General features: G+C 34.0%; 4 protein-coding genes across 5 annotated transcripts; 2 read left to right on the forward strand and 2 right to left on the reverse strand.

The window, feature by feature from the left end:
* Nucleotides 1–1,423: 1,423 nt before the first annotated feature.
* LOC108984854 (photosystem II reaction center W protein, chloroplastic-like) lies at nucleotides 1,424–2,681 on the reverse strand. The gene is made up of 2 exons (XM_018956931.2): nucleotides 2,299–2,681; nucleotides 1,424–1,927 (listed from the first exon to the last, which is right to left on the reverse strand). The coding sequence occupies exons 1-2, from the start codon at nucleotides 2,393–2,395 to the stop codon at nucleotides 1,608–1,610; spliced, it is 417 nt and encodes a 138-aa protein (XP_018812476.1). The 5' UTR covers nucleotides 2,396–2,681; the 3' UTR covers nucleotides 1,424–1,607.
* A 462-nt stretch (nucleotides 2,682–3,143) lies between these two features.
* LOC108984855 (probable galacturonosyltransferase 6) lies at nucleotides 3,144–9,984 on the reverse strand. The gene is made up of 8 exons (XM_018956934.2): nucleotides 9,873–9,984; nucleotides 9,680–9,714; nucleotides 9,238–9,282; nucleotides 8,948–9,145; nucleotides 6,904–7,229; nucleotides 6,316–6,673; nucleotides 4,764–5,285; nucleotides 3,144–3,845 (listed from the first exon to the last, which is right to left on the reverse strand). The coding sequence occupies exons 1-8, from the start codon at nucleotides 9,982–9,984 to the stop codon at nucleotides 3,570–3,572; spliced, it is 1,872 nt and encodes a 623-aa protein (XP_018812479.1). The 3' UTR covers nucleotides 3,144–3,569.
* Nucleotides 9,985–22,843: 12,859 nt separating this feature from the next.
* Nucleotides 22,844–29,378, forward strand: LOC108980599 (E3 ubiquitin protein ligase DRIP2-like). Its single transcript, XM_018951574.2, has 8 exons — nucleotides 22,844–23,095; nucleotides 23,199–23,411; nucleotides 24,356–24,455; nucleotides 25,226–25,559; nucleotides 25,713–26,158; nucleotides 26,283–26,333; nucleotides 28,049–28,121; nucleotides 28,853–29,378. Exons 2-8 carry the CDS (start codon nucleotides 23,297–23,299, stop codon nucleotides 29,024–29,026), a joined length of 1,293 nt encoding a protein of 430 aa, XP_018807119.1. The 5' UTR covers nucleotides 22,844–23,095; nucleotides 23,199–23,296; the 3' UTR covers nucleotides 29,027–29,378.
* A 13,406-nt stretch (nucleotides 29,379–42,784) lies between these two features.
* LOC108980600 (signal recognition particle 9 kDa protein) lies at nucleotides 42,785–48,933 on the forward strand. 2 transcript variants are annotated; one of them, XM_018951576.2, is made up of 5 exons: nucleotides 42,785–42,992; nucleotides 43,246–43,365; nucleotides 43,529–43,597; nucleotides 48,282–48,375; nucleotides 48,703–48,933. In XM_018951576.2, the coding sequence occupies exons 2-5, from the start codon at nucleotides 43,294–43,296 to the stop codon at nucleotides 48,777–48,779; spliced, it is 312 nt and encodes a 103-aa protein (XP_018807121.1). In that variant the 5' UTR covers nucleotides 42,785–42,992; nucleotides 43,246–43,293; the 3' UTR covers nucleotides 48,780–48,933. The 2 variants fall into 2 exon arrangements, with proteins under 2 accessions (XP_018807121.1, XP_035550223.1); XM_035694330.1 differs by having other exon boundaries at nucleotides 42,803–42,992; nucleotides 43,201–43,365; nucleotides 48,703–48,794.
* The last annotated feature ends 6,595 nt before the right edge of the window (nucleotides 48,934–55,528 follow it).

The following is a 55,528-nucleotide window of genomic DNA, read 5'->3' on the forward strand; positions in this document are numbered from 1 at the left end:
CACTATATGGGCTTAAGCAAGCACCCCATGCTTGATACAGTCGCATAGAAGCATATTTCATGAAGGAAGTGTTTGAAAAGTGTGACTACGAGCATACTTTATTCATCAAGACTAACAAGGAAGATAAAGTTTTGATCGTAAGTGTGTATGTTGATGATCTAATCTTTACTAGAAATGATGAATCAATGTTTACAAAATTTAAACATTCAATGAAGCATGAGTTTGATATGACTAGTCTTGGTAAGATGAGATACTTCCTTGGTCTTGAAGTTTTGCGGTATTTTTGTTAACCAAAAGAAATATGCCTCTGAGGTACTACACAAGTTTGGAATGGATAAAAGTAATTCTGTTTTTAATCCCATTGTTCCTAGTTGCAAGGTTGTGAATGATGAAGGAGGAGTTAAAGTGGACAAGACTTACTATAAGCAGATTGTAGGAAGTCTCATGTACCTCATAGCCACTCGACCAGATTTAATGTTTGTCGTAAGCATCATTAGTAGGTATATGGAGAATCTTACTGAACTACATCCACAAGTAACAAAAAGTGTGTTGCGTTATTTAAAAGGAACAACTGATTTTGGGATTTTTTATAGAAAGGGAGGAGATGGTGAACTTGTTGCTTACACTGATAGTGACTATGCTGGTGATTTAGAAGATAGAAAGAGTACATCAGGCTATGTTTTTCTATTAAGTTCAGGGACAATTTCTTGGTCATCAAAAAAACAACCAGTGGTGAGTCTATCTACCACAGAGGCAGAGTTCATTGTTGCAACTTCATGTGCATGTTAGGCAGTATGGCTAAAAAGAGTTTTGGGAAAACTGGATCAAAATCAAAGCAAGTCATGTGTAATTCAATGTGATAGTAGCTCTGCAATCAAGCTTTCAAAGAATCCTGTGATGCATGGTCGAAGCAAGCACATAGATGTTCGTTTTCATTTTCTTTGAGATCTTACAAAGGATGGTATTGTGGAGTTGGTGCACTGTGATACACAAGATCAATTGGCTGATAAAATGACTAAGCCACTCAAGCTAAACACCTTTGCCAAGTTGAGAGAACAATTGGGAGCCTGTTCTGAAAATGATGTAAACTAAAGCTCAAAGCATTCAGTTTAAGGGAGGAAATGTTAGTTTTTATGTTTAACTTAGTGGTCAAATGGTTAGTTATCACCACATCTATGATGTCCTTTTATTTTGGTATCTATTAATTATTGATTTAGTCTTACTGCCACGATATGGCAGTTGTAAAACGTGGGCTATGTTTATGTTTATTTCAGTTTCCTTTGTAAGGCTATTTAATAGCCAAAGTCAGTTCTTCAATGCAGTAGTGTGTGCGATTTCCTCCATCTCCTCTATTTTATCTCTTCAATCTATATTTCTTAACAGATTTGACACATTTTTAAATAACTTTAAATGACTAATTTAATGAACAATCATTCAAAAGATATCGCATGTATATATATGCAATTAGAGATGAATAACAACATTTTTCGATGGGTAGCAAAGAAACAAGCTGTAAACACATATAAAACACAAGGCAGTTTTACTACAACAGCACATGAGAAGGTAGTTTTATACATTCGGTTTCTTCAAAGAAAACTTTTGCTGAATTAGAGGGATAATCCCGAATCCTCATCCTCTTCAAGAGTAGATGTGTAAATGGTATAGAAAGACCAGATGAGACCAAACACACCAAGCAGGATCCAGCCTAGAAGGTTGTTGCTCAGACCAAAGGGAAGACCTGTCCCCTCAGTGCTCAGTCTCTCGTCCACCAGAGCCATGGCCGCAGGGCTTGACATGGCTGCTGCGCAGGCTGCCGCCATCATTGACGCACCCATCCCCATCTTTGATCCACTTTCCTGCATTATTCTAGGCTTCCCCTCCATGGAACATCTCACTCTCCCGCCCATCTTCGCCATTGCTGGCAACGCTGGAACCATTTACATGCAATTTTTTTTTTGGAAAAGTTATGAACAGAATCATATTTCTTTGCACTTTGCACTTAGCACTTAGCATAACCATTAATTCTAGTACTTAAACCGAATGTTTTTCTTCTTTGTAATGACAATTGAAAGGATACTCAAATATTTGTAATTTTCCTCTCTCAGTCCATCTCCCTACTTCGATAAGCAAAAGATTTGATGAACTCATATGGACTAACCTAATGAATCTGCAAGATTGTTGATTGAAAAGCATGGAATGTTCTTATAATCAGGAAAGAAAATTAAAGTAATTTAAATGTTTTCACTCCCCAAAAAAGAGCAAGAAATCGACTAAATTAAGTGAGAACTTATATCTTACCAAGAACAGGTGAGGATTGAACCCCTGCCAATGGCTTGTATACGAGATCCGTGCGGGTTACTGAGGAAGTGGGAGTAACAGAAGTGATGGTTGCCATTTCTATTCAATATTTCCTAGGAAATGGATCGGAAAATTAAATTCAATGATATTATTGGTCCCAAGTCTAGTGTTGCAGTGCACCCACAGAAACTTGGATAGATAAGTACGTAGGCTCTCAGATATCCCCCTATCCGCTGAAACCCAACCAATTTTTTCCACGTGTCACACAAATCCTTGACAACGCTCTCGAAAGCCCAAAATTTGTCCTGTTTTTGAAAGAAAAATTAAAGAATTAGCTTTCAAAATTTCCGGAAAATACAGACTTTAATTAGCCGTTATACACAACTCTGCTGATGAATCACGCAGGGTCTGCTTTTTATCATTAGTTTTCTTTTCTGATTGCTCTTGGACTATGAGGCCATGAGGGTGTCCCATTGGAAGGGGAGATACCAGAATTTGGAATCGTCTACCTGAACATGGCAAGAACGGCTGAAATGGGTCTGTGACATGAGATCAAATGCCGGTGAACCGCAAATACTCCATGTGAAATAATATTTATAGTCGTGAAATGCATAAATACCGTGCAATCTCTTTAAAAAAAATGAATAAATACGAGATCCACATGAAAAAAAAAATTAATTTTTAATAATAGACCTCACTATTCTTCAAAACGATTATACGATACTTGCATACTCTACAACTATATATAACATTCTTCGTATAGCTTCATTAAGTGGAAAACACAGCTCACTTGCGTACAAAAAGACAAGATAATAGTTGGCACAACATTTTGACTCATGAGACTTTTTAACCGACGAGTGAACTTGTTCTCAAAGGCAGAAAGAGCATTCATTAAGCTTGTATGGAGGATGCATAATTACTGAATAAATGAAAAGATACAAAAGCAAATCTGTGTATTGGAAGTGTAAGGTGCTTGCATGGAATCAAGTGGAGATTCTCAATTATGTACATGCAAGAAGTAACCATAAGTGGAGTATCTCAACTACAAGAAGGGACTCTTATTTCATTCCAGATATTGCTATTAATTGATTCATAACTTCTAGAAGACGGCGGCCCGAAAATTTTGGCAAATAATTGAGCTTAACTTTACAAGAAGAATTTCTATAAGAAAAAGAAAGAATAGAGGGAACTAGTATAGATTCTAGAACAAGAAGCAACTAATTATGTGGGCATGAGTCAGTGTATACCACCAGTCATGTGTAGTATTTTGCCTAGGCATGGATATTGCACTGTTGCAAATAAGGCTGATCATACTGTAAATATTGGCTCCAATAACCCTTATACCTCCCAATCGCAATGTCCAACCATGGCTTCATAACTCCATCGTAGTGTATCACTGCTGCCTGCTCGATGTCACCTCGTCTGACAGCTGAGTCATAACCCAGCCCTAAGACATGCCATCGCCTGTCCAAAGCCATTGTCTTATTATAGAAAGTAATCCAACCTAAGGGCAGACTCCCAGCCTTCCACAATGGCCTCTTATAACCCTGCAAACCATCACCCAGTGAAAACAAGTCTTAGAATAAGCTTCATATATACATGAATGGAATGGAGGTGCATTGTATACAGTAACCCTCGTATTATTGATTATTATTATTATACATAGGAAAATTATTAGATGTCAAGATACAATAAATTCATATTCTTTACCTAAATTAAAAAAAATCAATTTACAAGACATTCCATATAAAAATAAGGTTATATTGACATTTTTCAAGTCTCATTAACCTCTCACAAAAGAGGAATGATACAAATTACATGACCTAAGTCATAAAAGAGTTCTAATTTACATTTCCATAGAGAAGGTCTGATTTTTTTGTCATAACTTTCCATATAACTTGTACAAGTGAACAAGAAAGCTGAGGCCCCCACCAATATTTGAAGTAATGTAGAGCATATATTTAAGGAAGGGATAAAAAGAAAAGTATCATTCAAAGCAAAAACTTGGTTGATAACCATCGTGTGAAAATATATTATTTCCTAGGTTTTTCGTTAATTCATACAAATTTTAATAAAGTAAATACACGCATAATATATTTCTTACAACTAATAGTCCTATATGAAACTTTCTGAAACAAATGAAGCTTGCTCCTCAAAAAAATCATATATAATAAGAATTATGCATATAAGCAATTTATTTAGCGACTATCTGGAAAGCTTGCCACAGAACAAATTCATGAAAGGGAAAAAAAAAAAAAAAAAACAGTACACAGGCCAGAGGAAAATCTCCATAAGAAAGAAGATACATCAGCGAATGCCATAAATAAATACATAGAAAACAGACATGATCATAACTGAAGAAGACTTGGCAATTGTGGATGTGTTCCAAGTGACAACAGAGAGAACATAAAATCCACAATATATAAGCATGAAAGAAAATGCAAGGAAAAGTGTAAAACCTTTACCAATTTCAAGTATTTATGGTAGACAGCAGTTAAATTTTGTCGTCTCCATTCTCGTAGATCAAACAAATTCATCCCAAATGCCCATGTACATGCATTGACATAAAACCTCTTTGCAACAAGTGGATCTGAAAAATTGATGAGCATATCCATCCGACGGAGTAGAGCTTCACTTACATGACAAGTTTCAACTGCTCCATTTACCTTACCCTTCATATCAACACTCCATAGTTCAGTTAGATCCCTTTGCACCACCACATCATGGTCGAAAAGCACAATCTTATGCAGTGCTGGAAAGACATCTGGAAGATAGAAACGGAGGTGGTTCAGTTCAGAAGTATATCTTGGGTCACTAGCACTTTGCTTCGTCAATGTCATATGATACTTGGTGGAGAACCATTCAAAATCATTCATGCTCTGGATCTGGATAGTGGCTTTGCCAGGAGGATTCAATAAGAACCACATCGAGATTGCTGGGAGATTGAGAGAATCAGTAACCACATGGAAAACAATTTTCTCCGATTCCTGTAAATTGTTCAGCACAAATGAAATTCAGATTTTCTGAAAGCTATTAAAAACTGACCCATCTCATGACAGCCAGTTTGAATAACCACCTGTGCAGGTATCCATAGGAGCTAATCACAGAAATGGAGTGCATACACATGCGATAGAACCATAGAGTCTGGTATCAAAGTAGCTAGATGTTGAATTACAATCCCCGGAGTTTGATATGAAAGTGGTGAAAGATTAAATGATAACCAATGCTACCCCCCCCCCCCCCAAACAAAAAAAAAAGTTTGCTTGAACCATAAAAAAAAAAAGGAATGAATGGTTCGGGGATCAACCAAAGATAGACAGTAACTGTAAGCTCTATTGTGTCTGTCTGTTTAGGGTAAGGGGATACTCATTCCCATTACAGTTAATTGGCCATCCCAAAAAATAAGTCCTATGTAGATCTAAACACTGGGGAGTACTATGTTATTGTTCATGCTGGAACGAATTTGCGAGTGAAAAACCAAATATTGCTGTTACACTCAACAGGGATTGCCTAACTTCACTTGCCTCGCCATTTATTCTTCACTACTTTTTATTTTTTATTTCTCTTCCTTTTCTTCTTTTCTTGCCACTCCCTTTTTTGGTCCTTTGGATCTTCATTTGACATGCAGCATGAGCCATGCAAAACTGAAACTGAGAATCAAGGCAGGCTGCAGCAGGAAGAGGTTGGATATGCACCATATAGTTAAGAAAGCGACATAATCGATTATAGGTCCAACATTGGATAGACACAAATTTGTCTAATTCAGGTCAGGTGAGGGTTGGGAGATTTTTAACTGTCATACATGGCAGCTTATATTCAAATTCACAGTCTGACTATATTGGAATATGTGCAAGGCACATTAATCGAGCACATTAATCACTGATGTGCGCAAGTGTCCAATCTGAAAATTTGATAACTTATACTCTATTTTTGCTTTCTTTCAGCAATGCCACAAATTATTGACAGATAAATCAAAACCAACAAAATCATAGTGCAGAAAAAGCTGAGGCTGTGTACCATGGCAGTGGAGATAGTGGAGTTCACAACAACTGCACAAGCCAGAACATTGTCAGAGAAAACAGCATAATGATGTAGCTCTGTATCTTGCAACCGTTTTTGGTTGGGGAACTGCCTCTCCTCAGGCTGCAGGGCAAAGTATTCCGCAGTCAGCCGCATAGAGAGGCAATGAAGGCCTTTTGGAGTTGTCCTTGCAGCCAGGTGAATAAGATACGTCGCTTGATTCTTCTGAGACTGAACCAGCTCTTCAGCATTTAGAGTCATAGCACGGAGTTTAGTCACCATAGCAGCACAGTCGGGGAAAACATGGCTAGCTTTCGATAATGAAGCCTCCATGTATCTCATTTTCTGCAAAGAACTGCAAATTTCACTGGTTTTAGATAAAATAAAAAATAAAATAAACTTATTTAAACCCTTTCTGCTTAAATGTTTGTCATAAGTTCTAGATAAAACAAACAATCACTACATGCTTATTTACTTATCCAAAAAAAGAAAACTGATCAGAATTTCAAATTCCACTTCCGTATCCAGTTAAGTCAAATATGTTCGTACGCTAAAAGTGACGGATAAAAATCACTGGTTTTATACCTCCTCGAAAATTTTGAATCCTTGGTCGCTTGACCAACTGCTCGTTCCACCTCTCTAATCCGCTGTTTCAATTCTTTAACTAAGTGGGAGTTGGTGCCTGGTGGTGCAAAATTCAAGTATGCTTTGGCTCTAATCACTTGATCTCTCATCTCTGTTACCATCTCATTCATCCCTTTCCGTGACTGAGATTGTATGTTATGATCATGCCAGACTCTTGTTTGATTAGATTGCCCATCTTTCATCTCTTTAATCTCCTTACTGATCATTCTCCGATATCGAGAGGATGCATTTTGATCATGTTCAACCGTAGTTTGATTAGAATGCTCCTGCAACCAAACCTTAATTAAGAACAGAGGTAAAGTGTACTGCTACTTTTCTATTCAACTCGAAGACTATGAACAGAGACCCATCCTTGAATATACGAAAGTATATTACATCACACAAATAAATATTTCGACAATTGAACTTACAATTACTTCCTTGATCCCCATTTTTGTGATACTATATCTTGTTTCAATGATTCCTAGTTCAATCCCCGCAGCAAAAGCTTTGACACATTAACTAAATGAACAACCAAAAATGTGCTCGAATGTATCAGCATGAAAATCTTCATTGCTAAACAATCCATCTTAGGGCCGAAGACTAGTGGTCCCAGTACATTATACCTTCAAATATCACATCAACGCAGCTACTTGAACTAATAAATTATAAAGGAAATTAGGGGAACATAAATCCTTACAAAATAATCAAAAAATCGATGTAACCCATGATTACTTGAATAAGAACATTCCCATCGAATCCCAAAATTGTGAGGTCTTAATGAATTATCTAGTACATGGAGTCAAGATCCAAATTCGTCTCAAGTGATTTAACCTCTTATGTGCATCAGGGGTAGAATTGCATTGTCAAGCAAGCAGTGTCACAAAAACAGTAAATCTGGCAAAATTAAGATTGACAAGGCTAATTCAAATAGACGAGAGGCAAAATAGCTCTAGAGCAGGAAATAAAACCCTTTAACTAAAGAGAACAATGTGAACTGAAATTTTGAGTTGATCATACTGATTTAGCTAAAAAAAGGTTACTCATAATGCTCAGCAACTCAAAAGATTATAGGTTTTCAAGCTTTAACATGCTCTTCTACAGAAAACACAGGAGGGTAATCAAAGGCAGCCTTATCCCTACTGTCTTGTATCAGCCAAAGAAATCTGAATTGCAGTTCTGTCCTACCAAAAGCCACATTATATACTAAATCATAAGTCAGCTCATCCTTTTTCTTTGCCTCAACACGTCCTTGGCATTATCCTTGTCCTTGCAGCACTCTTCACATAAATGATATCACCCCCCCACCTTGACCAATTTGGGACTTGAACTTCAGTCAGCAAAACCTAGATTGTTCTTTTTTCAAGTCATCAATATATAACACCAATGCCTAATCCAGGATATGGAACATTATAAAATTGGCATCATATGGAGCACAACAAAAGGATGACCTTAGTTTATAGAAAAGAAAAATTCTTTCCACTATTTTTTTTTTTAATTGGCACCGAGTATCTTAAAACAAACTCCCAACTAATCCTGAGGCACCACAGGCACTCGGCAAAGCAAAGAGTTTCCCGCAAGTGCACATCGGGTAGTTCAATAGAAAGCTCCCCTAGTCTTATGACCCCTAAAAATTGTTTGCACCCAAGGGGATTCGAATCTTAGACCTGGAGGGAGCATACCACCAAGACCAAGGCCCTTTCTACTATCTTTTTCTTTAATAGGTAATTGAAAACTTTATTAAATAATGTAAAGGTATGGCTAAGATTGTATACATATATCTGTACCTTATTATATAGTGTACTACTGTACTAGTAATAGCTCTATACCAATCATCACCTTTCTATAAGGTAAAATTCCTAAAAAATGATCTTTGAAACTAATAGCAAGGTCAATTATCCATGTACAAGGATATAGGTGCCAATGCAATAGTCTTTAAAGTATGATCATGATCAAAATCACATTTTCCTCTAAAATAAGATAAACTACTTGTATGAATATATACCTTTTGAACCTCTGTGGTTGACGCTTTGTTCTGCTGAAATTTTTTAGCTTCTTTTCTTTCCAATAGGGTAGTCCGGTCTCCAGCATTTCCAGAAACCTGACTATCGGGATCCTCAATAGAACCATAATTTGCGCCAGAACCCAAGTACCTATCTTCATAAACAACTTGTTTTGGCTCTTTCAAGTCTTCGCCCGATTCCTAAACAAAAAATACAGACCCAGATTCATATACATAAATATTAACAAAAAAAATAAGCTATAATATCAACGAATAATATTGCTTTCAATCACCTGCTCGACTGCATTAAGCCACGAAGCAGCATCTGCCTTATATTTCTGCACCAAACAAATAAATTCCATCTTCAATCTCCATTTTAAAACACAACATCCACACTCCATTAGGTTGGTTAAGAAAGACTCTTAACAGAAAACAAATGAATTAATAAAAATATAAAAATAAACTAAAATTATAAACCTTACATATATAATAGAAGTTCGTTTTTTCAAGTGATAAGTTCATAATTTTAGACTCCGAAGAACGTGAAACCTCCACTTTAGTGATCATAAGAATGCTTTCAATTTTCTTGTACAAAACTAAGAAAACACCAAATCACGAAATTCCAATGTTTTCACTTTCTTTCCTTTTCCTCGTTTTCTCAGCAACCAAATAGTGCATAATGAACACGAAACTTAGGAAAAAAAAAGTGGGGATTAAGAGAAGCAATATCCGTACAATATTCGATAAGTCCTCAACCAATTCTTCCCCTCCTGCAAAATGAATAGAATAAAATAAAATCACAGATGCAGAGTCAATCACCATATGCATGTAAGTTCTCCAAATCAAATCAAGTATAATCACACACGCATAGACATAATTCAGTATATAATGCGTTTATATACGTATAGTGAATGAAAACACGCGATACCAATATGAGAGATATGTTTGAGCCTGTGGGAGAAAAAAATGATGGGAGCGAAAACGGTAACATAGAGAAGAGAGAGGATGAGAATCCTCTGGCATGGACGAATCAGCTTCATCAATGAGACCCGTAGACGACGAAAGTGTCTCCAAGTATACTTCTCCAAACGCACATTTCAGGCATTCAATATCACACTGGATTCCTCGCTTCAACCACAAGGAACAGAGTGCGAGACCAAAAAAAAAAAGGAAAGGGAAAGAAAAAAAAAACAATCTAGGGTTTCATATATTCTCTTTTCGTGTACTTCGAGTTAGAGTTTCAGAGGGATAAAGAGATGCAGAGCAATGAGAGCATGGCAGCTTCGACCATGTTCGGGTCCTCGAGGGATAACAAAAATAAATTAAAAATTTTATATGATTTAATCATATAATACGTCATCTATATTTTATAATAAAAATAAATTTATAAAATAAAGTGATATGATAAATTAAAAAAACTCATTTTACTATTATATAGATATGATATTATCTTAAAGAGCAATATTACATATAGTTATGGAATATGTAAACGTCATGTAATCGTTTTGAAAAAGAATAGAGTCTACTATTAAAAAATTAATTTCTTTTTATATAAATCTCATATTTATTTATTTTTTTCAAAATAACTGCACGACGCTTACATACTATAACTATAAATATCATTTCTCTATCTCAAATCGAATCACATTAATTTATAATATTGCTTTTATAGAATTTCTATGAAGATCTGCCTGTCCTCTTATTTTATTCGAGATAAAGATAAGTTTGTAAATATATGTATGAATTTAATTAATTGTACAGGGGCATTAAAGTGCTAAAAACCCTCAATCCGGGTCGAAAAGTCACACATAACAGATCTCTAGGACCCGAGAAAGGTACTGCATGTGCCATGAATCTTGGAAAAAGTAATTTATCTCAATTAAGTATTAATAAAAATATTATATTAATGTAAAGGAGTAATAATTCTTTACTAATGTTACTACTATATATATATTTATATATATGTATATAAATGTGACCCAAACACCTATAATATTAATGATTCATCTTGCTAAAAAAGGAAAAACAATTCGATTAGTCGTGAACGAAATATTGCTTTTAATATATATATATATATATATGTAAGTAGGTTTGAATTAATATATATAGCTAATTTTTATCATTTAAAAAATATTAATGAATATTACATAAATATTTAAAGAAGAATTCTATGCATCAACTACTATTCATTTTCACACCTCATGCTTATAGTTTTTTTTTCTATAAGATGTGTGAGGATATTTTTCAGTGTGAGATGTGGGATAGTGAATATATTACAAATAAACAAGTCTGTAATTTGTAAAAAATTGAATCTCACTAATAAAAAAATAATTTTTTAAGATATGATTCATTTTTTTACAAAACTTACATAAATATCAATATATGATCTGATTGAGACAAAGGGCCGAAAATCATGCCTAAATATATGACATGATAAGGTCAACTAGCTACCTTCAAACTTGCCAATGGACATGATTAGAAAATTAATACTAAATGCTGTACCGACACAAACCCATGATTCAATATGTTTTTGTTTTCTTTAAGATAATTTTATTAATGAGCTCTCACGTATAATGAAAGAATATTATCATAGCTACAGATTTTGAGTAATTTCTTTAAAATAAACTTCTTGGCTTTCTGATTCCTGATCTCTTTTAATTCGAACAAAAAACAAATACAATAGAGATGGGATTGATTTAGTACTAGTAATAGAAAAATGTATGGTTTGTTTTCATAGATGAGATAAGAGGAGTTGAGATTAAAGTTAAAGGTTGAATAAAATATTATTTAAATATATATTTTTGTTTTTTTATTTTAAAAAATTAAATTTTTTATTTTATTTTATTTAAAAATTTAAAAAAATTATAATAATAAAATAAAATAAATTGAAAAAATTGTAAAAATAAACTAGAACTAATTGGCATCCTATTTTTGGATCATATTAATATTTGACCCAATCAATAAAAAAAAAAAATAGATTTTTCTTTTTTGGTTTGTTAAAGAAAAGTCATTTCCATTTATGAAACTAAAAAAATGAAAATATAAATTTTATTTGATTGATCAAAAGATGACTATCAAATTCATACGTGTCCAAGAAAGATATTCCACCAATAAATGGAATGCTGCTATAATAAGTAGCCAAATATGCAAGAATTTTGTCTTTTTGCTTAGTCATGTTTGTCCTAGCCCAGCTAGCTAGCTAGGATGGAGTTGGGTAAACGTTTGAGTCATTGAATAGTAAAAGGTCATGTCCTCATCTTCGGCTAGTGATGTTCGATCGGTCGGTCAAGTGCTAATCGAGAATACATAGAACTTGTCGTCCTTCTGTATATTTCTCTTATGAGAAAATATACTTATAACCGTGAATTACGTAATCGTCGCGTAATCGTTTTGAAAAAAATAAATAAAATATGAGATCCACATGAAAAAAATTAATTTTTTAATAGTGGATCTCACTCTTTTTTAAAGCGATTACGTGACGGTTACGCACTTCACGGTTGTATGTAGAATTACTCTTCTCTTATAATCCGGGTGGACGGTGTTGGTGGTGATTATTGATTGATTCGATGACTATGGCTATTTTTCTGTCACTTAAAAGAAATATTTTAATTACGAGTTTATTTTATATATTAAATTATAAAATTATTTTTATTATAAAATAAATATAATAGATCAAATAAAATCATATTAATTTATATAATTTTTTTTTTATGAATCTAACACTCCTCTCCACTTAATAATTAAAGTCCATTAATGATGATCCCATATATCCGAAGACGAATAGGTACTGAAGGAGACAGGTCACAAAATTCTAAGCAACTTAAACTATTGGTAGAGTACGAGTTTTTTTTTGTTGTCATTGATCTGGTTCTTGGGACATCTTCATGAGCTGTCGGTGGCTGATCTGGTGCCCCTATAGGCTATACACTAAAAAGAACGACTTTTTCGTGATAAAATTTTTTTATCTTAAAAAATCCTAATTTCATCTCAAAAATAATTAAAAACAAAAAATTTTCACCTCTAATTTATCACAAAAGGCTTATTTCAAAAGGATTTTTTTTAGAACGAAATCAGACAGACCCAATCAAAAATGTTTGAATGAGATTTTTTTTGAGACGAAGCATTTTCATCCCAAAAATCCATTTGAATGAAACATTTTATGTTTGAATGGCCTGGAATCTGTTTGAACACTATCGAAATTTGATTTGAATGACCGAATTTATTTGATCCTATTCGAACAGTTTATTTCTGTTCGAACATATACATTTATATTCAAACAAAATTAATCTAATCGAATATGATTCATATACGTTCGAATTAAAAATATATGTTCGAACGAATGGTTTAATGTTTGTATTCAAACGGTATAAGGTACATTTGAATAATGACAAATGCATTCGAATAAAATATTATTTGTTCGAATATTAAGACATGCAGTCTGTTTGAATGGAAAATTTATATATTCAAACAAAATTGATTGTTCTCAAGTCATTCGAATGGTTTTAGTTGCTAGTTCGAACAGAAGCTGAAATGCATTCGAAGGTTAATAAATTGCAATTTACCATTCGAACTGGATATTTTACGTACGAATGGTACTCATGATACATAACTCTTAATTCAAAATATGAAACTAATATTAAATATTATAATTAAAACATCACATTTCTTTAAATGTTCAAGTCATAATAATAAAAAGACAAGTAAAGAAAATAAGTTATAGAATTATGGTGACATAAAGTTTTGAGATATCATTGATTGTCGCTTACAAAAACTCCTTCGTCGTACGCCATCATTGCCACTAACTCCGTCGTAGAAAGCAAATTTTCTGCCATCTAAGAGTTATGACCCTTGAAATGAGACTCATTTAAGTATTTTTTGCTAGTTAGTTAAGTTTGTAAAGGGGGTCAGATTTCAAATCCAATCTGAACCTTTTTTATGTTTTCCGACCGCCACACAAGGCTTTTGGCCATAGAAATGATGGAGGCTTCACACCATCTTAATTTGGACCAATTAAAATCAAGGATTCTTGAGAATCCTTGGTTTCAATGTTCGGTGCTGAGTCAACTCGGCCATGGTTTGTTTGGCAAGTTCATGTTCGAACGAATTCAAACCTATTTGAACGCTTATTTGCCAAACAGACATTTTAGTATTCAAACGTAAAAGAACCACACTCAAACATTAAAAATTGAGATGTCCATACGTTCGAACAAGTTGGCTCTAAAAATTGAGACATTTTAGTTTTTGTTTGAATGGTTATAAATCGTTCAAATACTTAGAGCTATTGTTTGAACAATATTATTTAGCATTCAAATTAAATGTATATTCGTTCGAACCGATTATTTCCTATTCGAATGTGGTTGTTTCTATTCAAACATAACAATATACATATATATAATATAATCACAACTTTATATTTTATTTATATTCATTGTGATTTTATGAACAATGAACTAATGGCAAACATGGGAAAAAAATGTGGGAGAGAGGGCCAAGCTAACAGTGAAGATGGTGAGAAGAGGATGTCGATACTGGTAGAGTGGGAGATCATTATAGATGACTTTTCCAGATTTTGTATGGGATAGACAGAGCCTCTTTTCTATTATCAGCAATAGAGGATGGGCCTCAATTTGTCAGCAGAGGGGTGTGGCATATCCAGACATGATTAGTGAGCTTTACCGGGCCATGGGTTAGATGGAAGCTAATGAGGAGTCCTTCACATTTACCATTTGGGGAATGAGTATTACTATCTCAGCAGACATTATTACTGATTTTCTTGGGATTCTCCGTGAGATTGGTGCATACCTTGCATAAAAACCAGCTGCAGGGACAGATGGTGGAGATGCCATCAAGGATGAGACTCCAGAAGATAATGGTCCCACAAACGATGAGATTCGTCAGTTGATGCATGACAATTCGGCTCCTCCATATGATGGCAACAAGGTAATCAAACAGGTAGATTGTATTGCATTTTTTCGAATGTTGAGTTTAATTGTTTTCCATAATATTGATTCTAGCAAACACAAGACTGACTTCGATATCGAACGAGCTCGATTTATGTTACGGATAGCATAAGGAGAGCCGATTGATCTGCCTTTATATTTCCTCATCCGTATCCGATCTGAGTCACGGTATTCGAGTGGAGGTAGTCTACCGTTTGCATTGATAATCTCTAACCTCCTAGTCTAATTGGGGGTTAATGTGCTGATGACCGAGTGGAGGCAACTACAGATTGGGCTCCTTAACAAGATCATCTTCAACAAGAGTGAGGACCACATGTGGAAGGCTCGAATTAATATTCTAGCAGCACAAGATAGAGGCACGAAGCGTGATCCAGCTTCTACTGATGTCGTTGTTGATAGATAGGCTGTAAGGGCTACTATCATGGAGATATGATCCTTGCTCGAGGACCATTGCATACTTTTGATCCAGGAGATGGAGAGGATCACTACGCCCATTATGGTTCGACTGCAAGAGATTGAGGAGCGCATTTCTGTCATGCAGGAGGACCTGGATAATCTTACCTAGTAGTTTTATTTTTTTATTTGACTTTTTGTATTGTATCTAACTTTATTGACTTTATTACTGTATCATTTTTATTTGTTATATATAACTAGCTTGTTTATTGTCAAAAACTCTTTTTTTTATTTTACTTATCGTTCATGATAATATAAAAAAATGACACTTCCTAGTAGGTACTTTTTTTTAATTGCAAATTCTTATTTACCATAATAAAACTCATTAATTAAATTTTAAATTAATTATATAAAATTCTTAGGAATATGAAATATTTTAATTTACCATAAATAATAATAAATCCGTATAGCTAGATTTTTTATCTTTTGAAAATGATAACTAATAAACTCAAATAATATTTATTTTAAAATATTTGAATGCATTTCAATAAATTTCTATACTTAAACGGTACCGTTCGAACGACTATTATGAGTATTCGAACGTTTAATAGATTCATTCTAACATAAAAGTACTATTCGAATTGTGTTGTAACTATCCATGCCAGATTTATTTATAATTAACTTCCCACCAAAAAGTTGGTTTGAATGAATAAATGTGACGCTTCAACTGGTTATAATGTATATGTTCCCGCCACGACTATTATTCAAATAGTTATATCAACATTTGAACGTGAGATGAAATTTAAAAAATCGCATCTATGTTTCGAGATGAAATTTAAATTTCATTCCAAATAAATACTTTTAAGAATAAAATTTAATTCGTCCTTATAAAATTTTGTCTCTAAAAATCAAATATCTGGCTGTGTAACTTGTTTATCACCTCTCCTAGCCAGAACGTACGGGCTAAAAAAAATAAACAAAACAAGTAGGGCAAAAGTGCTAGCTGCACAACCCTAGGGGTTCCGAGGATGATGATATTGATGATCAGCTTGAAAATGTTGATTCAGGTCATGTGCAGTCCGAATTATCTGCAATATATAATTTTTTTTTTTTCTCAAAACATATTTGGTGACTGGTTGTAGTTTAATGATCATGTGGACTCTGTTGATGCTATTCTACATAATCTTCTCGGCCTTGCATGAATACATGCATTGATGACACAGCATTAGATACATATCCAACAAAACAGTGTGGACATGAACTCTTTTTTTTTTTATATAAATATTTTATTTTTTTCACCAAAAATTATTCATTCATTTTATAAATCCATCCAAATGACGATTTGAGATTAATGAAACTAGAGTAAAGTTAGTCCATGCAACACTATTAATTGTTAAAGGAGATTTTTCAAAATTCAGAATGTGTTTTTAAAGTACGTACTTATATATATATATATATATATATATATATATATATATATACTAGCAGTAGGTAACGTCCGAGCGACGTTTGCCCCTTTTTTTTTTAATTTTTTTTTTATCTAGTGATTGAAGAAGTGTTTTTTTAATAATTTTGTGAATTTTTTACTTTTTTTAAAAATATTTATGATGATTAAAAAAATACATGACAAAAGGAAAATAAAAATAAAAAAGTGAAATACACATTCAAGACATATTTTTAGGCTACTTCTTCATTAGTTGTAGCAGTTCTTTTTAGTTAATTAAAAATATTATCATATTTAAATTATGTTAAAACTCTAATTATTTATATTGTTATACTTTTTAAAAAATATTTAACAAAATTTCATCATTTATTTAATATTCAGTAAAACTTTATCTTTTATTTAATGATGAGAAATTAGTATTTTATAAATTGAAGTTAATTTTAAGTGTATGATATAATTTTTAAAATTTAATTATCTATTTTATGTTAGTTTAAATCAATATTTAAACTTCTATCGTTTGATTAAATCTGAAAATTAAAGATGAAGGGTTGGAATTTAAAACTCAAAAATTAATATTTTTTTCTACTGTTCATAATTACTGTTTATAAACAGTAGGAAACGGCAAAAAACCATGTGAAAAAAAAAAATTTTTGTTACTATTCATTTCATTACTGTTCATCTATGAACAGTATTTAATATTTACTGTTCATGATTACTGTTTATAAACAGTAGCAAACGGCAAAAAACCCTGCGAAAAAAAAACTTTTGTTACTATTCATTACTGTTCATCTATGAACACAGTAACAAACGGCAAAAAACCCTGCGAAAAAAAAACTTTTATTACTATTTATTACTGTTCATCTATAAACAGTAAATTTATAGCCGCTTTTTAAGTATAGGCCGTGATATTAAAATTTGAAGCTTCACGTACGTATTCATGTGCATATCCTTTGATGCAGCTTTGATTTATATATAAACATCTCTCTGATCATGATGATCATGATGAACGTACACACACACTTCGTTTTCTGTTCTTGAGATTTCCAGAATTATTTTCCCATATAATTCTTGTTAAATGGCTCCTGCATGCATATGATCTAGACGATGATGATGATGTTCAGTTCGATCGGTGTGGCAGCTAGTTAGAACTACATGACCAAAGATCTGTAGCTGTTTGTAACTTGTCAGCGAGTACGTACTTTGGTGGATGCAACTAATCTTTGTTGGAATGAACATTCCAACCATATGGAAGGATGGCCACGCATGCATACGTATGAAAATTGGTATGCATGATATCATATAATCTCTTCGATCGATCATCTAAAGATCATTAGATCACCTATAAAATATGCTTGTTTTGGGCGTGTTCCACACTCGCCAACACCTTCCATCACCTGTACCCATAAATTAAGGAAGGCCCGAAGGGTATTAAATGCCTCTGATGCTTAAGTTAGATAATCAAAGTAATCAACGGTGGTTCTACTAAATCCAATTTTTTGCATACCTAGGTTGAGAGCTACCTTTGTTAGGACATCTTACTCTACAATCTACCTCATTTAATTAAATATTCTACTTGTTGGGCCTACTCATTGAAAGGAAATCTGGCCCACAAGTGGGGGGGAGTGTTAGATATAAAATAAAATCTACCTCTTCCCATCAGCTTAAGCTTTTGGGACAAGTAGTGATTTTACATGGTATCAGAGCAGGTTAACCTATGACTAATGATGGGCTCCTGCGACCTATCCACGATGATGGTACCAGAAATACTGGTCCACACATGAAGGGCGTGTTGAGAAGTCCCACACGGTTTAGGAACAAACTCATCCTAGACTTTATAAGGAGTTACTTCACTTCTCTTATGAGGCCTTTTATAAGGAGAAATAGTTGTTTCGAACTTTCTACAATTTATAGAGCGGAAGAAGATAAGCTTAAGCTCGCGCAAATGCTATTGGAATCTCTTCTTTATCCTATTTCTCTCAGTGCCCTCAATATCAAGTCCAAATTAAGGGACTAATTCAAAATTCCCTGTTTAGGGTAGTACAGTCGGATTTTGTGCATGGGTTATCTATATTGGACCCTCTGGGCCACATAGTCATATGAACAAGCTGCATGCCCACGACGGGGGAAGGCCCTTCCAATGCCATTTTAATTTATTGGCGACACTGCAAAAGTAGACAAGTTGCCTTAGTTTTTGGAGACAAGAATAAAGACGACTAATGAAAAGTAAAATAATCAAAACTATCCATGTTTTATATTGAATAAACTATATATGCATTTCAAGTAAAATGAAGATCAGTATCTTACTCTGTCTCCCAGGCATAAATAAAAGCAGATCGAAAAGTTATTTATAAGATCTGTATTTAAAGCAAATCTGATGATCTTATATATGTTAAGAAAAAAATATATATATAATAAAGGGTTATTTTAATATAAAATTATGGGGTGATGCTACTCATGATAGATTGTATTACTCGATGATACAGTACTACTACTAAGCGTTGCATCTTTTGATGAAAGGGTGCCAACGTACAGTACTACTATTATTAATAGAAGGGAATGGAACCATAGCCGATCATCTAAACAGAGTCTGTAGTACTACTTCATCTATATATAAGGGTATATGGAGATGGCGGATGGACTAAATTAAGCTTTATGGTATATATATTTGGGTACATGATTTTTATGCGCAATCTCATGTTGTCTATGTTGCAATATATACTGGCGCCATGGCATGTCTGAAGTCAGAAAATCATGTAACCTTGTTCTCAAGTATTTTGACCAAACAATCAAGCAGTAGTACTACATATATCGATGTTGTGCAAATACCTTGGGGAGGGCCCCATCGATTTATAAGAAGTTTTGTGTCAATCAGTGTTTGGAAGGAGCACGCGGCTAGCTATCGATTGCTGGCCATAGATGGGATCCCTCTTTTAGCATATATATATTGTCAACAACTCAGAATTCCGATGTAGTTCCGGCCAGGGAGGGCCCTTGCAATTGCATGCATGGCGGGTGGGTCATTTTCCCATATCATAATAAATCATTGCACGTTTGGTTGAGGTAGTCTACAGCTTTCCTTTTTCTCTCTTGAAGACAAGCATATCGCAGCTAGCTAGCTAGCTTACACCCTCAAATTACATCTTTGAGATATATAGATGCTTTTATATTTGTTATGATCATCATGATCACTCCTATATATGCTCTTTTTAAATATATATATTTTTTTAACTAATTGGTTAATTACATGGAAAATGATTTAAACGGTACCGTATTTAATTTGGAGTAATGTTAGGTACCTCACGCAAGTCATTTGTAAAAGTATCAGGAGTTTCACTAAAAAAAAAAAAACAGGTTTTTTTTCAGTGGAGTCGGCCACTTTTTTACAAATTAGAATGCGTTGAGACTTGTCTATTTAAGATTTGTACAAATCATTACTCATCTGATTTTAATAGAAGCATTAATGCTTGTTATATTTACATGATCTAGTCAATCATGTCTTCCTATGAAAAACATTATGTCACTCATGCACATAAAAAAGCTGTCAATATAAGTTGTATAAACATGATCTATATATTATCTTTAACATTTTCTTCCAACAGTTTTTGAAAATGAAAATTAAGTTCTATGGCTGGCGTGTCCCATTGGTTGATTTATATGACCAAGATATATATGCGTTACTGTTTCTATGAAGTTACATGAAAAGAAATTAATGCTTCAATGGTTCTATAATTTGTCCAAATTAATATGATCATTATCGGTTTAATGTACTTGATTGGTTGGTTAAGAAGCATAAATATTTGTGAAAACTAGGACTAAAAGAAAGGGAATACATTGGAGGAATTTCTAATCTCTTTTCCACCTCCAAAATAATATCTTGGCCAGAGGTTTAAGAAAATGAGTAATGATATACACACAATATATTATGTAACAATATTATAAAATGAGAGTATTTTTGTAAAATTATGTTACTTTTATAATATGTTTTACAAAAATACCCCTAATTTAAAACATAATTGTATAAAGTGTTGTAAAAAATATTGTGTGTAAATCATTTTCCTTAAGAAGAGAGGTGAGAAGCATGTATTGTGCATCATATTTTTCTTTCATAAATGAGAGATTTTATAAATAAAATGGATATCTCATCCTTCTCTTCGCCAATAATGTCATATACAATTTTATAGTGCGTAAATTTCACGAAATCTTTCTAGAAAAAAAAATTAGGATCCATTATTATAAAAATAATTTTTTCATGTAGATTCTAAATTTAACTACTTATTTAAATTATTTTTTTTTCAAAAATAAATATATACCTGAGGAGGATATTTCCATATCAGAATTGTGATCTCTCTGTTAAGAATAAATATAAATAGAAGTTACTATTAGGAGTATCTATTTTGCATACATAATATGACATCATCCAGACCACATATCTTTATAAATAAATATTAAAAATAATCAATTAAAAATAGTTATACAATAAATATAAAATATACACTATTATAAAGATTTGTCCATTACTCCTCTGTTAATATTGAGCCATTTGGCAGAGCTTTTCGGCTTGCCAAAATCCACAGAATCTTTCAGCAGTGCAGCCCAGACTTTGAGAGAGCGGAATGACTTGCCAACGTCAGGATTCCTGTTTTTTTCATGTTATCGTTAAAGAGTAGAAGACTGTTCTCTTTAAAATCAAACTGAGTTGGCAACAAATTCATGATGTTTTCCTACGTAGATTAATACCATTGCAAACTGATTACTTTGTGCGCCCAAATAAACGTATATGAAAAGAAAAACAACTGAACTGAACCTGTTTTAAGAAAATTATCTGACCAAATTCTTATACAAAAATGAGAGAAAAATAACTAAATAAATGAGTCATATTAATATTTCATTCTATTCAAAAAATATACGAACAGCAATTAAACTGATTTTAAATATTTATTTTTTTGAAAAATGCTACTATGTTAACGTGTCACACTTCCAGTAGTTGCTTTTATCAAATATTTAAATGATAGTCATTTAAAATGTTTTGCATAGGAAATATAACTAAAAATAAAAATATATGAGATGAATAAGAACATTGAGCTTTTTTTTTTTACTCAAAACTCTCGAACTTTAATATAATATCGTTAGGGGTGAAGAGCAGTTATGCGTACCACCAGAGAACGGGTGAGCAACCCGCTTGCCGCAAGCATGATTGCGGACGGGTCGCTTAAATTTATAAACATAAGAAAGCAAGTTTCGAGCAAGATACCCACCCGCCCGAATTTTCACTGCCCGCTTAGGCATATAAAGCTAAAATCCTAACTTTTTTATCCTACCCTATTCTTTTTTCCTCCTTACAGCTACACGAAACCTCTTCACCACCCGCTTGTTTGACAAGGATGAAAAGCTATGGTGGAAGAGATGGGTCATGGGTGGGGTGAAAGATGACCATCCCATCTAGGTAAGTTAGGAGTCGAATATGATTATTATCTATTCTAATTATCGGATATCAAAAGATATCCTCCAAAATTTTTAAAGAATTCTATTCATTATTATTTTTGTTAGTTTTTATATACTCAATATTTTTTAATATTATATCAAATATTAATGTACGAATAAAAGATAATAAATAGTTTCGAATCAATTTTAACTTTTAACCATAGCTCCACAGCATATAAACTGTAGGAAAAATATTTGCATCAGTCCTACACCAGCACACACTCAATCTATTGAGTGTAAAAAAAAAAATGATGTGAAGTGTGTGCCGGTGTGGGGCTGATGCATAGTATTTCCCTAAACTGTATATCGGTGCCACGTCAGCGGCGGTCGCAAACATGCATGGCACAGGCGCACAAGTTAACATTCACTCCAGCATAACTCGCCGTCGCGTATACGAAACCCCGTGCGCATCTATTTTCCGTAGCACACCCACGGCGCACGTTATCCCAAGTCCCAACTTATTGTGAAGTTCTTCCCAGTTAGCAGCTGTTGAACTGAACGCGTCTCTCTCACACTGTTTAAAGACCCTTAAAGATTTTCAAATTAAAAATAAAAAGAAAAAACAACAGACACTGACACACATTCGATTTTCTTTTCTATTTTTTATTTTTGAAAAAAATTAAATTGTATATAAAAAGAAAGGAACTCTCCTAGTTCATGCTATTTTCAACGAAGATAGCCTCTCCTCCCCTCGATTCAGATCAATCAGCCACGCCCCTCTATATCGCCCTCTGTTTCTCTCTCCCACACGAGAAATACGAGAAAAACCCACGTCAAATCCCCACGAATCTCACCCGCCCACCTGATAATCTCACGCTCCTGAGTCACCAGGCCTTCGGGTTCTCCACCGATCAGGAACCATATTGCTTCTCAGTACGCAACTATGCATTAATTTCTTCGTTTTTCTTGCGGTATTTGCGGTCTTTGTTTGCTTATTATTGTGCTCGTTTGTGCGTCGTCACTGGGTTTAATGCAGGTGAGCATAGAGAAATGGACGTAAGTTCTGCGTGTGTGCTTGTGGTGGTGACATGCAGTGTGTGAACACGTGGTTCAGAGAGGCTTCGGGTGGTGGAAATGGCGAATCAGGTGGTGAAGGTGAGGAGGCAGACGATTGTGGCGTGCATGACTTGTCCTTTATGCAAGAAGCTCTTCAGAGATGCCACTACAATATCCGAATGCCTTCATACGTGTGAGTCTCTCTAATCTGCTTCTTTGTGGTTTAAATCTTGTTTGTTTTGTGTTTATGATGCCAATTTTGAAAATTTCCGTTATCCTGGTGAGTTGTTCTGTCATTTTGTGGTTCTGGTTATCTGGGTTATCATTATTTCGGGTTTTGTTTTCTGGGTTTGGCTCCTATTGTTCTGGGCATTCGGTTTTAGTATTTTTTATGTTCATCGGGATCTTTGTTCCTCTCTCTCTTCTCTGCGTACTTGAAAATTAAAATCATTCGATCGATCTATTACTTTCTGTAAACAAGTTTCTGTTTCATAAATATACGTGGTAAAGAAAGATTTGGATGTTTGATTGATAGTGATAATAATGGAGGGCCTTTTGTTATAGTAACTATGCAAGCATTACACCCCTGCAAGAGCTCTTGGGATTAAAGCCTCGTACATGCTAGATTTAGCTGGGCTTTGGGTGTGCAATGTGCTTGCCCATGTGCGAGCCCAGGAGACAATAATACAGTTTGGCCGTGGGAAATTGAGGATCAAGCGATCCTTCAATTCTCTTTTTGTCTGTAATCCATAATGTAAATTGCTCGATCAAGTCGGTCAGAAGACTCTTTAGGGCAAGACTGTATATACAGCTATTGTAAGCCTTACGTAGAAAAAGGAGATTTTAAGTTTGATAATATATTCTTTCATAGTCCTTTCATGTTTTTTTGTTTATCTTTGTTTGAGTGGTCTTAACCCAGAAACGCTAGTGGACAGTATCTATCTGTAGCAATTGATGCTCTGTATCTATAAATAACTCAAAATATGCTTTGCCTCCTCTTAACTTTGCTGGCCTCTTTTACCAAGCTGAAGAGTTTGAACACTTGATATTGACATATTTCTTTTTTTCATAGTTCTTTATAAAGTTATCGATTCAATGAACAGATGTCAGATGATTTGTCTTTTGAACTTCATCCAGTTTGCAGGAAGTGCATATATAATAAGATTTCAGAAGAGGAATTAGAATGCTGTCCAATATGCAACATTGATCTGGGTTGTGTCCCACTGGAGAAATTAAGGTTGGATCTCAGCACTATACAATCTCAGCAACAAATACAATCTCTCCCTCTCCAAGTGGCTTTACTTCCAACGTGGTGTTACCTAAGCTACATATTGCATGAATTGGGATTGCATAACAAGTGATAACTTCTGGTTCATATCAATGGCTAGTTATATTATCTATCATTCCATATGCTAGTGCTTTAGAGGCAGTTGTTTAATGACATTGCACGTGTATAAGGCTAATACAATTTGCCTGCAATCTTTTTTTTATTTTTTTATCTGAGAATATGCCAATTTGTCAAGCTTTTGTCATAAAATTTAGGTGTTCCTTTTGGTGCTAGGTAGGTATTAAAATGTTGGTAATATCTAAGAATGTGGAAACACAGTAGTATGGGTTGAATTTGCACATGGCATACTTATTGGCGTGTGGCTTGTCGGAACAAATTTTTATATTATGTTTCCAAGTGTTAATATTTATGATGCTCTTAGCATTTCTGGCAATTTCTTGATTATCTCTGAGAGTTCTGCTTATACAGCTCTTCTGCATGTATGCAAGTGGGTGGATTTGCATTCATTTAAATGCGCTTGATATATAATATCATAAATTCCAGTTCTTCTTATGCCAAATTTCCATTTCTCATCCCACGTTCCATTCTGTGGCAACTATAAAAATATGATCGCTGAGCAGCATGCAGATTTAGTTAGTATATTAACCACAGTTAAGTGGATGCTTTAGATGTGAATTTGTTCTGATAGTTATCCATACTTATTGATCTCTGATCATCAGGCCGGACCACAATTTGCAAGATGTAAGGACAAAGGTTTTCCCTCTCAAAAGAAGAAAGGTAAATGCACCTGAATTTGTGCCTTCAAATACATTACCAGCCAGAAGAAAGGAGAGATCATTGTCATCATTGGTGGTCAGCACTCCCAGAGTGTCAAACCAGGCTACCATGACTGGAAGAAGATCAAGAGCTGTTGCAAGAAAGGCCATTGCTTTAAAAGGCTCCAGGTTTTCCATTGAGAAACCCATTAAAAAGGAGGAAGATTCTGTGGATGATCATCCAGAAAGTTCAAGCTCACCTGAGACTTCAAACAAGTTTCCACTAAATACTGGGCAGGTAAAAGGAGGCCAGCATGCTGCTTTCTTTTCTTATGCCATGATTTTTATTTTCGAGTCTGCCTACATGTTTTTCCTTTCCCAGTGGCTCAGAAAGATTGCATCTGGTCAATTTTACTAATAATTTTCATGCTTGTATATTTGACTGGTATAGTGTTCTTCCCCTGGTGAGCCTAGCCATTCCACCTCCATTAAAGAAATGGAGAATGATCCCGAACCATGGGAAGCAAAATTGGATCTCTGGAAACCTTTAAACTATCTGGTGGAAGTTGCAAATAGGACTAAAGCTTTCAAGTCTAATTCACAGGGGTCTGATGCTAAATTAGAACCTATACAAGCTAATGAGAGCGAAGGTCAAGTGCGAAAATCCAAAATTAAGGAAATTAAACGCAAGTCTAAAGTTGAGGATGAAATGAATATCACTGATCCTGCCTCTTCGGAAATAGTAAAACCCAAAATTCTGAGAAGGGTTCGCCGGAAAAGGGAACCTGCTTTTGGAGAATCAGGTATTTCACCCCAAGCTGTGCTGGATGCTGCCAATGCAAAACCCAAAAGAAGACCCGGTCCAGTTTGGTTCTCTCTAGTAGCTTCTGAAGACCAGTGAGAAACAACTTTAGCTTTTAAACTTTAAATTATTATTATTATTATTATTTTATGAAAATTGGATGAATTTGCTTGGAAACATAGACCTCCTTTATTTATTGCTTGGTATTGATGGTTTCAGAGAAGGAAGTGCACCCTTGCCACAAATTCCTGTAAACTACTTAAGAATAAAGTAAGTTTCTTTCGCCTTTTATATGTTTTTAGGCTTTATTCATTGTACTTGATGAAATAAGCTCATTCCTTGTTGTTTTAGCATGTAAGATCAATTCAATACATTAGCATGTATTTGTACAAGCTTGTTTACGCAGCTATACTCTATATATAGGAAAATATTATTATGTAGCCTTTAAACTTTGAGATAATATTAACACCCACTTGAGCTTTGACTGCTTTTGGTGCCAATATTAGAGCACAAGGTGGACACATAGATAAAGAAAGACCTTAACTTGTTAATTATTGATTTGACATCTCATCTAATTACTTGACTGTGTATATTTTGATGGAGTATGTATGTGTCAGTGTTACATTTATAAATAACAGAAATTGCAGAATTATCCTAATTCGAAAGTGTTCTGAAATCAGTTATTGTAATTGATTAACCCTGAAAACCTACTGGGGGAAGTCCTTCGCTTGATATTGAGCACAGGTTTCACACATGATAAACACTGCTATAGTGATTTTAGTTTTAAATATTTTAACGAGTGTCTATATCATGGATACTTCTGGTGATCAGGTCGAGCTGAGCTTCCTAAGCAATATATTCTTCAGCTGCTGTCACAAGCCTTGAACATGGGGTTGGTCTTTTTTCAGCTCTCATATCAACCATTGCGCTGAGTGTGCTGCTTCTCAGCCAATTCAAACATCATTTTATTTTGAGCTGGAAAATTTTCAAATAAGTTGTTTGAGTCACCTTTAGGTCCCTACGATAGTTACATATCTCATATGAAACTGTATATAATCTATAATTCTCAGTTTTCTCCCTAGATATACATCTTATACATCTTGTTTTGGGAGAGGGAAGATCACAAAAATGTATTTTTTTTATATAGCTGAACCATCTATGTCAAGATGATAACAGCAAATATAAATTTTTCTGGCATGTTTAGTACATTATATGTATGTGTAGACCAAATGGAAATTGTTCTGTTTTCCATATTGAAAATATGGAACTGTATGAATAAGTGGCTCATGTTCTGTATAAGGAGCATGGAGAGTAACACTGAAGTTCTAGGATTAAAAGCCCAATGTGGAAGCATAATGGCAAGAGCTGGCCCATATTAAGCTATATAGTTTGTTTGTTTGCCGGGGGGAAAACAGAAGATTTATTTATTTATTTTTATAGCTATATATTAGGCTCAGCTTCGTTGGTTCAATAGGTTGAGGGGCAGGGCATAGCCCTTGCAGTATGGTAGGGCTAGATTTGGAATTTTCAGTTTTTTGTACAAGTAGAATTTCGGGAGCAGCCTAGAACACCTGCTAACACCCATAAACGACTGCTCAGTAATAGAAGAGGTAGGGGTGCAGTCTGCAGAGAAAGCTAAGACGTTTGCCTAGAAGTAACAACCCTCATAACCATGTACTTATTCTCATGTATTGAAAATGAAGCCACTCACTCTTGTGGACGTAGGTACTTTGTCGAACCACATAAATTCCTATGTTCAAATTTTCTATTTTTCTATTCTCTTTTTCATGGTATAATTATTGTTGTTAGCTTCACAAATCTCGACAGGAACTGTAACTTCGATTTTTATCCTCTCTTGCATGTGTAGCATGCAATCAAGAAGCCTACCTACAATGTCCATAATGGAAAATTTAACGACCTTGGAAATTGTTTTTGTTAGTGGTGCCCAGGATTTATATTTGTCGTGTTTGTTTCTTTTGTCACAGGGATGGAAATGTACCTGTTTCATTTATCCAAAAATATGTGATGAGGAAGCTAGATCTTACCAGTGCAGTCGAGGTGAGTGGATAAATCTGATTCGAAAGACAATCTCTGATTAAGTAAACTGATGAGAAAAGTTTTACTGTTCTGTTTAGTTTTTGTGGTGCATAAATATCTCTTGGTTTGCCCTTGTATATTTTTATATATTTTATGCAATTTAAATACTAAAATTTAATTGTAGTTGTCTTTAAGAGGTAAGAATCTAAGATTATAACATGTTGCATGTCTTTTGAAGAGGTGCATTCCCAGTCAGTTTTTCCTTAGAATTTTTCTTTTAAAATGGGAAATTAAAATTTTCATTTTTCAGCTGGTATAGTTTAGGCAGAATATGTAGCATAAACGCTGCCTCATGGGTTATATTAGCAAAAGTATACGTTTCGTAATGTCCTTTCAGCTGCTGAATAACAAACAAAATGTGGGTCATTGTCCAGTGTTTGATCCCAACTAAGTATGATCTTGGAGTGGTGGCTTGATACAATCCTACCTTCAGCGATCGACTCTCAATACTCAAATAATTAATTTGACTTTGCAGTCTAAGATTTTACTCCTGTCCTGGATGATGGTCCCCTGGACTATAAACAAAATAATTGTTGCATTCCTTAAATTATTAACAAGCAATGTAGCCTGCAGACTGCAATGAAGTAACACCATTGCCCTTCCCTTGGTATTTATTGGATTATATTTCCATAAACAAAGGTTGGTGTTTCCAGTCCACTCATTGCTAACCAACTCAGTTGATACTCTTGCAGGTTGAGATCAAATGCATGGGACAGCCAGTTGTCCCCACCTGGAGACTACATAATTTAGTTGATTTGTGGGTACGGACGGCGTCAACATCAGAACAAGTTCCAGCCTCCATTGGGTCCCCGGCCAAGGATTTCGTGATGGTGCTGGCCTATGCTCGAAAGGTTCCAGAAACTTGATCATGGTTTTCTTCATCTACTGCCATTCACATCTTCAATAATCTAAACATACTCCTCGTAGAATCTCAGTGGTGATAGAGTGGCACTGTCTGATCCGGCATGTATTTTATGAGTCATAATAATTGGTTCCTTCACAGGCAACATTTTCCTAGCGACAGCACCAAGGGTAGGAGGGGAGAAATAGGCTACTAAAGAGTTTTCTTAATGTTACTCACATGTTGAGACAATCACAGTGCCCCCTATAGTATAGTATGGTCTTGGCAAGGTCTGCTTGTTGACTGTTGCGTAATTAAGAAGTCCAATCTTCACGTGTATGGTTTATTATTCAGATCCCTGCATGTTAAACTTTCTAGCTGCTACTTGTTCATCTTCCTTGTCAAGAGGTGTACTTTATTACATTCTTAGGAAAATTACCAGCAACATGCTGGAATTACTCATGTGCGGCATGCCCTAGTTCTCACCCTCTATCTTTAGCTCTCCAAAGAGTGCTGCTACACCCACCGACGGTGTAGCCCGAGACATTATCCCGAGAAGGCCATTTGGTCCCTTTTTTTATATTCTTAAACATTTGTTCAAAAAAATTCACAACATCATTAAAATGTACTTCCTTAATCACTAGTTAAAAAAATTGAAAAAATGTCTTGGGACCACCTCTCGGTCGCCGAGGCATTTTCCTTCATTTTAATCTTGTTCCGGAAAATGAAAAGAAATTTGCCATTCCTGTACTGGAATTGGGATTTCACCCTAAGAATTATTGATATTTCCTACCTAAGCATTTCATTAAAATAAAAGAAACAAGATACATAAAAGATGAGGTAGGGTCTCCGATATGAGACCAATAATTTGGTTCCATCCATTCCCCCACCAAGGGAGAGCTGTCTCAAATAACGGTTTTGGACAATCAGTTGGGGGGCTACGGTACCATGATAGACTCTCTGTTTATTTGTCTTACATTGCTGTTCATTGCTTTAAAATGGTAAAGGAAAACAGTAACATCAACTTGGCTCGAATGTGTCTAGAAATATGCACATGTGACTGTAGCGGCGCATGAGAGCCATGCATTGAGGAGTTGGGGTTGGCTGGATAGATTTGAAGATTCACCAAAAAAAAATTATTCATTTGTAGCTAAGTATTTTTTGTGAAAATGATTATTTTTGTTAAAATGAGTCTATTTTCATTATAAATAGTCATTCTCGTAATTAATAATTCATCATAAATACTATTTTTTCTTGTAGTGATTCCAATTTCAATGGTAAAGTGCATGTAGCAGCCGAAAGCTCTAAGGCGTAGGTTGCGTTAGAGCTTTCGGCTGCGCGCATGAGTCTCCCAGGCCGATCATTTTGAAAATAACATGGTCGACAATTGTAAATTTTTTTATGACCGAGAAAATTAGATCCAACCCTGGCCTAGCTTCAAGAAAGCAAAAATAAAAACATGAACAAGAAACACTTGCATACAAGGTGGTCACGGGAGTTAAGAAGGAGAGAAAGATACTAGTCTTATGAGTTTTGAGTAGAGAAAAACTTTAGAGAACGGAACTAGGGACTACCATAGGAATTGTTCTTGTTTGTACTTCGTAGTGACATTGGTTTGATACTGGAATTCATTTATTTTCACAATTTATTTTAATTAATATCATTTTATTTCATCTAATTATTATATTTTTTTTAATTTTTATATAAAATAAAATAAATAATTTAATTTTTTCAAATTTTAAAATAAAAATAATATTAAAAAAATATATTTTAATAATATTTTACTTAATTTTTAATTTTAATTATCACAATTTTATTGATACTGAAAAATCAGAAGAGCGTTGAAATAATAAGTTTCGGGAATCTCACCTACATCATGAAAAGCAGATGTAAATGCTTACTACCCAATTAATGGGTTTCAACCGATACCCAAAATTGATGCCTAGCTGACATCTACACTTACATCAATAACGTCTAATTTATTTAGACAATTTTCACTTCTTTTTTATGCTTATTAATTACTTTATTTTTCACTTTCAAGTTTTAAATAGATAAATACATTTTATAAACAAATAAATCCTACTAAAAAATTAATTTTTTATACTTTTTTAAAATAAAATAAAGATTTATATCAAATTTATCTATTGTAAAATCTTTTTTTTTTCTACATACTACCATTCAATAGGAATTTCCCCTTTCTCCCGGGTCAATGGAACTTAAAAGCATTTCTTTTATTTCTTTTAGAGTAGTGCTGCTCTAACCTGAGAACCCACAGAAAAGGTAAAAAGTATTTTTTTATTTTTTATTTCTTTTATTTTATGTATTTTTTTAATCATCATAAATATTTTTTTATAAAAAAATTATAATATCATTAAAAATATTTCTTTAATTATTAGATAAAAATAAAAAAATAAAAAAACATTCAGGACTCAAATTCAAATCTCAAAACATTTCTCTTTCTTTAATGATGAATCAAAGAAATCATTCTAAACCAACTATTCTTACAATTATTACGGCCCATTTGCTTTCGTGGTTTTCTTTAACATCAATGAAAACCAATTAGATGAGAATTCTTCATCGAAATTGTTTCGAAAATTTTCAAAATTATTTTTCATATGTCTAAAAGTCTGTAGAATAATTTTATAATATTGTTGCGACTGCTCAATCATCTCTTTAGTTTTGAATAATGATGAGATAATTTCATCCATTTTCATAGATTGATGAAGTAGTTGCTAAAGGAAAACTTGGCTGTGATACTACTTGTAGCACACCTCTAGTTACTTAAAAGAAAAATAGACTGAAATTGCTCATTTCGAAGGGAGCATCTCCATAGAAGAAATGAATAAAAATATAAGAAAAATGAAATAAAATTTTTATTAACTTTTTGAATGTCCCAACCCTAGAGCTCTAGGCTCTTACATAAAGGAGATGACTCATACATGGGCCCAGGCTAACACACTAAAAACATACAAGAAAATAAAATTAAGGCCCACTAGCTATCTTGTAGTTCAAATACATGCTGAATTTGAAATTGTAAATGAAATTAAACTGGTCTAAGGCCCATAGCCCATGTCCTTCATTCGGAGACTGTGACAGACAACGACGGCCCCAATCAGGATCAAAACTAGCACTTTAGCCACACATCTATGAGCACCAGAGCAACTATCGTGACAACCGCCAGCGAGGCCAAAACGACGTGGTCATTGACCTGACGGTTGAGGACAGCCAGCAGTTCTTCGCAAAGGAAGTAGAGGAAGCACCAGGCGGCAAAGGCGAAGAAGAAGAATATCATGGAGATCGAGTGCCCCAGAAGGCTGAGGAATAGGACGAGGAGGACGTGCGCGCATAATTAACTCACAAGTAGCCAAGGTTTCGCTTGATGTAGAGAGTGGCTTCATTGAGCACATGGGGCGAGTGGAGGAGGAGAATGGCTGGACTAGCTGTCGCCATGGACTGCTTCTGAGGAAGGAAAAGCGGCTGTGGGAAGGGGTTGCGCCGGAGTAAGATGGTGGTTGGGAATACATTGCCGGAAAACAATCTCCGAACGAGAAGGCTCACACAGATTCTGATATGCTAGCTTTCTAAAAGAGCTAAGACCACGTTGTTAAGGTGGCTTTCAGAATGAACGTCGCCATTCTGTAGCCATGGCAATCCATAAAGGACAATAATAGGATCCCTTTGATTAAAAAAGTTTTTGCCATGGATCCCGCCATGGCAAAAGTTAAGAAAGTCGTCGCTCGTTGACGTTTTTTAGTTTTTTTTTCCTTAGTGATTTTTTTTTTATGAAATTTTCCTTAGATATTAGATATTAAGAAATTGTTGTTTAATAATATTGTAAATTTTTTTTAAAATATTTAAAAAGTGTTAAACAATATGTGAAAAAATTTTAAGTTTTTTTTTTCACATCATTTTTTAATACTTTTAAATATTTTTAAAAAATAAAAAAATTACAATATTATTAAATAACACTTTTTTAATCATTAAATAAAAAAAAAACTAAAACAAAAAAGGGAGCGAGAGTTGGGATCCTATCATTTTCCATAAAGAAATTCAATGTAGAACGAGACATGGCCAACTTTCTTATTTTAATGAGATTGGTCCACAAGGAAGGATCGAGGAAGTATGGAAATTGGCAATCAGCGAACAACAAAAACATGCAAAATAACTGCATTGAATGTTTTTCATACGAGAATTCAAAATAGATAAAAAGTAGTTCTACTTAGGGCTAAAAACCGATGGGTTTGACGCGGTTTCGGTGCCTAATCGATGCCGAACCGAAGTCTGCTATGAGAGGAAAGAACCGGCTGAAATTGGTCGATTGGGGGGAGAGAAAACTGATATTATTACTCTCGACGTAGTGCAGTTTGGTTCTTCAGTTTCCTGTTGGCGTCTTTGTGACGAAGTAGGGATGCTGTCAACGTTTACCATGAGGGAGCAAAAGAAAGTTGTAGGTAAAATGGCGACTGAGGAAGAAGAAGAAGAGGGGCCAGGGGGTTTATTAAATCCATTTTAACATGGCGCTATTTGGCTTTAAGGCGCAGTTCCATATGTTTTTTTTTTCAAGTTCCAAGGGGCAAAACGACGTCGTTTCACTTATTTAAAAGAAATTGCACCATTTTATATACATATATTTAAATGTATATATATAAAGAGTCGGCCGGTTCAGCGGTTTTCCAAGAGTTTGAATCGGCGCCGAATGGATGATATCGGTTTTCATCAATTCCTGCCGCCTGCCGACCGGTTCCTTGCCGGTTTCATTTGATTCCTTGTTCCAGCGACCGGTCTAATCGATTCCCAACCGATTTAGGTGGTTCCTGTCCACCCCTAGTTCTACTCATATGCCATCTTAAAGTCTTATTTATTTTTGCAGATGAGATGAGATGAATTGATATTAAAGTTAAAAGTTGAATAAAATATTGTTAGAATATATTTTTTTAATATTATTTTTGTTTTGAGATTTGAAAAAATTGAATTATTTATTTTATTTTGTGTGAGAATTTGATAAAGTTGTAATGATTACATGAGATGAGTTGAGAGGAGTTGTGAAAACAAACAAGGCCTTATCTCCAACACCACACACCGATGGTGTGGCATTTTTCTTTAATTTTTTTTTTCTTTCAGTAAAACACACACTTTACCCACATTCTCCATGTTTTACCCCCAAATCATCTAATTCAAAATTTCCCCTCCCCCACGTTCTTCCTCCATGCCTTCGCCCCTTTCCCCGCCTTGCAGTACATCTGCCACAGTCTAGTGCCAGCAACGACTTCAATCGACAAAAGAAACTCACACACAAGTCCTCTCTCTCTCTCTATGGCAATCTCTCTCCCTAAAAAATTTTAGTAAAATGCACAAATTAGTGGTTGCATTTTGGGTTCACACCCACTCGATGGCTGAGTTTGTGTTTCTTTGTACATGGTTGAGTTCTTATTGAACATGGCAGATTTTATATGGCCCAACTCTATCCTCTTTGTTTGGATTTTCCTCAAATACAAACTAATGTAATTTATGTGTTTGAACATGGCTGAGTTGTAGCTCTATATAGAAGGATTGGGTTTCTTTTGTTTTCCACGGAATCTAGAAGATGGACATGTTTGGATTTTCCATAAATACAAGTAATGTAATTTATTTGTTTGTACATGGCTGAGTCGTAGCTCTATATAGAAGGATTGAGTTTTTTTCCTCTAGAATTTGGAAGCTGGACATGTTTGGGTTTTCCTCAAATACAAAGTAATGTAATTTGTTTGTTTGTATGCAGTTGAGTCGTAGCTCTATATAGAAGGATCAAATTTTTTTTCTCTGGAATCTATAAGATGGACATGTTTGGGTTTTCTTTGAAATCTGAGTCGTAGCTCTATTTGTTTGATGCTTGAGATATTGGCTACCACTCTCATATTGTGTTTAGTGAACATGTGACTTAATTTAGGCACATATATACCTTCTTGCAAGAATCTGCAGTGAAAGAGGGACCATAAAGTTGTTGAATTTGTGGATTAAGCTACCAACCTCTGACTCCATTTTATTCCAATCCATCACCCATTTTAAATTATCATCTAGATTTTGTTTGCAACTATTATTGAAAGCATTACAATCTGTGTTTTGTGCTAATTGCAGTGTACTCAGCACATAAGATATTCAGCTTCATGCTAGTCATCATACTGTGCATCAATTAGATTTGTGAAGGTGTCATGTACGATCAATGAGAAAAATCCCCCACCCCCTTTGGTTTCATGTGTGAAATTATTTATGTATTTCTATTTAGTAATTTCGTTCTTTGAACTCAATTGAAATAGCGTGACAGACAAAGAGGAAGATGAAAGGCCACCCATGCCTTCTACATCAATTTTACTGACTCAGGTATGATACACATTGGTCATTTATAAATGTCGTTCTGTCGATATTTCCAATTAGTTAATGTATTTTTATTTGTGTATTATAGGAATATTATGGTCTAGAAAATTTGTACTACCCGCTATTTATGATGCATCTAAATGCATATCCAAATTCATATACATATGCATGGCTAGACAGGTAAATTCATTTCTAACTTTTTAAATTTTTTTCTTATGTTTGTTAAGCCTTTCTAACATCGTGCCTAATTATAGCCTCCATTAATGCCACATTTTGGAACAACGATCATCTACTCTCCATCAACTAATTCGTAGGAGTCGAGCCGAGTTCAACAAGCGATCTAGGTAGATTCATTTCTAACTTTATAATTTGTTTTTTCTTACATGCATTTGAGTCGTTCTAATACCGTGCCTAATTACAGCCCTCATCAATGCTACATTTTGGAACAACGATCATCTACCCTCCCTCGACTAATGTGGAGGAGTTGGGCCGAGTTCAACAAATGATACAGGTAGATTCCTTTCTAACTTTTTATTTATTTTTTCTTACATGCATTTGAGTCGTTCTAACACCGTGCCTAATTACAACTCCCATCAATGCCATGCCCTCCGTCGAGTATTTTGGAGGAGTTGAGAATATCTGAAAAGACTGTATGTGAATTATCAGTTGCTCCATTTATATCTGAAAGTGAAAAGAATTTTGGAGGTACATCATACATGACTGATCAAAGTTGTCATATGAGTAATGGTATTACACTTTTAACCCGATGAGTAAACATCCAGTGTGTTTATAATATAAATGTTAATCCTAAGAGTACATTTTCATTTTCAGAAACTTCATTGGACGTAGAGGCCGAGGAGATTAATGAAGTATCGGATAATGATGATCAAGTTGAGGAGCCCAAACCTGGTATGGAGTTTGCCGCTGATCAAGAGCTTATGACCCATTACAAGCGATATGCCAAGCAATAAGGTGCGAGGAATGATTTTATGTAATTGCATACTTATCAGCAAGTAAGGTTGCATCTCCACCTTCGATGTTTTGGATGAAAAATTACCATTGATGATGACCATGTCAAAAGCGTCAAATACTTAGTTTACTATAACGATGAGGGGTGTGAAGTGAAATGCACATGTGCGTTGTTTGAGATGAGGGAGATTTCCTATAGGTATGCATTGAAAGTTTGTTAGATGAAGAAGATTCATGTGTTACTGGAGAAGTACGTCTTGGATCAATAGAGGAATGACTTAAAGATGAGATATACAGTGGTCAAAAGTAGCTATGATGACTTGCGCACAATATGGACTCACAGAGGTATGAGCTTGTGGTGAAACGATGTCTAAAATGAGAAATGATAGTTGCAATCGTGAGTGTGCAAGCGTCGCGCAACCACTTTGCAAAAAGTGAATAAATACTGAACCTACATGAAAAAATAATAATTTTTAATAGTGAACCCTACTCTTTTTCAAAACAACTATATAGAGCTTGCACACTCCATGACTATATGTAAAAATTAGCAACATGTTTATCCCCAAGTGATAACCATGTTAATGTATTCGTGCATGTTTTGGATAAGTTTGAGAATCAATTTAAAGGATTAACACTTGAGTCTGATTCAACTAAGGTAAAAGAGAACGTGGTCACGGACAAGGGTAAGAAAATATTAAACTCAAACGTTATCCGAGGGAAAGGGAGGCCGCCAACGAAAATGAAGGTTCCGCCTATGGAGAAGGTTGTGACCAAGAGAAAGAAGAAACAAGTAATAAATTTTTTCATATTAATTCCATATTCTTTTTCCCTGCATGCATATTCCTTTCTAATGGATGTGTATTTTTTGGTTTGAAATTTAGACTTATAGAAAAATATTTATTAATGAATCACAGCAGGGTGAGGTATCAGAAGCTCAACTTGGTGCTAACATTGATGATTTTGTTGTTGAAACACGGTGTAGTATTATCACACTACCAACGCCATCGGGCAATGAGGAGGTGTGAGGCTATGGTTGTAACTGAGTAATTTGTTGTATTTTGGGTGTTGTGATGAAATAGACTGTAGGTGAGAGACTCTTTAATGTAAAGCGTATAATTTATTGTAAAGAATGTCGTTTGTAAGTTGTAGGTGGTTGTATTTTGAGTGTTGTAATAAAATATGTTGTGAGTGTGAGACTCTTTAATGTAACTTGTATTGTAAAGAATGTTGTTTGCAAGTTGTAGCTTGTGATTTGTTGTAGCTGAGAAGTTCATTGAGGATTTTTGTTGTGTTGGTGTAATAGGCAGGAGATACTATGAATGATTTTTGTTGTGTTGGTGTAATAGGCAGAGGGATTTCTGTTATGTTGGTGTAATAGGCTGATAAGTTCAAGATTTATGGAATATTTCAATGGAGATAATGTATATAAGTGTTGTGAATGGAGATCATGTATATATTTCAATGTAAATAAGTGCTATAAATATTTCTGTTCCGTTGGTTTAATTTGATGAATGCTGCTACTCGAGATTTAGATTAAAAAAAATTGAAGGCCGATTGCTATTGCTTGAGAATAACCACTGCCATTCTAGGAAAATGAAGACTATTAATTGCACTAATTACTATAAAATGAAGATTGTTAATGGAGCATAACCACATAATTAAATTAGAAATATCCGTCATATACATAGTCCGAACCATTCATTTACAATTAACAGTAGCACGATACATCTATAGTCCAAACCAAACAAAAATTATTACAATTGATAACACCCAGTACATACACAATAATATATGTGTACATCTATTCTCTACAATCTGTTTTCTAATTTTCTTCTGTTGCTTATGAAGAGAATTCTCTCTCTCAATTAGTTTATCTTTCTTTTTTTGAACCTCATACTTGTGCAACAATAAATCATTCTCCCTTTTTTAAACTGCATTCTCTCTTGTGAGAATTTTCTCCTATACCAGTTGAAGTATATCTGCCCATATGAAGATTTGGCATCTTGCTTCTCCCTGCATACAATTTGAGAATTTCAAATGTAAAATATGACAAAAAAATATGCTTTACTGAGTTATATTTCAAGCAGACATAAAAATTTTTTCTAGAATTTTTGTTAGTTTTGGAGGTTTTTAGTGGGGCTTTCAGGCCACACTAATAGGTTGGTGATTCCATTTGAAACGCATCAACTACACATGATGATTGACTCGACGTCATAGGTGATCTAAACGAAACAATGAGTATATTTAATGCAACAGGCTTCCAAGGTAACTTTTTAATTGTATATGACCCCTTGTTCGAAAGAAATGCAACCAGAAATGAGGACTTACAATTTGAAGAACACAACTATATGAGTATGAGATGGAACATCGGGTAGTGAAACCTATCTACAACAATAAATAGGAAATGGGAAGCAAAGAATACAGGAAGAAGCATTAGCATAAATTCATAATAACCCACCCCACCTTCTTGCTAAAAAATAAAGGAAAGAAATAAGAAAGAAGAACAAAAGCTAGCCTGCACATCTACCCCTAGAAAGTTGAACGAACTAAGCAAGAATGCCTTTCAAAATTGAAACCTGCAAGCATTCAAATAGTATAAAAATATAATATAACCTCACTACATGATTTTAGTGCCTATTGGATCTATAGAAAAATGAAAGGACATTATTTTCTAGATGATTGGCTGGAACTTAGACATTCATTTTTGTTTTTTAATCAAAATATAATTTAAGAGTCTTGCTGCCTAATCTCTTTAACATGCTTTAGGCTCTTACATCTTTGCATAAGACTCTTGATTTGAAAATTTTAGGAATTTTAATAAGACTATTTTGATGAAAATTCTAGAAATTTGAATAAGATGTTAGATTTGGAAATTTTAGGCCCCTTACATCTTTGTATTCTGAACTGCCCATTTTAGGCCCCTAACAATCCAAAATAGTCTATTCTTTTCTGATGGCTTTGTTTCTTCTATTTTTTCATCACAGTGGACCTCCAAACCAGAACACAAACATGGACACACACAATGTGATACATGCACTAATCACATTTTTGTGGACATTAACAACATAACAATATGAAAAATGCACATCATCGAAACAAATTAAAAGGATTAAAAAAGTGACAACTTGAATGGGCAGCTAAACATGTGCAAACTAACAGCTTAAAACTTTGCTGCATAAAAGTATGGAAGTCAGCTTTTACTCTGATAGGCACAAATATGGACACATACAATCTCCATTTCACTCAGTAATTCCTTCAAATAGTTGACTGGCACATCCAAAAATATCGAAACATTTGACCAATGTAGAGAAAACAGTTTACATACAACGCAACTCAATGTAGAAAACCTACACAATGTCACTATATTGGGGAAGCAAAAAGAAGGGTTCGACCGAAAACTTATCATGATGGAGGTGGCTGATCGTATGTCTTCGACTCAGAGATCTGGATGCAGTAATTTCCTCCAGCTTACTATCAACTCACAGATTGGGGATACATGCACAGATTGGGGCTACGAAAGGGAAGTTCTTGGAGGGAGGGATGGCTACAGAAGTGAGAGAGGGAGAGAGGGTAGTTAGACGGTAGGGGAAGCGATAGAGTAGTGAGGGTTTTTCCTGAGATAAGAGACTGAACATGATTTCTGCGTATAGAAGAGGACGAAGGAGAAGACGAGAGGAAAAAAAAGAAGGGATCGAGAGTTTCTTACGCGTGGGTTTTCCTAGATGAAGGAGAAGACGAGAGAGAGGGAATGGATCAGGGGTTTTATTTTTTCTCTAGAGAAGAAGTACTCAACCTTTGCATTTCTGCGAAAAAGGAATCGGGAACGATGGAGTTAGTGTCAAACCGTGACGTGGCGACCATACTGGGTTCACCATGTCACGGTGTGTGGTGTTGGATTAATTTACCGGTTTAGGAGTAGAATTTTTCATAGATTAAAGGTCATTTTGGGGTTGCGACAGTAGTCTTAGGTCCCGTTTGGATATAGAAACGGTTTCATCTCATCTTATCTCAACATTACAACTTTCTCAAATTCCTACATAAAATATAATAAACAATTCAACTTTTTCAAATCTTAAAACAATAATAATATAAAAAAACTAATATTCTAATAATATTTTATTCAACTTTTAATTTTCATATAAAATTATTTCATCTTATCTTACTATCCAAACGGGGCATTAAGAGGCGTTTAAACTGTCTTAAAAAAATTTAATGAAAAAGTTAGATTATTTGGATGTCACATTTAAAGCTTCTTCTTTTTTTTTCTTTTTTTTTTTTTAATTTCAAATAAGCTAAAAAGTACATTTGAGAAAATTCATCAAACATGGTTTTTCAGATAATATGGAACGTAATTTAAATTTTAAAAAGATTGTTAATGAGCGAAAATATCCATACAAATTTCTAATAATTACAACTTTCAAACTCTCAATGGTATGGTCATAATCAATAAAAAAAAATCGATAATCTTCATTTCTAACTCAAAAAGTATTTTTTTAATTTATTTCCAAACAAATGTAATATATTTGAAAATACTTTGAACATATGGTTACCAAACAGTAAATAACTTTTTAATAGTAGAACTTATTTCTTAAGTTATAAGCTATATTTCTCACCGCAATCTCAAACATACAGACTAAGTCGTTGAGAATATAATAACTTTATTTTAAGTATATCATGTTATGTCATTAAAAATTTAAAACTTCATTAGTATTATTCATCTCCCTCTTTCTCTCTCTCTCCACAATTTGATTAACACTTTGTACTATTCATTTCTACATACTTATGCTGTAAGATCGAATAATATAGTTAATGAAAATCTATTTCTCCCTCTTTCATTCCAGTCTTCTTGTTTTAAAGTTATTTCGCTAGCTTTATCTATCAAAATCTTCTCTGCCATTAGACTATGTTTCGTTTCAAATTTGAATTGTCTTTATTAGCTCACAAAATCTCAAATCTATACATTTTGAGTTTTTTATTTTAACTATGAGCCTTTTATTTTTTGGGCTTTCGTCTATTGCGAGTATTGTTTGAAGCCCAGACCCATTTTTGTGCTTTTTGATTTTGATAGCATAGTTAACAAAGGCCATATGTGGCTTATTGTCAGCGCTTATTGTCAGCTCAATCTTTCGGCTTATTATTAACTATTTGTTAGTTTTGGCACATTAGCAACCCATTATTAGCCACAATTCCAGTTTTGATGTTCTAGCTGACAGTCACTTCATCACTAATATTATTTTCATTATCTCGTCGATGACTAATCAACGGATATAAAGGCTACACTTAAATTTCAAAGTTTTTCACCTTAAGTTTGATGGGACTCACTATGTAAAAATCCATCTCTGAAAGTCAGAGTTGGATTTTTTTTTTTTGTTTTTCTAGTTGTAGCTATCTTCTGACCAACTCCCTCTGCTTCAACTCCAACTTTAGCCTCCGACTCCGATATTGTACATAGGTTATAAAAATATGTATTATTTATATATTGATCATATATGCTCATATAAAAAATCTAAAACTTATATAATTAAATTGAATATTATACTAGTATATGTTAATTCTTATAAAATAATATATTTATACTATAATATAAATAGATTAACAGTCTAGTATGTATAAACATCATAGTATTAGTAATATACATAATCAAGTATAGAAATAAATTAGAGACTAACATACATACAAGTATAGTATAATAAGTTGATAACACGTAATACTATAATATAATAACATGTAATTAGACAAAGATTAAAACTTAGTAAATTAGTAATTTTTAATTATCAATACTAACAATTAAATTTAATGCTGAAAAAATTATAAAAATCATAAATAAAAAAATTTATGATTAAAATTAAAATTTATGATTTAAAAAATTAAAATTTTTAAAGAAAGTTTAGAAATACAAAACTATAGCAGCCCAACAGAAGCCCAACCCAGCCCACATTCAAGGGTGAAATAGTGTGGTTTGATCTATACAACGGCCCACCCAAACCAAATGCAAGTAAAACGACATCGTTTTAGGGCACCGTTTGTACCAGTTAGGGTTCCCCCAAAACAATTGCGACCTCACTCAGCTTTAACTCATAACCGTCTTTGCTCTCTCATGTTTTAGAGAAATACTTTGGGTTTCGAATTCGGGATCCAAAAAGTGTTCTGAATAGGACTTCATTTTTTTTTTTTTTTTACTAAATGATTAAAAAATATTTTTTAATGATGTTGTGAATTTTTTATTTTTTAAAAAAATGTTTATAATGATTAAAAATATACATGAAAAAAATACTTTTTTCAGTACACTTTTTGAGTCCCGAATTTGAGACCCATAACAGTACTCCATGTTTTATATAGCATATTAAATTATTTCATTTCATATAATTATTATAATTTTTTTAAATTTTTAGATAAAATGTAATAAATAATTTAAATTTTAAAATAAAAAATTATTTAAAAAATAATATTCAAATCCCCATCCATCGAGACCTCACTGAGCTTTACCCAAATTCAACTCTCAGATCAATCTGTCCTATCTCACTCTCTCTCTCTCTTCTCCCGCCGTGCGGCCGTCTCTCTACGCGTTCGCAGCTCCTAGAACTACCCCTCGCTGTCGGTTCCTTCTCCCCTCTCGGTATTTTTTCAATATCTTAGGCGTCCCCGTCGGTTCCTACTTCAGCCAACACACGGTAATCTCCGCAGTCCCTGAGATTGATTTATTGTGGATGAGTTTTTTTTTTTTTTTAATATGGGTTGCTGATGCTAATGAAACTTGTGGATGTGTTCTTTGAAATATTACTTTGTAGATTTTCTGGTGTAAATTGTAGATTTCTGCCTCAAAATATATAGCTGTTTTTGGGTTTAATCTCATTTCAATGTAATTTCCTTATAAACAAGGATATATGCCTTGTATTAAACCTGCGAAAACAAAATCGTTTTTAGGTTGTCTAGAAAATTTTGGCTCTCTATCTTTCCGTGTGTTGCGGCGCAATGGTTTACATCACCTCGTGGGACGAGTTCGTCGAGCGATCCGTGCAGTTGTTCCGTGCCGATCCCGATTCTGTACGTTTACACCCCTTCTTCATCCCCCTTCCCCCTTACCTTCTGTCTAGTTCCCGTCAAATTCCAAGAAAAAGATTATCAATTACCATATTTTATCCGATTCGTTCTTTTTATAACGATATTGCATTAATTCATTTTTCTTTCAATTTTATTGGATATATAGACGCGGTATGTAATGAAATACCGGAACTGCGATGGTAAATTGGTTCTCAAGGTCACTGACAACCGAGAGGTATGGGTGTTCTATCTTCTTTGTCCATTTTTTTTTTTAATCTGGCGAGATTTTTATCTGTGCTATTTCCACTCCTTGCAATATTGCTGTCAGTTTAGTTTTTGTAGCTAGAATCATAATATGTTTTTGGTTTTATTAATCATTCTAGTGACTCGGGACACAGTTCTTCATGCGCTGCTTTTAGGTTTCAATGAGTACGGTCTAAGGTTGGCATTCATAGCAAAGATTGGAGTTCCAATTCTATTGATACTAATAGATTTTAGTTTCAACTCTAGATTCCCCTTGTGGATTTAGTGAAGCTTTGAAGCAAATTGGCGTGTAAAGCCGCCAAATGATAAGGTTAATGCCGCCCAATCACAAAGGCATAACAAGATAACATTCTCCTTTGTGTTTATTGAGTTTAATGAAAAGTCTAGCCTGAGGGAAAGAAGGGGACAATCATGCAAATAATCAATTATTTCCATCATATTAATGTGGACAAGAGGTAAACCCTGAAATAGTCATTCTAAATTATGTTGAGACTCATTATGTATTTCTAAGAGATTACCAACAACCTGCTCCACCAGTCAGACATCCTTTTTTACCCGCGCTTGTAGGACACATGCCGCCGAGCTCCTCTGCACTCCAGTGGCCTTTTGTGTCCTGCTTTTCTAAGAGTTTCACAACATTCTTTTGACAATGCAAATCTGGTGTTCAGCAGCATATACCTAAATTGAGATCTAACAGAGCACACTTCACAGCAATCCTACACTGGATTGCGCTAAAAATCACCCGAATGGTGACATCTTCTTGTCTTTATTCCAAGAAATATGGGATCGGCTTTTGTACTTGTGTCAATTTGTTTGTTTCTTATTTCTTGCACTGTATTAACCAGTTTGGTGTTTGTTGGGGTCCTCCTCCCGTTGTTTGTGCTCCTTTTTGGTCAATGTTAGGGCATGTTTGGATATCAAGAATGTTTGAAAATATTTGAGAATTTGTTTTTTTGTTTTTTTTTTTTAAAGTAAAAAATATTATATATCAAAGGAGAAACCAAGTATACTGAATGTATACAAGAAAACACCTTGCCCAAAATGACCCAAAAAGCCTGTGAAAAGAACAACCCAAAATACACCAGACCGGTCCCCAACCTTTGTTTCTCGTAGAACTAAAACTCTACCTGAACACCCAACCCCAAACCCTTGATTCCCCCAGTCTTCACAATGTCCTCCCTTTAGACTTCCCTCTAGTTGAGCTACCACTTTTAGCGTCGTAGTTGATTGCCCAAGAAAGACACAGTAACTCCCTGCTTTTCTTGAAACTTTTGGTTTCAAGCGTGTGGCTTGCCTCAATCGCAGTGATTAGTTCATTGAATTGGTCTTCACATCCTCAATGTGAAATTCGCACAAATTGCTGAATCTCGTTAACTTTAGGCAAAATCCAGTCCGCTATTGGTGGAAGAGACACCAGGGGAGCAACGTTATCCCCAGACACAGTATCCAATTGGACACCCGACTCTAGACATTCATCTACACGAGGCACCAACGCCAAACCCTTTGGTTCTCCAGCAACTCCATTGGTTCGCTCCAATGGTATCATGGTCCCCATTGGAGATTCTGAGGTGACAACAAGTCCCTTCATCTCTAGGGTTCCTACATCTCCTTCAGACCTTGGCACACTATTTTCCTTAAACTCTGACGAGGGAGCTTCGGGGACCAAGGGTGTAGTACCGACTATCAGTCTATTCTGTGTTACATGAGGCGAACGACATTCCATTACTGATGTCTCTACGCCGATACCCAATGTAGACCCTGCTTCAAACAACCCATATTTTCTTTTGACCCGCCATACTCTCCTGGATCTAGAAATAGAGACAAAGCCGAATCCGATCTTCCGTTTTCCTTTAAATCGGTTTAAATGATTCGGGCCTATCTTGTTTCTTACAACCCTGTTGTCTCCAACTGAAAGCCGGTCTATTTTCGAAGACAAGAAAGCTATTGCTGCCTTCAAATCGACAAGTTGAGTTTCCATTTCCTTTAAGGAATTGTGCATCTCAACAAGCTGGTCTTGAGACGTGATTTGCTGATCCCTTTCACTCTGAACTCCCGAAGCATGACCCGTCTTTAGAGCTACCGCATAGGATTGCCCCACCACTGAGGATGTGCTAGGATCTTTGTGCACCTCAAAGTTTTCCTTCGCTGACACACCACCGAAATGTCTGCTACACGACTCCCTAGCAGAGCCACGCCCTGCAGCACCTTGTCCTTCCAAACCACGCAACACCTCCCCCATCCTTCTCCAACCATTGCCCCCCTCCTCAGGAATGAAAATAAAATTCCTCCTCCCACCACCACCATACTCTTCTATCGCCATATAACGTCCTCAAGCATTTGAGCAGCGGTGCGTCGTGAAACTGTGTCTACCTTCTCGAGCAGTGGAGAAAAATTCTTGCTTTTCATCCTTTGTGCACGCTTCCATGGCCTTAGCCAGCCACTGCACTGTTGTTGAACCCAAAACCAACTTAGAAATCACCCTTTGATCCCTTTCAGTAATGACCAACATACACTCCTCCTTCACCAAAGTAAAGGATCTGGATTCTATGACTAACACCATAGAAGAATCCATACTGGCCAACACCCCTCCTTCAATAGCCATTCATCATCACATTGAGACCAGATCAGAAATTTGCTACACAAATACACGGCTAAGGACCACTGCTGAAGACCAACGGCTTCAAACTCAAAGCTTGATGCCAGAGTACTCCCAGAAGACTCGCGGGAGAGCGTCGACTCGGTCTGTGTCGACGGCACGACCAACGGAGCCGTTGAGAGGATCACCGAAGTGCTCTGAGAGACGACACAATGAGATCTAGGTCGTCGGAGGGTGGACCGACGCCGGACAGCCCTCAGCGAGGTCGCCTGGGTCCATCGGCTTTATCTGTGACGACCGCGTTGTGTCTCTTTCCGCTAAGGGTGGGTGGCGGCATAACGGCTGCCAGATCCCAGAAACGGATCTAGAAGAAAACTAGGTCGTTGAAGGGGTGATTAATGCCGGACGATCCTCGGCGTAGGCGCCGGGGGTTCGTCGGTCTATTATGTGCCGCCGGGAGCCACTCGCCAGCCTAGGTTACGGTGAAATGGATTTCTCTCTTACGGGTAATACACCTTACGCACAGGTGTATCTCTCGCCAGTGGGATGACTAGCTCCGGACAACCCTCCATGAGATTGCCGGGGCTCGGTGATGATGTCTGAATTGGCGGTGGGCAACCACTCACCAGCCAAGGTAGTGACGAGATAGTATCTCTCACACGGGTGTTTTCTTTTATCCTTGGGGTTGGGCTTCTTATTTGAGAATTTGTTTTGAGATTAGGTTTTGGGAAATGAGAGAGAAGAAGTTGAATAAAAATATTTTTTAAAATAAGTATTGTATTAGAGTTTGTGAAAGTGGATAGATAAAGTTAAAAAGTTGTTTGAATATTATTTTTTAATATTATTTTTGTTTGAAGTTTGTAAAAGTTGTATTAATTTTTGTGTTTGAGTAATGATTAGATGAAAAGTTTAAAATTCGAAATAGAAAAGTTTTTTGTGTTTGAGTGATGTTTGAGAATGAGTTTATGAGAAATTTTGTGGTTTGCCAAACATGTCCTAATATTTATCTTGCCTAGAAAGGAAAACTGTATTTATGAGAAGATAATGACAATCTATATTTGGTGGTTCTTTGCTAGTGTCCATATTTGGCATTATTCCTTTATATGTAATCTGTTTATCGTTTTCATATTTAACAGTGTCGAGATGTGTATATGAGTTTTCATATGAGCATAAATTTCTTGGAAGTTCAGAAAAAAGACACTCATCTACACTTTTTTAGGTGAATGAGACCATTTAAAATTAGAAAGAGGACAACATTGGAATAAGCTGTCTCTTTAAAGAATCACCAAAGCAGTTGACTAGCTAGCCGAGTCAGTTTATCTACATAATATAAATTCATTTATACCTTTAGATAATTGATCTGCCTTGTCTAATAACTGCTTATTTGAGCAGCATAACATCCTAATAGCTGTTTGGGAGTTGAAAATAGATTATGAGATGCTGGAGGACATATTACTCACTATTTTCCTCACGCGAATGCCAGTGATATAAATGTGATCCGCTCATTATTATGCCATTGCCAATTGGGCATCAATGAAACCTGACATGAATCTTTTCTTGGTGCCTTTTGGGCACAATAAAATCACTGTGCTTTCTTTCATTGCTAAAGCAAATCTACCATTATGGTACAGTTTGGATAGCGTGATGAGATGATATGGTTTTAGATGAAAGTTGAAAATTGAATAAAATATTGTTAAAATATTATTTTTTAATATTATTATTGTTTTGGGATTTGGAAAAACTGAATTGTTTATTATATTTTGTGTAGAAATTTGAGAAAGTTATAATGATGAGATGAGATGAAATGAAACACTTTTACTATCCAAATGAGGCCATATCATAATACATGTCTTTTGAGCATGTGCATCATAAAACTGGAGTTAATGTTATAGGTGACTCAACAATGGATAGTGAGTTTGGAATGTTTTGTGCACATGCTGGCTTTCAAGAAAAGAGAATAACTGCATGTCAGTCATGGTTAATGACCATGGAATCAGAATTTTTTCTCTTTTCTTAGTATGTGGTCATTCGCATGATGTGTTCTTTTGCTTATTGCTAGTGTCTCAAGTTTAAGACAGACCAGGCGCAAGATGCTAAGAAGATGGAGAAGCTTAACAATATATTCTTCACGCTGATGGCTCGGGGTCCTGATGGTATTATCCTATTCTAAGCTTTTCTTTGTAATTACAGGGATGTTGAACACAAAATTTTTTAAAAAAGGGAAATGTCACCATGCGTTGTTATAAACACCAACCAGTATAGCTTCCATGACATTTAAATCTTTCTCCAATCCGATACTTGTTATGATAATGAATTCAAAATAAGCTGATAAACTGATTTTAGATGCTACATGAAAGGCAATTGGATAGTTTTCTTTCCATAAGATTTTGTGTTTGTAGAGTTTTATCAGTATATTATTGATTTGATGCGTCACAAGCTATACTAACATAAAGAAAACCTCTTCTGCCTTCATTGTGCAGCGGATGTATCAGAAGTTACCGGAAAGGAACCGATGGACGCACAGCCAACCAAGAAAGGAAGAGGAAGGAAACAATAACTTTGTTTGCTACTAGAAAAATAGGTTTTGGACAAGTTTTAGTAGGATGATTTGATTTGTAATCATGGTCCAAGCATCCGTTAGGCTTGTTTTGTTTTCACAAATATTCGAAACTATCTCATCTCAATCTCAATATCTAAACATCATTCAAACACAAACATTTTTTAATTTCAAATTTTTAATTAATCATAACAATTTTTCCAAACTTTAAAGCTTAACATAAAAAATAATTTAACTTTTTCAAATTTCAAAACAAAAATTGTATTAAAAAAATTATATTTTAACCCTCTTTTAAGTTTATAATTTTTTTATTTAATTTTTTTTTATCATTTTCTAAAATCTCATAAAAATCTTAACTCAAACTATTTTAATACTATTCACAAATTATCTTATTACTATTTATATATTTTTCATCTCATTTCATCTATGTAATCAAACCAAACAAGGCCTTAAAGTAGATTATTGATATTCGGATTTCATTCCAAGTTTAGTTTCATAATGCAAAACTATCAATGCTCTTCATTGGCTTTTTATGGGTTATTTTGAATTTATTTTGTCTTGCCAAGCTAATTCAGTTGGTTACAAGGTTTTTTCTTTGACATCAATGTATGTTTCTTCAAGATATATTGTCTTGACGTGAGTAAAATGCTCAATCTCATTCAGCAGCTGTTTTTTTTCTTTTTTGGGAATATTATCTTTACCGATGTAAAATTTTCCAATTTCTTGTCGTTCAAGCTGCAGCACGCGAAACTCGAGTCTCGTCAATATTAGATGAACCAAAACTAAAATTTGGCATGGCCAGTGAATTAGATATTTCACCTTGCAACGAAATCAGTGTCGAGAACAAACTAATTTTAAACCAAACTCAACTCAACTGCCTTCATATTTTGATTGGAATCAGTTTCAGATGTTGCTTATATTTTAACACACGAGCTTTGATTCTCTCTTAGGACAGTAAACATCGGGATGCCAAGCCGATCCGAGAATGAATTTTGTTACATATCATCCTACACTACGCATGTTTTAATTTTTATTTTATTTTATTTCTATTAAATTAATTAAAATTTTCTATTCATCATTCATACACCACATACTTGATAAGGGGAAAAATAAAAATAAAAAATAAAAAATTATATATAATGTGTAGTATAGGGATGATGAGTCAGATTATTCTTAATTTAGTTGAACCATTGTTTGCACGTGGGTTCTTGAAGTCTTGGAAATATAGAATGCCAAGATGTGAAGCGTAATGGAAGTGCAGGAAAGAGTCACAGCTTATTATAATATCGTTGTCCAAATGCAAATGCGTTTGGTGGCCTGCACTTTGAACGTGAGGAAAAAAAGTTAAAACATGGCCGATATAGTACCATATTGGCTGGTACTTACACGTCATGTACTTACATTTTGATGATGGATGTCTCTCTTTATACCTACCATAACAGTACTAAGAAATCAGATCAGAGATACATACTGATTCAACTATGGAAAATCAAGAGGCATCGATCCTTTGCCAAGTGGACAAAAACATTACAAAAAACAATGAAGTTCTTGTTCTTTCTTCGAGTTTAATTGAACTTGGAACCTAACAGACCATGAAATACAGTAAATTAGTAAACATGCGATGTTTATGTCTTTTCATATTTGGATCAGAAAGTTGTGAGAAATCTCAATGATCTATTTATCAGCAATTTCTATGCATATATTCCTCGTGTTGGACCATTATGATATCATGCATGTTGAATTCAGCAGGCAGATAAATGAAGGAATCGACATAGACATAGTGATTTACCAATTGTAGTTATGATCATGGCCGTAGCTCAAAAAAGCATTTAATGTCTCAGCTGATCCCAAAGAACCTCTTTTGCTTTATATGAATTACGAGCCCATTAAAAAGGAAGTGTCAATTCCATGTTCCATGAAAAAAGCTTGTGAAATTCTACACTTTTTCTCCCCTGAGAAAGACAATTTAAAAGGGAAAAAGGAAAGCTAAGCTCCAGGAACATATTCTTCAATCAAAGATTAAAGGGGCAGATGGACAGAATGTTTTTTAGTGGGTAATGAGCTAAGACAAAGTGCATTGTCTTCTTTTTATGAATGGGTATGGTATGGCTACCTGAGAGCTCCCTAGTCCCTATACCTTGGAATCAACCACCATTATTCTTCTGCTTTAGTATAATGATGCATCATTTTTCACTATTATTTTCATTATTATGTTTCAAATAAGGATATTTTTGTAAAATAATTATGTCTATCATTGCTCTAAGGGTGGAATCTGGATTAGGAGTTTGATTCGGTTGCAGACATGACTCGCCCGTGGACACGTGGTCTGGAGGGCTTAATTCCTTGCTTAATCCAGCAATAAGAATGAAAATGAGAGGCAGAAGAACAAAGATAACCCAAGACTTTTTGGGATTCATCGAGAAAAAGAGAAGCTGGAAAACATGATTGCTTTGAAAGACTGCTTACAGTTGTATTAGGTATAAATTATGCCACCGACACTGTGTCTGTGGAGATTGAACACAAAAAGCAAACTCTCCAGCCTCAAAAGGGAGTAAATTCATGGAGTTCCAGGTTCCTACGTACGCTTTGCACAGAACTCTTGCTACATTATTCCTTTATGTAAAAAGAAATAAAAAATAATAGTTAGTAAGCATTGTATAATTATTTAAAAAAAAAATAAATAAATACGAGATCTATATGAAAGAAAATTAATTTTTTAATAATGAATCTCACTCTTTTTTAAAATGATTACACGATACTTATATACTTTACGATTATATGTAATATTAATCAAAAGAAATAGTAATAAAAAAAACAGATGAAAAGATAAAGCTGTTGCTTTTTTCTTTCTCTTACTTTGTAAATAAGTAGGCATTCATCATGCTTGTTTGAGAGGAATTGTGACAGTTTTCCTAGTTTGTGCAGTAAAAATGCATGAACCCAACACATGTTTAGATAGTTCCACTCACCTTCTTAACTTTGGAATTAATATCTGCCAAAGTTTTTGTCTGAATTCAAAAAATAGATAAATAATACATGTTGTAGCGAAACATTCCAAATTGAACTCACAACTACCCAATTGACTACATGATTTTGGAAGGCACGTGGAAATCTTGTACAATTCCTGGTATATTTGTCTTCACGACAGCTCTTATCTTATTATGGAGAGGGGTCAAAGTGCATGCTTAAAATGTTGAAACTTTTCAAACGGGTTTGGTAGGTGTTTTGACAATAACCCATTTAATCATTATATACAGACATTGAACAAAAGAAGAACAACCATATATATATATATATATATATATATATATATATATAATGAGTAGATAATTACCATCCCTATTAACATACTTACATGATGAGCAATAAACTATCAAAGAAAAATTGAGTACTTTTTTTTAGGAGTATTTTTTGGATTATGTAGAAGTGTTGAAGTTTGTATAAGTACTAGCAAGGACCCAATTAAAATAATTATAGAAAATAATTGTGTGATATTTATTTATTTATTAGATTTATTTTTCACAGAGATCTAAATAAATGATTAGAATATCTTTTTTTTTTAAATATATATATTATTTATTTCTTAAAAGCAAACATGGCCTTGGTGTCCACAAACTATTATTAGTCGTAAATCTTGATCGTTAATGGATCTTAAGGTTACGTTTGAATGTTGAGTTGAGTTGAGATGGATTAATTTCTTTATAAATAGTAGTGAATTAAGATGATAAAATGATTTTTGTGAAGCCCACCTAAGATGAGTTTAAATGTATTTGGATGTTAAGATGAATTTAAATGTATTTATAAGAAGTTTAAGAAGTTGTGGATTCTGTATATAAAGAGATGTTGAATTAAAAACAATGTGGATCTTATGCGTAAATAGATTTTAAATTGAAATGAATTTAATAATTTGAGAGTTAAGTATTTAAATATTAAACTCAACTTAAAATTTCAATCCGAATTTCAAACGGAGTGTCTTCCACAAAAAGTCAAATATGGATAATCTATTCAATCTGGATAATCCAACCAAGCAGACAAGTTTGGTGTAAAGCATGATGGCTTTGTCACCTTAAGAATGCAATAAAATTGCCTTATTTACCACCCTATCCTCCCCAACACCAGTGTGTCACATATTTTATAATTTTGGGTTAATTAAAACAAAAATGGTAAGAACACTAACTAAAATCCAATACTCTATATGCCTCATCTCAATCCTACCTTTTAAAAAACACAAGTGTATAATTTGAGTGTATAAAGTATATTTTTTTCTATTGTATTTAGACCATTACATTGGCACCCTAGCTTATACCAATATATTATGTTTTTCTCCAATTATGTATCATAGACAAGGTATCAAAAAGTTAAATACAGTTTTTTTTTATTAAAAAAATTAATAAAACAATTACCAAGTTTTTAAAAATAAAAATTATTCTCATCAGCCACTATTCACCACTTTACACCACACACGTTATGAAAAACATCTTCATATCCTATCAAAAAACATCATTATATCTTATGAAAAAGTTATAAGTGTGGAGTGTGAGAATGAATAGTAACATATAGGTAATAAATCATTTTTAAAAATATAATAAAGCTTCACTGATTGGTTATGAAAGCACTATCTTACACCCAAGAGGAAGATGATAATATTGATTTGTGAGTACTGAGTGAAGAATGATTAAAGGAAGATCTCTTTTGCTGCAATTATGAAACACATATTTTTGCTAATCCTCATCATTGTTAAAAGATATTGATCATTCGTGCATGGTCTCTATCAAAAGTGGGCTAATAACTATCTCCTCCCTCCCTAGTTTTCCTCTTTCAACTTATGCCCTCCTCCATTTTATAATTACGTCTGTGAAATTGCACAATTAATCATTACAAAAAAAATTGCTCAATTGTGATAAGTTATTTCTTGTAAAAATAATTATTTTTCATCTAAATAAATTTATTTTAATCGTAAATAGTCATTCTTATCGCATATAATCTATCACAATTGATCATTTTTCTTGTAGTGAATGTTATAAATTTTATTTCATATCTCTATCTTTTTTGTATAAAACTCTAAAACTCGAATAAAAATTTAAAGATCTTTTGATGAATATTATCATCAGATATATCATATATAATCGTTCAACTTAGTATCTCACATACCACACTTCTTTTAATTTTTTTATTCGATTAGTTTAGCATGAATAATTTTAAAAAAAATATTATTACTCATTATCTCTACACACCATACTTATTTTTTTTTTTTTATTCTTTTTAAATTAAATGGTTTATTTTACTCATCGTCCATACATCACATATTTAATAAAAAAAATATTAATACAATATGCTCTTCCAAATTTGGCAAAAGACAGTTTTCTTTCTAAATTGCGTTGGAGAAAACTTCCTCCAACTCATTTAAAAGTATTATTATTTGTTCTTTGATCACATGAGAAATATCCATTTTTTAATAATTAAATACATGAAATTTTTTTAATTTATATTTATAAAAGAGTAGTATTGTATTTAGTTACAATTTTATATATAAGATTCATCAATAGTTAACACGGTATCATGTATTGTTATATAAATAAAATAATAATGATACATACAATTATTTATATAATCATGTTTTACAACGAGGATACTTATATAAAATGATGTTATTTTATAAAAATACCAACATTTAAAACGTAATGGTATAAAAGATTGTAAAAAAAGTTGTATGTCTATCGTTTTCTTAAATTAAAAATAATTAATGTTAGATATAATTATTGTGTAAATCTTGCACATTTTTTTTAAAAAATAATAAATTTATTATTAAAAATTAATTTTTTTAAATAAATTTTATATTTATTCATATTTTATAAAAGAAATACACAATATTTACGCAAATATTATTTTTTAATAAAAGTTATAATTACAGGTATCATTTAATAGTTTTTTTATATGCATTTTAAACAAAACGAAAGCCGCCCGTTATTCCTCGTTTAGTAAATATATTAATCAAATAAATAAATAAATAAAAGTGGGAGAAATTCGGGGCGGGCGGGGTTTATGAAGTCAACGACGGTGGGACCAAGTTGGGACCCACGCGGTGTCAGTCACCGAACTAACAATGTTCCCTCGGCGCAGGATAGCAATTGTCCAACTAGGGGCAGTCAAAAACAGTACCACCTGGGAATACGTGTCAGACTTTTGGTATTTTAATTTTACACGTGGAAAGGTTTGATTTATGGCCCTGAGCAACGGCTATATATAGAAAATGCTCTCGAGGACCGTTCATGGGTCCTACCTTTTTATGCGGACACTTTGATCAGCCTCGCAGACAGAGATTTCCCTTAGAAAAAAAGTAAAACCAACAAGTTAAAAACAAAACTAAATAAATAGATAAAAGTTAAACAATTTTTTAAAAGGGAGGGGTTTACTGCTTTTCTAGCAAGAGTTAGGCCTAGCTTTGACATATTTTTTATTTATTAATTTTTTTTTAACTTTTTAAAGGAGTTTGCTATTTTTCTAGCAAGTTAGGACAAGTTTGGTAACTAAAATAAAATATAAAATTTTCATATCATTTTATTTCATCATTATACATTTTTTAAATCTTTATACAAAATATAATAAATAATTTAACTTTTTCAAATCCTAATACACATTTTTTAAATCTCAAAACAATAATAATATTAAAACATAATATTTTAAACTTCAAAACAAAACACAAAATTCTCATCTCACCCTCCAAACCTGCCCTTAATCTAGTTTGTTCT

Source organism: Juglans regia, chromosome 10, assembly GCF_001411555.2.
Source record: "Juglans regia cultivar Chandler chromosome 10, Walnut 2.0, whole genome shotgun sequence".
Taxonomy (NCBI): Eukaryota; Viridiplantae; Streptophyta; class Magnoliopsida; order Fagales; family Juglandaceae; genus Juglans; species Juglans regia.

What these genes read in the sequence shown, in the direction of transcription:
- LOC108984854 (XM_018956931.2), bottom strand. Translation starts at nt 2,395, where the DNA reads ATGGCAACCATCACTTCTGTTACTCCCACTTCCTCAGTAACCCGCACG. An exon ending in TCAATCCTCACCTGTTCTTG is followed by an intron (nt 1,928 to 2,298) that starts GTAAGATATAAG and finishes AAATGGTTCCAG; the next exon opens with CGTTGCCAGCAATGGCGAAG.
- LOC108984855 (XM_018956934.2), bottom strand. Translation starts at nt 9,984, where the DNA reads ATGAAGCTGATTCGTCCATGCCAGAGGATTCTCATCCTCTCTCTTCTC. An exon ending in CAAACATATCTCTCATATTG is followed by an intron (nt 9,715 to 9,872) that starts GTATCGCGTGTT and finishes TTCATTTTGCAG; the next exon opens with GAGGGGAAGAATTGGTTGAG. An exon ending in ACCATAAATACTTGAAATTG is followed by an intron (nt 3,846 to 4,763) that starts GTAAAGGTTTTA and finishes GATGGTTTGCAG; the next exon opens with GGTTATAAGAGGCCATTGTG.
- LOC108980599 (XM_018951574.2), top strand. Translation starts at nt 23,297, where the DNA reads ATGGCGAATCAGGTGGTGAAGGTGAGGAGGCAGACGATTGTGGCGTGC. An exon ending in TTCCACTAAATACTGGGCAG is followed by an intron (nt 25,560 to 25,712) that starts GTAAAAGGAGGC and finishes TGACTGGTATAG; the next exon opens with TGTTCTTCCCCTGGTGAGCC. An exon ending in ATCTTACCAGTGCAGTCGAG is followed by an intron (nt 28,122 to 28,852) that starts GTGAGTGGATAA and finishes ATACTCTTGCAG; the next exon opens with GTTGAGATCAAATGCATGGG.
- LOC108980600 (XM_018951576.2), top strand. Translation starts at nt 43,294, where the DNA reads ATGGTTTACATCACCTCGTGGGACGAGTTCGTCGAGCGATCCGTGCAG. An exon ending in TCCGTGCCGATCCCGATTCT is followed by an intron (nt 43,366 to 43,528) that starts GTACGTTTACAC and finishes TTGGATATATAG; the next exon opens with ACGCGGTATGTAATGAAATA. An exon ending in AGGTCACTGACAACCGAGAG is followed by an intron (nt 43,598 to 48,281) that starts GTATGGGTGTTC and finishes GCTTATTGCTAG; the next exon opens with TGTCTCAAGTTTAAGACAGA.